Genomic DNA, 72,089 nt, shown 5'->3' with positions numbered 1-72,089 from the left:
ATGATATTGATACAGTTTTTTTAAATAGATACGTAGTCGGTCCCAAAGTTCTGTCATATATGAAAATAGTGATAAAAAGAAAAGTACCAATCCGTTTTTTATAAATTATATATTATATGAAAGAACATTTAATAAGGAATTATATTAATTTAAAATTATTCAAAATGACCGCCCTTATTTTTAATACAGGCCTTTAGTCGCCGCGGCCAGTCGTCTATCGCAGCACGCACCATATTCATGTCTATTTCAGCGACTACTTTTATTATAGCTGACTTTAGATTGTCCAAAGTTTTATGGGGCTTAGCACACACCTTCCTCTCTAAGACTTGCCAAATTTTATAGTCCAGAGGATTAAGGTCCGGACTGGAGGAAGGCCAATCTTCATGTCTTATGAAGTCGATGTTTTGACGCTCGAACCAGGCTTGAGTGGTCTTGGCTTTATGTGCAGGTGCAGAATCTTGCTGGAACACAAAGTGATGTCCTGAAAATAACGTGTTGGGCAGGTCTTTGACATGCTGATCCAAAACCGTCTCTTGGTACACTTTTGCACTGGTTTTGACCCCTTTTTCGCAAAAATGAACCTCAGTTGGTCCGTAGTAGGAGACTCCTAACCAGACCATCACTGAAGATGGATGATGCCCATGTTGCACCCGCGGAACTCTTTTTGCTGCTTCTTCAGAGCTCCCAGCATACACTCTTATCATTCTGTTTATTGTACTTTTCTTCTATATCGAAAATTTTTTCGTCTGTAAAGAGTATATCACGATGGCGATTTTACGCGTACCGTTTCAACAACACCCGGGATCTTTTAAGTCTTATTGCTTTTAGACGAGCGTTAAGTAGGTGTCCACTCTTTTTTTGTAAGCTCGCAACTTAAGGTCTTCGTTTAACACCTTTTTGATAGTTTTTCTACTGACCCCCATCTGCAATGCCATCAGCTTCTGTTTTCGGACAGGATTCCTTCGTATGCGTGCCTTGATTGCTTTGATCACTGATGGTGTCCTTGCGGAGCGTGGCCGGCCAGTTCTTTTCTTATCCTCAACACTTGAAACTTCATTGTACCTATTTATAGTACGATACACAAACTAAGCGATATTTTTAAATTTTTGAGCAACTTGAAAATGGTATTCGGCGAGTGCCCACAGCGGTGCAACGCTAAAACTGCTATTCGGTTTTCTTTCACGGTCCACTCCATCGTGAAAAATCGCGGCAAATGATAACTTTTTGTTTTTTAATATTTGACAAACATTCAAAAATGGAATGCAATTATACTTTTTTTAAATCGTCTTCGAAATTGGAAAATAATGTGACAGTGACAGAACTTTGGGACCAACTACGTAGAATGATTCGAGAGGAAGGTTTTTGTATACAATATAGTAGAGAAACACTGATAATTTCGGAAGTTTCTAAAGTAATGTCATCAATAAACACATTCTGTGGTATATTTAGTATCAGCGTTTCATCCGTACGAAGCCGGGCCGGGTCGCTAGTTTGTAATAAGCTAGTCTTTACATATTATGATATTGTATACATTAAAACTCTAAGTGTAAATAATTCTTACATTTATTTGCCGTTCGGTGCAAAGGCACTAATTGTTTGCATTGTAAAATCATCTTTGTTATAATGTCTCTTTGAAATGTACTTGAATTAAACATATTATCTACAGACATATTTTATCTATCTTGACAAAAAAAGTACCTAATATAAAATGCTTATGATTAAACTAAGATCAGAAGTTCTGCAAGTGTACTTTGGTGCTCATCTTTTGGTATGTGTGATCATATTTATAGGATTAGAGGCATCGCTTTCCTGTTCTCCAAATAAATGCCACCACATCCTTGACTCTTAAAATACCATACACACGAGAATTTACCATATAATTGAACGGATGTGTCGAATTCAGTTCACCAAATTAAGCCCATAATAAATACTCTTTATATAGTACGTAGTACGTATGTGACTTCAATGTACCTGGTAGCTCTTTAGTAGTTATATTATAACATGCATCGAGCACAATCAAGCACAACATACCTGCCCACTGCGAGAAGGATACATGACCATAACTGGCCCATATCCGCTATACAGATTACAGAAAAGGTTAGTGACTACAAAATGTAAAGGACAATATACAGGGTTATTGGTAATTCGACGTATATCCGTTAGCAGGTGATAGGGGTGACTATTTGCAATAGTTTTAAGCCCCATATACATGCAAAAATTAACTATTTTTGAGTTATCACGTTTTTTAGCTTTTTTAATTTTTTTCAAAAATGCAACTTCAAAAATTTTTTTTAAAAAAACCTGTCAATTAAAATCTATTTTTTTCTTCTGTTTTATGAAAATGATTAAAGACTTGATATTTGTCAATATTTTAATATTAACTATCGGTCCAAATTTAAAAATGCGAGACGGAAACCGAAATTACTTTAATTTTTTTTTTGATTTTTTTTCCTCGAAAATGCCTGCCTGAAACTTGTTCTGCAGATTATTTTAAAAACATAACCGTTTTCTTAGCTTTGCAAAAATGTATACAAAGAAGGAATTATCCACAGCAGCCGAAATAAAATGACCACAAAGGATGCAGGTGGAAATTCGTAGTCGAACATGAACGAATACTAAAGGTCGCTCTTTAAAATTCCCACAAAATTAACTAAAAATAACAACCAACGAAATAAAACTTACTTACTTAACTGACTTACTTAATACAAATTAAAAATAAAATTTAGAAACAGAAACAGTTCAATAGCTAAGTTATAAATAAGACATTTTGTAATATAGCCTAAATGAAGTATTCATAAGCGAATCCTAGAAACTCTCTATAACAGAGCACAGGTGACACAGCATGTTATAAAATGATGATGGATTCTATCTTTATCACTATCCTCACGAAGAAATCTTTCATTATAATTTGTATTCGGTTGTACCCTAGTATTTTCGGCTAAATATAATTTTGATACGATTAATTTGTGTTAAACACTATATTGAATAAACTGATACTATAGTGCATATGATAGGGTGCCTCTAGGTTCCTCTCCCTAGGTGCCTCTCCCTAGGTTTGACTGGGAAGTATGTGGAGTTCGTCCGTGCTTTATACAGGGGAGCTTGTACCTACGTCCGATCGTCTGCCGGTAACACCGACCAGTTCAATGTGGCTGTAGGTTTGCACCAAGGGTAAGCTCGTAAGTCCTTACCTCTTCCTGCTGATTATGAACGCTCTAACGGCGGACATACAGGAGGAGGCACCCTGGTGCATGCTTTTTGTTGACGACTTTGTACTGGTTCTCTCATTCAAGGCGATGGCGAAATAGATCGAACGGTGACGTACAGGATTAACACAGGATGGATGAAATGGCGGCAGGTTACGGGATCAATTTGTGACCTCCTTATTCCCCTGAAACTTTAAGGGAAGATCCATAAGACCATGATCAGACCTACTGTTCTATATGGGTCAGAGTGTTGGGCTCAAAAAGGATGACTAAAAAACAGTTACATGTTGCGGAGATGAGAATGCTGACAGGAAAGTGTGGTGTTACGCGAATGGATAGAGTAAGTAATGAGACATAACAGGAAGTATGAAAGTGACACCGATAGCCGAGAAGTTATGTGAAAGGCGGTTATAATAGTATGGGTATGTAATGCGGAGGAATGAGGAACATATTGTGAGGAAGTCCTTGAGAATGGATGTGGATGGATATAGAGGTAGAGGACGACCAAAGAAACGATAAATAGATTGTGTGAATGTGATATGGTTCGAAAGAATGTTACTTGTGAGATAACGTCTGACAGAGAAGAATGGAAGAAGAAGACATGCTGCGCCGATCCCAAATAAAATTGGTATAAGGGCAGGAGAATGATATAGGTATGATTGCAAATATTGTTAGACAATCTCGTTGCTCGCTGTTAAACAATCAATCGTCCATCAGTGACTATTGCACTTCTACATGACACAACTGGACATCCCAAAACTTCAGTGGTTATCCAGGGAAACTGTAATATCTATATCACCCCACGTTTACCAGACCTTGTATCGAATCATTTCCAACTCTTTATTTTTTAAAGAATTCATCCCCCTAAGATTATCTTGCAGGGGTGGACTGTCAAATGGACCACAGGATGATAGATAATTGCTACAATAAGTTATGTCCTTTGTGCATGCATCAGAATAACCGAACACTGTTATGGTAATGAAGTAAAATATTGCCAGCATTCAATACCAATTATTTAATAACAAAGAAATATCATTCAATCTGAGGTCATGATGACAAGCCATTTATTTATTCTTATCGCTTCAAGTCAGAATGACTGGCCATTTTAAGATAATACATACATTTATTAATAACAATATACCTACCTATTTTATTATTATAAATAGTACTATATAAATAGGTATTGACTGCTGCTGATAATATAATAATAAAATTGTATAACAATGGATGATCAGTGACTCATGACAGTGTGTTATGCACACTGGCCCTACAAACAGTATAATGAAACAAAGTAAAATGGTAAAATAGCCACGACAATAACAGCCAATATAGTAAAGTAATTAATTATATACATGATATTATTCCGAACCGAAATTGAGTTTACACTAACACTAATTTTTTGTCAACAAAGTTTTCAAATCTAAATTTAAAACAAATATTGTTTCTTATCTGTGCACATTAATATGATAACCATTTCAAGATAAGAGCAGTATAGAAAGGTTATTTTTTGTATAAAACCAAATAATCAGAGTATCACATAAGAAGTTGCTCTGAGCATCTCAACCCGAAATGTTCATTTTTTTAGTTATAGTTTTAGTGGTAGCCATATATTTCTATGGAACTCGTAATCACGACTACTGGTCTAAGAGAAATGTAAAATCCGATCGACCTTTGCCTATCTTCGGTAATTACTTCAAATACGTATTTGGAATCAAGAGTATTACTGTTACGACCACCGAGTTGTATAACAAGTATCCCAATGAGAAAGTGGTGGGAAACTACTGTGGTAATACACCAGAGCTCATCATCCGAGATCCAGATATAGCGAGGGATATTTTAAATGTGGACTTCGCTCATTTTTACCTTCGAGGATTGGGAAGAGATGCCAAAAAGGAGCCTTTGCTACAAAATATTTTCAGTGCTGAAGGTGATTCATGGAAGCTTGTGCGCCAAAGGTTGACGCCGGCATTCACCACAGCTAAATTAAAGGGTATGTTTCCTTTGATTGTGAAATGCGCAGAAAAACTTCATGATATAGGTGATGAAATCGTCGCAAAGGGTGGAGAGTGCGATGTACGAGATCTGATGGCTAGATTCTCTACAGAATTTATAGGCGCCTGTGGGCTGGGCATAGAAATGGATACGATAACCAACGAGAATTCAGTCTTTAGAAGTATGGGAAGAGAAATATTTAGCAGATCGTTTTCAGATATTTTGAAATTGGGCGCCTACGAAATCTTACCAGAAATAAGAAGTTTATTCGACAAATATATGAATTTTACTAAAGACTTAGAAGCTTTTTTTGTTAACATGATTACAAAAGTTTTTAAGCATAGAGACCATAAGCCGTCGGGTAGAAACGATTTTGTCGATCTCGTCTTAGGTCTAGCAGCAAAGGGCAAAATAAAAGGAGACTCCATTGAACACAGACACCCCGACGGAACACCGAAGGAAGTTGAACTGCAAATGGATGAATTGTGTTTGGTGGCTCAAGTATTTGTTTTCTTTGCTGCCGGTTTCGAGACCTCATCTTCATCAACAAGTTACGCTTTACACGAACTCGCTTACAATCCGGATTTGCAACAAAAAATTCAGGATGAAATTGATCAAGTCCTATCAAAATATGATAATAAATTGTGTTACGATGCGGTAGCGGAAATGACTCTTCTGGACTTGTCATTCAAAGAAGCTTTAAGAATGCTCCCTCCTCTAGGAACTTTGCACAGGACTTGCGCCAGTCAATACACAATCAAAAAACTTGGTATAACTATAGATCCAGGAGTTAGAATTGTTATTCCTGTAAGCGCATTACATCACGATGAAAAATATTTCGAAAATCCAGAACAATTCAAACCAGAAAGATTTGCGTTGGGTGATAACGCACTAAAATACGTATATTTGCCGTTCGGAGAAGGACCTCGAGCTTGCATAGGTTTGTTTTCTTTTACTCCTTCTTAAAAAGTAAAAATATTAACATATGTCAGTAATTCGGGATGGCCATATAAAATTACATTTTACAATGATGCTACAATCTCTCTATAATTTGTTACAATGCCACGAAATCGTCCAATTGTTATCTAATGACAGCACAATCATTTTTAAAATAAGAAATAGTGTTACATGCCAGTATTAAATGCTATGCCATATAAAAGAATATTAATTACCGTTGTACAAAATAATTATCAATTACTTGCAATAATAATAATTGTACATAATAAACAAAATTCAATAGTTTCTGTTGTATTCATAATATGTAATCACAATTATAGATATAGAATCAAATGACACAACATCGTAGGGTTACTCTCTAACACATATTTATTACTTTATTAACTCTCCAAATGATATTTACGATTTTGTTTGAGTTTTTAATAAAAATAATATATCTTTTCACATCTAGTGTTGTACAACACGTTAAAATAAAATTCATTTATAAACATTTTTATTACGTTTCAGGGGCTCGTTTGGGTCACATGCAGTCACTAGCCGGTCTCGCCGCACTATTAAGCAAGTTCTCTGTCGAACCTTCAGAGAAAACTCATAGAAAATTAAGAATAAATCACCGCCTACATGTCGTGCAGGGTGTTAAAGATGGCATACCACTTAAACTGAAATTGAGAAATAAATAATTTTATAGTACAAATGTTTTTGTATAAACTTATTTAAAATCCTAAATCAAGCTGTAACTAAGACTAGAGGTTGCATAATTTATTGTAAATGTTTAAAAATAGAACTGTAATGTAGATACATACATATTATTATGTATACCAACATTAACAGTGCACTATACTTATCATATCAATTAATCTCGAATATATTTTTATTACTGTTGTCGAGATAAACATATCATAGGTATCAAAAATTTTAAACTTCAAATAAATTAAATCAATAAGATAATATCTATTTTGATGTATGTGGTTGACTTTATTCTTCAATAAGTTGTTGCACGAAGAAACCATCCCACAAGAATGATGCAGTAGTTCACTAGTGCCCATCTTCAAAAATAAAGGGGATGTACAGGATTGTAACAACTATAGACGGATTAAGCTCATATCACATACTATGAAAGTATGGGAGAAGGTAATAGAGAGAAGATTGCGAGAAGAGAGTGAAATTACCGAAAATCAGTTTGGGTTTATGCCAGGTCGAGGGACAATGGACGCTATCTTTGCACTCCGCCAATTGTGCGAGAAGTACAGGCGTGCTCACAAGAACCTGCACATGGTGTTCATTGATCTCGAGAAAGCCTATGATAGGGTGCCTCGTGAGGTGTTATAGTGGGCATTGAAAGAGAAAGGTTTGCCTGGGAAGTATGTGGAGTTAGTCCGTGCTATGTACAAGGGATCTTGTACCTACGTCCGATCGTCTGCCGGTAACACGGACCGGTTCAATGTGGCTGTAGGTTTGCACCAAGGGTCGGCTCTAAGTCCTTACCTCTTCCTGCTGGTTATGGACGCTCTAACGGCGGACATACAGGAGACACCCTGGTGCATGCTTTTCGCCGACGACATTGTACTGGTTGGTGAAGATGGACCTGAGATCCAGAGTAGATTGGAGGATTGGCAAAGGAAACTGGAGAATGTTGGCCTGAAAATCAGTAGAATGAAAACTGAATACATGTTCTGCGATTTCGGCGGTCTCTCCGATCCTGAAGCCATAGCGCTTGATGGCGCAGCTCTTCCAGTCTGCTCCGACTTCCGGTATCTCGGTTCACTCATCCAAGGCGATGGCGAAATAGATCGAACGGTGAAGCACAGGATTAACACAGGTTGGATGAAATGGCGGCAGGTTACGGGAACAGTTTGTGACCACCGTATTCCCCTTAAACTTAAGTGGAAGATCTATAAGACCATGATCAGACCTGCTGTCCTATATGGATCTGAGTGTTGGGCTACAAAAGGGATGACTGAAAGACAAGTGCATGTTGCAGAGATGAGAATGCTGAGAGGAATGTGTGGTGTTACGCGAATGGATAGAGTAAGGAGTACATAAGAGGAAGTTTGAAAGTGTCACCGATAGCCGAGAAGTTATGTGGAAGGCGGCTATCATGGTATGGGCATGTAATGCGGAGGAATGAGGGACATATTGTGAGGAAGGCCTTGAGCATGAATGTGGATGGATATAGAGGTAGAGGACGACCAAGAAAACGATGGATGGACTGTGTGAAAGACGATATGGTTAGAAAGAATGTTACTTGTGAGATGACGTCTGACAGAGAAGTATGGAAGGAGAAGACATGCTGCGCCGCCCCAAATAAAATTGGAAAAAGGCCAGGAGGATGATGATGAAGATAATATCTATTTTATCAAATTATTTTTTTGTTCCATTCGCTGTCGAAACGCTTGGCCCTTGGAGTAGTGGTGCAAAAATCTTCATCAAAAGTAACACCTCGCCTGGCTGGAGGGCTGGTTCGTTTTTTGTCCAGAGGATCGGAATTGCGATTCAACGGGGAAATGCTGCTAGCATTCTAGCCACAATTCCACGCGGTTAAGATTAAATAGTAACTAGTTTTAGTTCATATTTGTATATATTTAAGCATTTAATGTTATTAATTCTTATGTTAATAAAATATGTTTTATTGACATATAATACTAATCACCACCATCATAACAACGAATACTTTAAATTAATAATAGCTAGGAGGACAAAGCCTATTCCAATCAAAGTAGGAATAAAGATAATCATACTTTATTTACGTATTTTATGCGATTTGCTAATAACAGCTATATTGTGCAATATTAAGAAATCATCATCTTATTATCTTTATCTATTACACAACACTATCAAACTTAACTAATTATAATCACTGTAATAATACTTCCAAAATTCTGATAACAGTTTCGTCGATGTTTACAATGTCATTTTTTGCTAAGCAAAACTGACTACTAGTATAATATAAAGTAGTATAATAATAGTATAAATATAAAGTTTGGTTGCTGTGCAATGATATTCTAATAAACAGATTCGTTATACCCATACTAAACAACAGAAAAAAGTGTGCCGCGCCGGGGACCGTTTATTTTACATTTCGTTACAAGTAAATAGGATAGCTTGATAAAATCAATAAGAAAAAGAGATAACTAGATGTTTTAATTACGCAAAACGTATTACTACATAATTATAATGTATTATAACGTATTACTGGTATAATTATGATGAAAACGACTAAAGGCAAACGTCCCAATTAGGAGGTTTTCTAGTCTTCACTTTTTGAGCGTTAATGACATATTATCTGTTTACTAGAACATCATTGTTGCTGTGCTATTCCTTATTCCTTGTTCCGTATTCCTTATAATTTATTTTTTTCATTGTGTAATTGGCTATGTTATGTTTATGTCAAGTGTCAGTTTACATTAGTTACAAAAACAAATAGAATTGGAGTTTGTCGATAAGCATTTATTTAAGTTTTTAATTTTCTTTTAGATAGCCATAGTATCGCTCTTGAACCGGCCAGTAACAATTATTCCGCTCTTTAAAATTAAATCTTTGAAAATTGTAACAATTTCGTAAATAGCAACCAAGATCTTTAATTTTCTGTAGATCTACGGAGCTTTTCAAAATGATATCATGACCAAATTTTTATGAGCAGCTATTGTCAAATAATCACTGACAGTCAGCTTACATTATTAATATTGAAGCTGGCATTGAGGAAGATGACAGTTTTGAATATTTTTTTATCTGTACCTTAAGTGTTTTATAACATAATATTTTGAATTTTCAAATAGTCATATTTACTAAATGAAAATATTTCCGTGATATGTCAATGCAGTACGTTAGGATTTACTATGGACCAAACGAATCATTTGGCACAGTTTCACATAAACCGCAAAAATTAATTGGTATACGAGGTAAGACAAAATATTCATATACAACACTAGTAATCATCGACGGCTTCGCTCGCGTTTTAGGATATCGGCCGTCATGTTTAAGGCAAAAAGTTCACTATGTCCTTCATGAAGTTCAAGTTTGCTTCATGCTAAATTTCATCAAACTCGGTTCAGCGGTTTGGCCGTGAAAGAGCGACAGACAGACAGACAGAGTTACTTTCACATTTTTAATATTTACGCACGCATTCAATAAAAACCACCTAAACTACGGGTTGACTCCGAGTAAAACAACCGTTGCAAGGTGAATCGACTTTATTCACACGCGGAAGAAACAGCAATTGTATGTAAATAGGGCGACCATTATATATTATATACCTTCCCGCGAACACGAAGCTTGCGCGATTCAGAAATATGCTGCCGTTGCTTACCGCCTATCCTATCGCTATATATATGAAGATTCAGTTGACAACTTTACTAGCGCGATTCAGGATGAATCGTGACATGTTTTAGTGACATACTATTTTATTGCATACACTTTATATCTTATTTTATATTATATTTTATTTTAAACTTATTTATTATTTTATTAATATTTACATAAAATGTGAGGCTTTAACAATATAGATTAACCACTGGAGAGCAGAGTTATTACATCTACAAATCTACACTAATATTATAAAGAGGAAAACTTTGTTTGTTTGGTTGTAATGAATAGGCTCAAAAACTAATTAATCCCGCATAACATAGGCTAAATTTTATTTTGAAAAAAAAATAGGGTTTCGTAAGATATTTTGGGTTTTTCGGACAAAAAAGGAAAAAATCTACCAAAAAAGTAGATTTTTTGCGTATGATGCCTAAACTATAAAAGATAGAACTATAAAATGTTCTAACTCCGGTCCTTAGAGGGCATAATGGCCTCCGACCCTAAGAACCTCTTCAGATTCGTGGCTGATGTTGGTCTGGCTGAGGTGTTGTGAATTGTGAATACGAATTTGAGGTTTATCACAATAGATCCAAGCGCCGGTTGCAGTAATTCTTCAAATGTGACCGTGCCTCAGCAGTAGGGATATTAGAAGACTGATTATGAACCGTTATCTACGCGGGCGAAGCCGCGGGCGACCGCTAGTTTATAATACAGTTAACATTATAACGGTAAATGCTTATTTAAATCATTTTTATTGTAATTTAAAACATTTTCTATTTTTTTAATAGAATATCTTCAAAGATTGGGCTTTCGAGTGGATCTCGTGCCGGTAGATTATATTAATTATTGCATGTTGGAAATGTGTGAACACGAGGTAAGAATCATAAACAATCTTAATGAATTACCGTCGCTTGTTTTTATGGATGACTTTTAAAACATTTATGCATGTATTTACATAATCTCAGCCTTGACAACCTTTACAGACTCCAGGTCCTGTACAAGGCTTTGTTTTGTCTTAGACAAATGTTGATATGATCGTAATTCATACTTATTTTCTATACAACAATTACAAACCAATATCGTACACCAATTTTCGAACCACAATAATAACACATTTTGAAATCAATTCTAATAATTTCATAAGTAACTTTATACTCATACAAGACACAAAGAAAAAGTCTTTATTAATTTTATTGTCAGTTAAAATGTAGGTACCTAAACATTAAAGTATTTTAGGTATTCAGATGTAACATAAACAATCTCTCATTCAACGCGGCTGCGGAACGAGACTCAGTCTGCCGTCGAGCTATAAACGCAGTCGTCGAATCATCAGCTAAATTCCTAAGAGCGAGAAATTACCTCTGGTCTTGGGCACTGATCGAAGACCAGATATTTAGAAGGAGCAAATACTCCCCGAAAGACTTCTGGCCGTTCGATTTTGATGAATCGTTCGATACGTGTATAGAATGCGAGTCGTGCGATGAAGTGATTGAAAATAAATAAGCTCATTGTAAAGCCGAGGTGGAATTAGACATCAAAACAATGTTTTACCTTTAAAAATTAATGGCAAGAATAGCCTGCATGAATAAATGAATTAGTTTAAAGCCAGTGTCGCAATAATTCTAACATACATCCAAAATTGTTCAGGTGTGTCAGTTTAGATAATATAAAGAACGTACCCAAAATATACAACATAAAAAATCGGCCATTTTGGCCATTGGCATAAAACTTTTACTTTTTATACATATTATAATTTTAATAAACTTTTTTGAAGGTTTCGTTAGTTTAATTGAGAAATTGTATACCAGAATAAGGATACCAACAAAACATCCGAATATCACGGTTGAAACTAATAATAAATATTATTATGAATAGTTTAAGAATATAATAAGGTCTTCTTCACTAACACTGGAACATATTGATCTACAAGCAAGATGCAAAAGAGTAAAGGAATGGCCACAATTATACTTTCGACAACCGATACATGAAAAAACCTAAAAACTGCCAAATAAAAAGTAAAAAGTGAAAAAACGTTCACAAAAGTTAAACAAAACCGTTACGTGTGTACCAACCTTTTCTTCCATCAACTCGCATTGGAACAGCATGGTGGAATATGTTCCAAGCCCTCTTCTTAATGGGTTAGGAGGCCCTCAGCCCAGCAGTAGAAAATTTACAAGCTGCTTTACTTTTGTTTACTTGTGTACTGTTCATTATAATTTAAATAATAATCCATACAAATAAATAAAATCGGAGTGTCTGTTTGTAATATTAAAATAACCGCTTTCTGCTACATGCATTTGTCTTTATATACGATACACATACTAAAACACACATTTTTAGAATTTTTGTCTGTCTGTCTGCCTGACTTTCATTGGCGGGTACGTAATGTACTAAGGCGTCACTTAGGCTACTTTTTATACGCAAATAATACAAAGTTTTGGAAATATAAGCGCCCAACTTAAGTCGAGCTCTTTCTGATATGGTTGTCGATATGAATTGGGGGTCAGCTTATACTGGTACTTGATCGGTTGTATGTTGCGTTGCGTTTTGCAAATTTCCCACGCCACGCGGACGTCGTCGTCTGTTTGCATTTTTTCTACTACGTGGACATCTTTACATAGAATAAAACAAAGTCACTTTTTCTGTCCCTATATCCCTTTGTACGCTTTAATCTTTAAAACTACGCAGCAGATTTAATGCGGTTTTTTTTAATAGATAGAGTGATTCGAGAGGAAGGTTAATGTCGAAATTTTTTTAATTTTTTTGCGCTTGCATTGTTAACACTGGCTGAACCCTACTAGATAGATTAAAATAATGTAGTACAGAATTGTACACCTCAAAAATATCTACAAAACAGTCCGCGATGGTATATGTCTATCTCTTAAAGATAAATCACAATAAACATTTTTTTATTTTTTATTTTTACGAGAAAAAATGGTTTATTTTCGAAGCGATTTTAAGCAATATAGCATTAATCCTTATCCAATTAGATACCTTAAATAAATTGTGCATTCAATGTAGATCAATACGGCCCTTTACAGCATGTAATTTAAATGAATATTTTCGAAGATATTACAGTTTTAAAACGCACGGACATAGCGGTTTGTATTTCCTAATGAGTGAAAACTGTGTATATTGTACCTATTTGTTATCACTGCATAGCATGAGTGAGAGAGTGATTTAAAGAGAATGACTTTGTATATGATAATTTTAGAGGTTTCTAATGTGATGTCGTTTTTTTGCGCATATATTGCAAACGCTGGCTGAATACTATGGGATAAGTACATCAAAATAATGTTCTACAGAATTGTACACCTCAAAAATGTCTACAGCAAACTCCGCGATGGTATGTGTCTATCTGTTAGTTATAACCCACAAAAACATTTTTTTGTCATTTATTTTTTACCATATTGACAACTGAAACACTTTGAATTTAGCAGCAATCGGACGCGGTTGTTATCGGAGCTCTCTAGCGAGGAAAATAACAATAGTTATAAATATATGAAAATTTTAACAAAAAGAAAAAGAGACTTCAAACAAAAATATGCACTAAAATATAATAAAAATAATTGCGTATTCAACATATATACTTATATATTGTTTGTTGTGTTTTTTATAGATATACTACGGGGTTTTCTTAGCTCTAAGGTGTTCGTACAATCTCTTGGAAGGAGCCACCTGACGAAGTTGACCACAGCAAGTGGAGAAGTCGTTTCTTCTAAGCCGGCAATACTTTCGGAAGTAGAGGACTTCTACAGCTGGTTATACGCATCGCATGCATCTCGACCTGATCCCGAAAATGAGGATCCTAGAGCTATATTAACACGCCATTTCTCCGAAGAACTGCCTAAAGTCAGTATTGGCGAAATCGAGACTGCTCTTGGACAGCTTAAAAATGGAAAAGCCCCTGGAGAGGACGGCGTTACCACATAGCTATTAAAAGCGGGAGGTAAACCGGTACTTAGGGAACTTCAGACGCTTTTTAACTCTGTCCTCTTCGAAGGGAGAACTCCGGAGGCGTGGAGTAGGAGTGTGGTCGTCCTGTTCTTCAAAAAGGGAGACAAAACCCTGCTCAAGAACTATCGTCCCATATCCCTACTGAGCCACGTCTATAAGCTGTTTTCAAGAGTGATCACGAACCGTCTTGCGCGAAGATTCGACGAATTCCAACCCCCTGAGCAGGCCGGGTTTCGGACCGGATACGGCACCATAAACCACATCCATACAGTGCGGCAGATTATACAGAAGTCCCATGAATCAGCAAACAAATCCCATACCATTGCATCGAGGAGTGAGACAAGGGGACGTTATTTCCCCCAAGTTGTTCACTAATGCAATGGAGGATATGTTCAAGACGCTGAACTGGAAAGGACGTGGCATTAACATCAATGGCGAATACATCTCTCACTTGAGATTCGCAGACGACATCGTCATCGTGGCAGAAACGCTGCAGGACCTACAACAAATGCTGAACGAGCCTGCTGATTCTTCTATGCGTATCCGCCTACGGATAAACTTGGATAAAGCCAAGGTCATGTTCAATGAACATGTTCTACCGGAACCGATTGCGATACACGGTACCGTCCTCGAAGTTGTTCAAAAATATGTCTACCTCGAGCAGACCTTGCGATTAGGTAGAAACAACCTTGAGGACGAGGTGAATAGAAGAATTCAGCTGGGTTGGGCAGCGTTTGGGAAGTTACGTCGAATCTTCAACAACATCGTCGATCCCACAGTGCCTTAAGACGAAAGTCTTCAATCAGTGCGTCCTACCCGTCATGACATACGGAGCCGAAACGTGGACACTCACGACAAGGCTGGTCCACCAGCTTAAAGTCGCTCAGCGTGCTATGGAAAGGGCTATGCTCGGCGTTTCTTTGAGGGATCGCATCAGAAATGAGGTGATCCGTCAAAGAACCAAAGTCATCGACATAGCCCACCGGATTAGTAAGCTGAAGTGGCAGTGGGCTGGTCATATTTGTCGTAGAACCGACAACCATTGGGGAAAACGTGTTCTAGAGTGGAGACCGCGTCTCGGCAAACGTAGTGTAGGACGTCCTCAGGCACGGTGGAGTGACGATATACGTAAGGCGGCAGGCAGGAGCTGGATGCGAGTAGCCGGAGAAAGACCACAGTGGCGTGCATTGGGAGAGGCCTATGTCCAGCAGTGGACAAAAATAGGCTGTTGATGATGATGATGATGATTTCTTAGCTGAAGGTTTTTTCTGCGGTTTTTTTTAATATAATATAGTGTGATTAAAGGATTAGTGGGAAGGTTTGTGTATATAATACATGAACAATATAGTAAAGAAACACTGACAATTTTAGAAGTTTGCAATGTGATGTCGTTAATAAACGAATTCTGTATATTTAGTTTCAGTATTGCACCCGTGCGAAGCCGGGGCGGGTCGCTAGTTAAAAATAAAACAACAATGATTTTTGATTTGTTATATTGAAACAAGTTACAAGGCTCCCGAGTTCAGTCCGCTAACAATAAATTAAATACATTTATTTTATATTTAAAATCATACATCGATCACGAACAGACAACAGTTAACCAATCTTATTATAAAACCATTAAGGATCGGCAGCACCTGTGCGATCAAGTGAAGCCGAAATAACCGAACAAGATAACTAGAACAAATATATCCTTTAGTATATTGTAATGGCTGTATCTTGCAGGTGTGGACGTAGCTTTACTTATGTCAAGTTCCAACTCCGCTTGATTGCGCAGGTCTGTCGGATCCTTTACTCTCATAGCAATTTACATTCGGTCAGCAAATATACTGTGATGTATACATTTTAAAACTTCTTGAATATTGTATAATATGATCATAGATTTTATTTTCTTTTGTTTTATTTACATTGTCGCTGGTCCTATCGGAACAACCTTTATACAAATATCCAATTTATAACTAATTCATTTTCAGATATTAAAAAAAGTTTAATTTTGAACTAAACTCTTTATGAAAATAAAAGGTAAAGATTATAAATTTGATTAGAAATAATTTTTAAATATACAATATTAACATACCCATTGCCAATCGCAAATTTCTTTGGAAATTTCAAAATGATACTTTGCTAACAATAATTTTATTGAAAAATGTTCTCTATTGGAACGACATAAGGTACGAAACAGTTTACACAGAACAAGTCACTATCTTTTAAATCCTTCTGTAGTAGGTAAATGAACATATTTTACTCAAATCAATGGAACGTCAAATCTGACACATTCGGAAAGTCTTTAACGTGCTGTACGAGGTATGTTGTTCTATAAAAATACATTGGGCTTTTCTGTCCAAAACTCTAGGTCAGATCAATGTTCGATGTTATGATGAAGCCGAATTACATAACCATATATACCAATACCAATATCATATAGAGATAACGGCTTTCCCAGCAGTCGTGTGCAGAAAATTTACAAACTGTAAAACAATGCTTATGAATGAATGCTTTCTTTGCCATGAAACTTTGGTTGAATCGAAAAATTATTCCACCAACCGTTCCTTCGTGAAACAGCGTGGTGGAATATGTTCCAAACCTTCTCCTCAAAGGGAAAGGCCTTAGCCCAGCAGTAAATTTACAGGCTGCTGTTGTTGTTGAATAATTGTTTACAAAATCTTAATAGGTATTACAATGAACTGCTTTAATCCGTAAATGTTAAATTACTTTTTTTATAAGTGACTTGTTCTTATTTTAATTTTTCCTCAAAACAATATCGCATTGAAAGTTGTAATGGGGATAATGATAAAATTATCATGTCTTGAACTTTCATTATTAATCTGTATTTTATAACAACTCAAAGATATTGTAACACGTAAGAGGCGAGTTAAAAGTAATCGTTTTAATGTAAAGTTGCATTTAAAAACGTTTCATTGTCATTTAACGTAACTCCTCTTATCATTCCGAACTGACATTTATTTATAAAAAAAAAATGTTCTTGTAATCTGAGATATGATTTTATTTTTTTACGTCGAATAAGTTACGAAAAAAAAAATCTTGGCTCCATGTTGGAAACAATTTCGTAAATGCATCGAAAATATGAAAACAAAAAGCTTAAAATACAAAAATAAACGTTTTTTTCGTTTGATTGGCGGCCAACAATAATGAAATTATTATATGCGATATGTTTGTGATTGATTTTAAAATATATATTACTAATAGTTGAGGAGCCAACTCATATAAACCATCGAAAAAATAATCAATTTACAATCGAATATCGAATACACATAAATAATATTAAAATTAACAGTAACATAATATACTTACCGACATTACAATAGACAAAATTTTATTGCGTTAATTTTAAAAGAAATATTCGTGATACAGCCCTAAACATAAATTAAAAAAAAAAAGTTTTCTATACAAATATTTTCAAACTAGGAAATTTAATTTTAACGAGTAGAAAATAAGACACGACCGTTTTTTTTTTCGACATTCCGTCCGACATCTCGGATTAACCTTCCTTTATTATTATCTACCTAATAATACTATACCGTGTAAAATATTTAGATCGTCATGAAAATTATCGAAATTAATTATAATTAATATAATTTCATTAATCATTACAAAATATATCCGTTATATTTTCATCTATAACTCTGAAGCTGGTATCGTACGACACAACTTAGATGTAGCATCGGAAAATTCGATAAAAACCGATTTATACAACCAATAGAAATAGCTCCCTGTAACGCCATTCTACGCTATTCATCGCTATAGATTCTCGCGTCAGTTCAACCCGAGAAAGCAAGTGCATGTAAATCGACGAATATATTAGGTCATATGATATTACAAGTTATTACGTTTGTGTAACGATCATATTCACATTAGAAATAAATATTGATAATTTGGGATAACGTACTTGATTCGGGTGTGATCGGTTTTACGAATTTTGCCGATGCTACATCTAAGTTGTGTCGTATTATAATGAAAAATCAAATACCTATATTTTTTAATATGGTATCACTGGTTGTATGAAGCCACTTCCTATTTTGACGTTAAACAAATCGATTTCCATTATCGTCGTATAAAATATCGATTTTATTTACATATACACCGATGTTACTATTATCAACAAAAAAATAAAAACTGACGAATTATTATATAGAATTTATAACGAGACGAAATTAATTTTAACTATGTAACTAGAAATATAAATTCATTAATTACATTTTATTGCTTCTACTTGGTTCATTGGAAACATCATAACTGTACCTCTCTGAAATTGTAGCAATTGTTGTTAATGGAAATGATCCCTATATTTCTAAATGACAGCAGAAATGAAAATATAGATAGGTATATATTTGACGACAGTATATTATAATCACATATGTTACATATTAATGACAAAAATAAATAATTTTGTCATAGAAACCTGGCTTAAAAAAAAAACTTACACAGAAAAATGATCTGTGAAGGTATTACAAATAAGTATTCAAATTTCGAATATATAACTTTTTAATTATTTGTTTTATGCCTTGGTTTCTGAGCGACACAGTTATATCATTTTCCCTATATGGCTACTGTTAAAATATTGTCCGTTTAAAATTAATTTCATATCATATTCACAGCTTTATTGATAACATGGATTCAGTTAATAGTGAAAAGTAAAAGCTTTGTAAAAAAAAAAACAAAATATATTTATTCCCATAACAAACTGACGTCACATTGCGTTGATCTAGATCTGACACACAAAGCGATACATTGCCTACAACATGTATTCATAATAATTTCCAATTTTTAACAAATTTATTCATAACTGTAGCAAGAAGGGAAACGTTTCAGCAAAATATTTGTATCAGTTGTCGTGCATTAAGCTTAATTTGCAATATTTGCGCAATAGTTGTTAAATTGTCGTGCATAAAAAATACCAATTGAATTTTGTTTTTTTTTTTAATTAACAACCAGTGGCGTAGCTATCGTAGGGCCAGTTGGTGCAATGCACCAGGGCCCCAGAGTTAAGGGGGGCCCCCTTTGTGCAACTTCTAAACTAAGCCTCTAGCTTCTGAAGCTAGAGAATCACGAACCGCACAAGATTTCTTATTTGTATGTATCTATAATTTTGAGGGGTAAGTTTAGTTAAAGAGGGATAGAAAAGAGGGGATGAGGGCCCGATTCTTTTTCTATGCACCGGGGCCCTTCCTCACCTAGCTACGACACTGTTAACAACGTGATATCTTCAATACAGATCTGTATTAATCGAGCGTGTAACGAGATAATATTAAAAAAAAAAAAAAATACGCGCGACAACTAAAACGCCGGATCCCTTATCCTATGTCTGGAATATATCGAAACGGAATACCGAAATTGTTAACAAGTTAGGGCAGTGTCACATTAACCTTTGGCAACCCGAGCAACGTCCAAGGCTCGAGTCACTCACTCACTTACTCACTCATTTCACTTGTGTCTTAATATGCTGTAAGAATTCGTAGTAAGAGAATGCTGACTCCACTCGGTCTTCGATTAGACGTTCTGTGAAAAGCTGGCGTGATGGTGAATTATCCCTGTAATTAAATTACATAATATATATTGTTGTCATGTTATGAATAAAGATTTTTATATCCCTGTTACGTTTTTCGTATATGTAAATAGTAGGCAGAGTACTAATATAATAGAGTAGATAGAGTACTAATAAATAAGCATAGAAATTGCCACTATCAGGAATATTGACCATCCCATACACTGTCAATTTGTTGTAGTCAGTTACATTTTTAGATATTTATGACATGCATCACTCTTAAGATTTAGCAATTCTCACCTGCTTGAAGTATATTTACTGTTAGCTTTTTTAGCCAGTGATATATGAATTATTTAAAATATTTATCTTTTATACTTTTTTATGTATACGAATTTTTTGTAATGTATGTATAGCCCAGATGAGGAAATTCTGTTTATGCTTTTATTATTTTGCTCGTTTAAATTTCATGGAATGAATGTTGTGTTCCTGACACTACAAATGAACGCACTTAAGTACTCAATGGCTGATGCTCTTGGCAAAAACTATCTTACTGGGCTCAATGAAAACTACGAATTAAGATGGTTCACACGTCATATTACTCACCTAAGAATAAGTATACTAGCTGGATAGGGTCGGTCATCGTTTAGCTTCTCTATAAAGGCGTGCAATTGCTCGTTGCCTTCGCTCTCGATTTTGGGCAAACTCCGCGCCTCATCCGGCAGCTGGCTGAAGGCTGCCACGCCGAACGTCTCCGACAGGAAGGCCGGACTGACGCCGTGACACACGTATATTATCATCGTCTCGCCGTCGTCCAGGAGATACGCGCCGTTCATGCTTATCCTGTAACAAGTCGCCCGTTGATTAGTAAAGTAACAGCCTGTAAATTCCCACTGCTGGGCTAAAGGCCTCCTCTCCCATTAAGGAAAGGGTTTGGAACATATTCCACCACGCTGTTCCAATGTAGCTTGATGGAATGCAAATGTTGCGGAATTTCGATGAAATTTGTCACATGCGGGTTTCCTCACGATGTTTTCCTTCACCGTCGAGCATGAGATGAATTATAAAGACAAATTAAGCACATATATATAGTGGTGCTTGCCTGGATTTGAACCCGCAATCATCGGTTGAGATGCAAGCGTTCTAACCACTAGGCCATCTCAGCCCATTGATTTATATTTACAAATGTTGTGTTTGAAACTATAAAATTTAGTTGGTGTAAGGCTAAGGCCGCACCACGGTTAAACAGCTGCCTACGGTTATTAATCGCGCGAATTTGTGCAATAAGCGAACTAATACAAGCAGCCGCGTGAAATGTTACAAAATGCTAGCGGGTAAAAACCGCGAACAAATTTGTAACCCATAGAATAGGCTATTTGACAATGCGAAAAATAAAGCGACGATTATTGTAATTGAATTTAGAAATGGTTCCTTACTAAAAAAGTAGAAAATAATAATTAATTTATTTATAAATCCATAACTAAAAATTCATTATTTTAAACGTTTGACACGTGACACAAAACGCTCCAGATTGGCCGGGCTTATGATGAAGTCACTTGCTTGTTAACCTTGCTTGCCAGCACACAGATTAAAATACAGGCAAGTGACGTCAGCGACCCCATTGCAGCGCCATATTGTCAAAGTACCGTTTTCGGGCGCTATTTCAATGTGGAATGGTAAATTATGGTAGTTAATATGATATTAGCTACCATTACCATTAAGAAATAAAAAAACTTTTATTGGGTTCCTTAACCTCTACTATGTGATATAAAATGGGTTTTAAAAACCAGTCAAACAGCATATTTAGTTAACTGGCACGCACTTGCGATAACCACGGAGAACTTTTGGAGAGCATTCGCTAGACTAGCGCGCCATGAGGAACACAGAGCCACAACACATACTGGCATCTTCAAACTGTCATAATCGCGGGCGGTTCGCGGTTTTTAATCGTAGTGCGGTTTCGCGGTTGGAGCGGTCCTCGAGCGAGAGGTAGGATGTGTGGGTACCTCTCGGCGGACAGCTGCAGGCGCGGGGGCGTCGCGTGGGGCGCGGGGGGCGCCGTGAGCGCGTACAGGTCGGGGTGCACGGCGCGCAGCAGCGCGGCCAGCGGCGCGCACTTCATGAGACACATGTCCGCCACGCGCTCGTCCAGCCGCGTCGACGTGCCCGTGCGGAACGCTTTCTGAAACACGACACGCCTGCACTGACGACTGAACTCTCGTCGTATCGGATTATGACGATGACGGAAAATAAGTACACCTGTGTTTGCGCATACACTTATGCACGTCTTGCCTAGTAGCGCAAAAAAAAAGATATAAACTTTTTTTTTTATTTCGACGATTGATTTTATTTCTTGGTTTTATCGTTTGCTCATTTCTCCACGACGATAACTCCGTGATGACTAAAGAGGATATCATTTACTTTTTTTTATCGTTATATCATTGAAATTATCTTTTTATTCTATTGCATTAATCTACAGATTCCAATTTACATTTATCCATTTAAATTTTCCTATTCACATTATATCTAACAATAACAAATAACTCCTAATATATGGCCACTTTTGCCACTTTTGTATCCGAGCGGCGCCTACCCGCTTGAGCAGTGCGAGCACGTAGAGCGGCAGCAGGCGCAGTGGTGCGGGTGCGTGCAGTGCGGCGCTCTGGGCGCCGGGGGGCAGGTTCTGCGCCAGGCGGTGCGCGCTCAGCATGTCCACGGCCGCGTTGATGAGCGCCTCCTTCGCCTCCGACATGGACGCCGACGCGCAGCGGTCCACCGCTGGGAACCCAAGCCTCATATTAAACATAGGAGTCAGTAGGAGAGCCACTCATTAATTATCTTAGACGACCTCCGTGGTCGAGTGGTGTGTACACCGGTTTTCATTGGTACGCCACTCTGAGGTCCCGGATTCGATTCCCGGCCGAGTCGATGTAGATTACCATTAGTTTTCTATGTTGTCTTGGGTCTGGGTGTTTGTGGTACCGTCGTTACTTCTGATTTCCATAACACAAGTGCTTCTACTACTTACATTGGGATCAGAGTAATGTATGTGATGTTGTCTCATATTTATTATTATTATTTATTTATTATCTTATAAATACATTTTTATTTTGATTATAAATTTTGTCATTCCTCTTTTACGCCTACCTTTTTTTTTATTCATTTATTTTAAAGAAGGTTTTTTCTGTAAGAAAATGCCACCCTCATAGTGCTTACAAAACATTAAACTTAACAAATTGATTAAACGTAAAAAAGAAATTCTATCAGCCTCATTCCGAGCACACTCCAATATTACGTGCTACGTGTCTTCTATGGTGTTACATACACTACAGTTATGTGAAAGTGTTTTACCCATAAGAAAACCAAAGTTATTACGCCTACCTTGTATTCAATCAATAAATTTATTAATTGCACCTGAGTCGTAACTTTTACTTTGTTACGCATTTTAATAATTTTTATTATTCATGAAATTTGTTATATACTATTTTGCAACAAACAAAAAAACTTTAGGTGGCACCTGATATATCTACACTAGCCGTGTTGATTGATAAACATAAATAGAATACACAAAAGTTAAACTATGTTCTGCGTTCTAAGTAACTTGACTGAGGACAACATTAGAGAAACGCAGTGTCGACACTTGTATAAAATGAGGTGTAGTCAATATTACGCGTGGGAAAAAAATAAAGTAAAATCAACTAGTAAACTCACCCATTTTACTGAGTAAACCTATTATACACTGTTGGTCCGCAGCGTGTAAAATATCTGGCAAGGTGTTCCCTATCGGTAAAGCTAATGTATGGACCCGTATCCTTCGTTCGCCTGAAAGAAATAAACGAAACAATTTATTATACTGGCAACATTATTATTCTTTTTTTTATGGTATAAGTTAGCGAACGAGCATATGGACCACCTGATGGTAAGTGGTCACCATCACCCATAGACAATGAAGCTGTAAGAAATATTAACTATTCCTTACATCGTCAATGCGCCACCAAACTTGGGAACTAAGATGTTATGTCCCTCGTGCCTGTAGTTACACTGGCTCGCTCACCCTCCAAACCGGAACACAACAATACTGAGTACTGTTATTTGGCGGTAGATTAACTGATGAGTGGGTAGTACCTACCCAGACGGACTTGCACAAAGCCCTACCACCAAGACAGGGCAATATAGGATCAGGGCCGTATTCAGGGGAGGGCAACCGGGGCAACTGCTCTGGGGCCTCCACATTAGAGGGGGCCACAGTTTTCAGCAAATTAACAAATACCAAGATATAGTCAAATTATAATAATGTTATTATTTAATATTTTGAAATTTACTGATATAAATAAATAAATCATAGCTTACTGATTGAAATAAAAAAAGTAATTAATTCATGATAATATAATCATTAGGTTGTTTATCTAGGGCTCCACTGGACCTTTAAATCCTGCTCTGTATAGGATTCGAGATGAGTCGAGATGGCCCAGTGGTTAGAACGCGTGCATCTTAACCGATGGTTGCGGGTTCAAACCCAGGCAAGCACCGCTGTTTCATGTGCTTAATTTGTCTTTATAATTCATCTCGTACTCAGCGGTGAAGGAAAACATCGTGAGGAAACCTGCATGTGAGAAATTTCATAGAAATTCTGCCACATGTGCATTCCACCAACCCGCATTGGAACAGCGTGGTGGAATATGTTCCAAACCTTCTCCTCAAAGGGAGAGGGGGCCTTTAGCCCAGCAGTGGGAATTTACAGGCTGTTGTTGTTGTTGTTGTGTTATGGGGTATAGGAACATAAGTTACCTTTACTGCTGGTATAGAGAAGGGCGGCCTGGAAGCACACCTGCTGCAGGTCAGCGAGTGACTCCTCGATGGTGAGCTGCATCCCGAAGCCGGCGTCGGGCGACACGTTGGGAAGCGACAGCAGATCCGTCGAGCGCACGAAGAAGTTGCCGTGGAACGTGTGGATCGTTATACCCCTGCAATAGAAAAAAAATTGTATTTAATGTTGATTATAACAACAACAACAATAACAGCCTGTAAATTTCCCACTACTGGGCTATAACCTCTTCTCCCTTTGAGGAGATGGTTTGGAACATACTCACTATACTGTTCCAATGCGAGTTGATTATAAACTATTTTAGTAAGAGTTTATTATATGTATTTCGAATTTGACATTATATTATTTAAGATGTATAAAACAAAAGATGCGTTTTAGTTGACACATTGTTTACCCGACCAATTTAAATACACATGCTAAGCACTAGCTACTAAATCTAATCTGATTCATCATTTACTAATGAAAACAACATATACTGTTGGACTAAACAAGCAACATCTGCGTCAAGTCACACAACTTCCCTTGAAAAAAAAGGCGGGAGATTCGTGGCTGACACATTGAGATGGCGAATATAATTATTACAGTATAATGTGATATTGATGGTTATTTGTGTTGTAGACTAAATGTTTTTCTTTTGTGGTAGATTGATTGTTATTTTAAATTAAAGATAATTGTTTTAGAGGTTAACCTATTTCCTACTTCTGGTTCTAAAAATACTAATAAAACTAAATACACGTCATTTATCAAAAATCGTTGAGTGCATTGCGTTTTATAACATTATAATAAGAATATCTATCTTCATGTCTGCTTGATGCCCACTGTCGTCAGAATTACTGAAGGGCTAGTATTTAACTACCATATTAGGTTAAGGGGCTAAATACTGATATCATGATACTTATATATAATAAAAAATATCCCTTAGGTGTGTAAAATGGGGGAGGGTCATTATTCTATATTGTTTGAATAGGCTATTTGACTGGTTTTTAAAATCCATTTTATATTATTTAGTAGAAGTTAAGGAACCCAGTAAAAGTTGTGTTCTTTATTTCTAGAACATATTTGCCGAAAAATATCATATTAAAAATTCCATATTTAAATAGCGCGCAAAAACGTTACTTTGACAATATGACGCTGAAATGGGGTCGGAGACGTCACTTTCTTGTATTTTAATCTGTGGTACATATAGTAGAAAAGCAAGGTTTACAAGAAAGTGACTTCATCATAAGCCCGGCCAATCAGGAGCGTTTTGTGTCACGTGACAAACGTTTGAAAATTTGCATTTTTATTTATGGATTTTTGAATAAATTAAGTATTATTTATAACTTTCGTTAGTAAATAACCATTTTTAAACTCATAATATACACTGATTACAATAATTCACAATTTATTTTTCGCATTGTCAAATAGCCTATTAATACACAGTGCTTTTAAGTAAATACATAAAAAATCTCCTTACCTAGTACACCTAACCCGCATAACGGCCTCGAAACCTATCTTCCTAGTGAGATATCTCGTGAACATTTGAGTTAGCTGCTCCGCTTGCCACGGCCGCTGGGCTCGGAACAGGGGGATGTGATATACTGTGCCTGCGCTGAACTTACTCATTCCACCTGAAAACAATTTAAATTGTAACATTCTACTTTATGATTATTGTTTAACGTTTTACTTATGACTATAACAATCACTACATAGCCTAAAACAATCCAATAACAACAATCCCTATGTACGCTTATTAAATCTTTAAAACTACGCAACGGATTTTGACGCGATTTTTTTGATGATTTTTTTTAAAGATAGAGTGATTCGAGAAGGTTTTTTTATATTACATGTGGACAATTTACTAAAGAAACACTGATCATTTTAGAAGTTTCTACTGTAAGCAAGAGCCGAGATGGCCCAGTGGTTAGAACGCGTGCATCTTAACCGATGATTGCGGGTTCAAACCCAGGCAAGCACCACTATATATATGTGCTAAATTGTGTTTATAATTCATCTCGTGCTCGGCGGTGAAGGAAAATTCGTGAGGAAACCTGCATATGTCTAATTTCATCGAAATTATGCTGCATGTGCATTCCACCAACTCGAATTGGAACAGCGTGGTGGAATATGTTCCAAAAAACCCTCTTCTTAATGGAAGAGAAGGCCTTATCTCAGCAGTGGGAAATTTACAGGCTGTTACTTTACTTTACTTTTACTTTTACTTTACTGTAAGCCGGGGCGGGTCGCAAATTATATTAAAAGCAGTCAACACTTAACAAACTTCCAAGTATACAAAACATGCTTTTTTTTTATTTAACAAATTTATGTATTCCTATTGTCAATAAGTTATATCAAATTTAGTCTAGATATATTTTTTTATAAATAAAGTATTCGTATGTCTTACTGAGTGTTGCCAGGTCACAGTACTGTGAGCTTAGAAGGAACAGATCGACTGCAACTTGTGCCCCGCTGCAGTCCAAAGCTATCCTCTTGTAGAAATCAGTCGCTGGATTCAGGTGGGCCACGTCTTTCGAAGAGCGAGCGTTTGGATCCTCTCTGAAATAATATTATATCTTTACACTATAATCGATGATATGCTAATTGCTAAATCTAATCAGATTAATAATGTATTACAGCGAATAATGCTTATGATGATCTCCTGACCAATATCAAGAGAGACTAGCAAAACATAGCGTGCAAACACAATGTGCTTTTTATTACTGCCTAATTAAAATCTGATGGAAAGCAAATATGACACGACTGGATGGAAATGAAGAAAATACCAACAGACTCAGAGGAATATTCTAAGAAACGAGGAATATCATTGTAGAAAATTTCGACTCCGGGATACTGAGGGTTTCTTAATAACTTTTATTGGACCGAATCATTGTAGAAAGCGAGATCTTAAAGTATTTGTTAGATAAAACATCCAGTATAGATTTTTTTGTAATCATTTCTATTCATCGAGTATTTTAATGTACTTTTTTAAAACTTATTGGTTAGGTTAAATAAATTGTTTACCTTGAATGCAATCCTCCTGGTCCAATATTAGGTAGACATGTTTGGAAAACTGTAATTCGTCCCCCCGTGGGAGCCTGAAATAGATAAACGCTTATTAGATTATATTTAATACGAAAAAATAATCTGCCATACGGTCGAGGAACTAAAACGCAATAATTACAAGCCCAGCCTTTTATTTACGTTACGTTTATATTTTACCGATCGATTCCCAAAAAATATATACATATATGGAAGAAATCTATGTTCTCCCTGTGCTCTGAAGTAAAACGGGCCCGGTAGTTACTCTACTTCGTCATTAAATTAAAGTTATGTTAATATATTGCTAGAAGAAAATTAAAATCACAAATAACAACACTGCGCGCGGTTGGCAATAATCTTCCATCCGCTAAACTGTCAGATTTGCTAGCGATTGGGCTGTCATAGAATGAAAATGTCTGTTGGCCGCCATTGAAATATTTAAAAAATATCATTTCTTAATTCTATTTATAATAATATATATTATTCACCATAAGTTTATAAGCGGCCTGTAGCGCTGCGCCTAACGCGGAGGCCGGGACGCCGGGAGTGGAGTACCGCTGCGGTAATATCGTTAATAGTTCCTTGACCATATCCTTGTATTCGCCCAGGTTCACTAGCAACGATTCCGGGGACGGAAGAAATATCTCTGCAAAGAAAATATACATTTACAATTTAAAATTTAATTTATTAACATACAAATGACAGGCAAATTGGTTAATTATTACCAACTTTCTAATTCTTCAACGAAAAACATACCAGTCAATTTATTGGTCCAACCCGTTATTTGGACTTGCAGACATTTAAACTGGGCTCACTTATACTGATCGATAAACGTGAACATGGTATAATAAATATATATATGTCACCGTAAGATTACAAAATTCGTTAGATTACAATCTGACGAGACAGATTGCAATCTGTCAAATATTGTGAACCGTGAAATTTAAAGTATTATTTTTCGTTATATTTTAATCTATCCAATTTAACTGTCAGATTACATACAATCTGTCCCGCGTTGAATTGTCGACTGTCGAAAGCTCTTCCTGATTGGCCGATCTTATTGTAACAGCGATCTGATTGGTCGTTAAATTGCAATCATATTTCACGGTTCACAATAAATAAATAAATAAATAAATAAATATGAGACAACATCACATACATTACTCTGATCCCAATATTAGTAGCTGAAGCACTTGTGTTATAGAAATCAAAAGTAACGACGGTACCACAAACACCCAGACCCAAGACAACATAGAAAACTAATGGTAACCTACATCGACTCGGCCGGGAATCGAAACCGAGACCTCAGAGTGGCGTACCCATGAAAACCGGTGTACACACCACTCGACCATGGAGGTCGTCAATGTATAGATTATAGTTTGTTCGCGTTAAGAATGCAGTGAGTTGTCATTGTTTACCGGCTTTACTCCGCCCCCTGACCAATCAAATCTTTTTTAACAGCAGGGTGAAGGTGTATGCATATTTGTGTTAAAATTCAAACAAATTATATTTGTTTTAAAGACTAAGTACAATGAATTTAAAAAATACACATTTAGATAAAAAATCGAATCGGGGTGTTTAATCAACAAAATTCTAAACACTATATACAATCGTTTGCGAATTTTGCCATCGCGATGTAGAAATTTACATATTTTGACATAACGTCATCTAGTAGCTATAGGTTACATTCATTATTACGCGTACAGCTTGAATAAATTAAATATAAATATATAAATAAACAAAATTTAAATTATAAAAATAAAAATATAAATTAATAATTAATTAAATGTGAACTTGACTTTGTAATCTGAAAAGATTTGATTGGTCAAAGGGGGCGGAGTCAGGCCGGTAAAGAATGACAACACACTGCATTCTTAACGCGAACAGACTATAGACAGATTGCAATCTGTCAAATATTGTGAACCGTGAAATATGCAATATTAAAGTACTATTTTTCGTTATATTTGAATCTATCGAAGTTTAACTGTCAAATTACAATCTGTCCCGCGTTGAATTGTCAACTGTCGAAAGCTCTTCCTGATTGGCCGATCTTATTGTAACAGCGATCTGATTGGTCGTTAAATTGCAATCATATTTCACGGTTCACAATAAATAAATAAATATGAGACAACATCACATGCATTACTCTGATCCCAATGTAAGTAGCTGAAGCACTTGTGTCATGGAAATCAGAAGTAACGACGGTACCACAAACACCCAGACCCAAGACAACATAGAAAACTAATGGTAATCTACATCGACTCGGCCGGGAATCGAAGTCGAGACCTCAGAGTGGCGTACCCATGAAAACCGGTGTACGCACCACTCGACCATGGAGGTCGTCAATGGTCTATACCATTAGTTATACGTACCATCGATGTCGAGTACGGTCATCTCCTTGGGGCGGGTGAGGCCCTCGCTCATGAGGTAGTAGTGCACGTGCGCGTCGTAGCAGATGAAGCCGATCTGCGTGCGAGCGTCGCCCGGCAACTGCTCCAAATTGGCCTTCAGCGTTTCACACACCACCTACCGACATACACATATATATACATACAGGATATCGCACACCAACTACGAACATATACATGTATATACATACAGGATAAAACACACCAATTGCCTTAGTCCCAGCAGTGGGAAGTTCACAGGCTGTTACTACTGTTACTGTTACTGCACACCAGTTGAAAATTATTACAGAATGACCTCTAACTTTCCTTGGACTTAACTCATTTATAAATAAATAGTCCACACATTTTTCAACTCTTTTTTATTTACTTATAATCTCCATATATTTTGATGAGTCAATAGCGCAAGAATTCCTCGACAGGGGTAGGAAAGGTCTTTGCAGGAGACATTTTGGAGCTTATTAGTGGTGATTGAATATGCATGTGACAATATGCTAAACGTCAGATGCAGGTTACTGGTATTCTTTTACAGCAAAATCAGGAATTATATACAGAAAATGCATTAAAATGGATGATTGCCTTGAGATTTGATAGGTAAGAAGTTATCCATCTGTTTTATTAAATGAGCTTTTTGTATACAACAATAAAGTCCAAATTCGACTGACACCCTAAACATGAGATGTATGATTAAATTGATATAATTTGAGATTGTTGATATTACATACATTCTATATTAGAATAGGTACAATAGAAATTTGAGATGGGGCAACAAGGCTAGAATACTGACGGTAGTTAGATTAGTATTATAGATATACATATATGACATCTAACCGACCGACATATATTATAAACATTGTCAAAATGGATTGTAATACGGTCTGGCAAAAAAGTGTGATATAACACACTGCTTCTGTGTAGAAATTATAATAGCAAAAAAATAACTTGAAAAAAACTTTTTATGTTTTTATAGATTTAGTTAACATAGTACGGTTAGCATGAAAAACTATAATTTTCAAAAGTTTTCAAATGCCGTTTGGATTATTGCGAGAATTAAAAAAAAAGAAACTCTTATAGCCAATGTATAAGAAATACTCAAAAAAGAAGCAAAAGGACATTTTAACATTCAGTACAAGCTTAATGTAGATAAAAATACTGTTATATCCCTGACTTTTATCATGATGCATCGATTCAGAACGTATCGTAGGAGTCATAAAAATATGTTTTCTATAAATCTGAAGAGATTTCAGTTTCTCTTAACGCTATAATCATATCATAATAAAATTAAACTATTTGCATTTGAAACCACATTATTCGATAGTAAAAATATCATGGTCTACAAAATATAACCCAATGGGTTAAGACACATTAGAGTCGAGATGGCCCAGTGGTTAGAACGCGTGCATCTCGTGCTCAGCGGTGAAGGAAAACATCGTGAGGAAACCTGCATGTGACAAATTTCATAGAAATTCTGCCACATGTGTATTCCACCAACCCGCATTGGAACAGCGTGGTGGAATATGTTCCATACCTTCTCCTCAAAAAGGGAGAGGAGGCCTTTAGCCCAGCAGTGGGAATTTATAGGCTGTTTTTGTTGGGTTTAGACCAGTAACGATTAATGAGGAAGAACCCGCACCGAGCGCTCCTTTTTCAAAAAATATGCTAAGCTACTGAGCTATTGAGGACTTATAGAAACAAAAGAAATATATGTTACCTGTAAATATCCCGACTCTCTCGCGATCTGAGAAACGTCTAGAAGGAAGAGGTAGACTGCCGGCTGTGGCGGGCGCAGCATGTATTCGCTGGGCGCGATGAACTCGATCGTGGCCGACTTGATCTCGGGCCGCCGCGACGGATCGCCGTAGGACTTGCTCAGCGGATCGTATTGGAACTCCTCGGGTACTGGAAACGTTACGACAAATGAGAGGAAATCAAACCACAACATCTATTAGTATCTATCTATAAGTATGGCATCAAAAAGGTACATTTTCAAGGTCATTTTTCGATTAAAAATAAGATTTTTTTTTTACTGTTCCAATAAATATTTTTAAAAAAAGAATAGAAATTTTCAAAAACAGTCGATATGGACATCGTGCTTGTTATGAAAACTTAAAATATGTTTTAATATATAACCTAAAAGAACCATCTTAATATTGTTCTAATTTTACAGCCGTAAAATTTCAGGTTAAAGAACCTTAACAAACTCACAAAGAACAATACAGTTCACTCATACAATGAGCAATACATACAACTTATATACAAATTTAGCTTGGTAGAATCTGTGGCAGGACATGGCTATGGCTGTCCACAATGCCCCAAAAAAATAAGAATCTATGAATTCAAATTTAAGCAACATTAATTTTGAATTTTAAATATAGAACAATATTTACTAACTTTCGTACTCAATTCTATTTTATCTGTAATCCTATTATGATTATAATAATTAGCGCATTGTTTCAAATCATATTCGAAAACTATACTTACAATCGTTGACTCTGTAGCAAAGATTGCATTTCCAGCGCTTCGAATCCACGAAGTAGACGAAGGGGTTTATGTAGGTCCTACAGGCTCGACACCGCACTATCGTCGTACACTGAATTACCGGCAGATGCTATGGACAAACACATGATATATAAAGACAGATATTACGGATATAGATTAAATTTTTTTTTTTATATTATAGGTTGGCGGACGAACATATTGGCCATCTGATGGTAAGTGTTCACCAACACCTATAGACAATGACGCTGTAAGAAATATTAAGTATCCCTTACATCGTCAATGTGCCACCAACCTTGGGAACTAAGATGCCTAGCCCTTGTGTCTGTAGTTACACTGGCTCACTCACCTTTCAAACCGGAACACAACAATACTGAGTACTGTTGTTTAGCGGTAGAATAACTGATGAGAACAGTGCAGATAGAAAGCTCATCATTATACCGCTAAACAGAAATACTTATTATTTTTGTGTTACGATTTAGGCATGACTATTAACTTAATACCTTGTCACAAAAAAAGACCGGCAAGTATAACTTAATAACTTTATACCATCTAAACTCACTATTGGACTAGCGAGGCTTACCGACCTTAAACAAAACCCTTGCTACGCTTATGACCCTATTCCGAGATAAGTGAACCCAACTTTACAGACACAAGAGTCCTGAGACGGTTTATAACATTTACAATACTAGGTCTATGAACCAATGTGACCACTAACCATAAAATTTCCAATCTATGGCAATTAAAACTTAAAAAGGACATTTTTAGTAACAATTAACAATTTAAAAAAATATAATTTAAACAGCAAAAAGCCAAGCCGTTATGTGTTAAAATAGATTTAATTATTCCGGTATTACATTCAAAAATAATTTTAATAAATACTGACCACAGAATTCTTATTATATAATCTGTAGATTACATAATAAAATCGTTATACATAAAATAACTTATTCATTTCGTTTTAAAATTACTCTTTATTTTAATCTAAGAGCAGTAACAGTATATATTTATTACGCGATCAATTTACACAGATGGAACAGAATCGAAACGTCACAATACAGTGTATAAATACTTAACCATGACTTCTATTCCGTTGACATAACGATCACTTTCGAATAAACATATTACACAATAGAAATAGACAGTTCAACCCGAGAAAGCAAGTGCATGTAAATCGACGGGTCAAACTGACAAATATATTAGGTCATATGATATTACAAGTTATTACGTTTGTGTAAAGATTATATTCACATAAGAAATAAACATTAATAATTAGGGATAGCGTACTTAATTTGTATGTGATCGAATTTTGCTGATACTACATCTAAGTTATGTCGTACTATACAATTGTGTACGGCTTGTGATATATGTATACAGAACTTATACTTACATTTAGGTCTTTGAAGGGATGTATTAGGATACCTAAGGGCAATCTAGACTTTTGCAATAATGAATTTGTCTCCGGTATGCGATTCACTGTACACCTGAAGATCCTGTAAAAAATATTTATTATCAACTAGGTATAACTACAAAAAGAATCTTTTACATAGTTTTATATTTATTAAATTTAATGCAACGTTTGGGGAAATCTGTATGAAGTGAAATAAAGATAGCATTTATTGAATTTATAGCTGTAATGCTATGTCATAAGGTTCATAATCAAATTTTAAAAATACATTTTATGAAAATAATTTATTATAATAAATACAATAAGAAAAATGAAGTAGACAATATGTAATTTGCATATAATAAAGTCTGGTTGGAAGATAGTTATATAATAAAAATACTAGTCGTTGACTAACTGTTCCGCGTAGTTTTGCACGCCTTGAGGGAAATTCTACTAATCGATATTAATATTATAAATGTAAAAGTCATTCTGTCTGCCTGTTGCTTTTCCACGATTAAACCGCTGAATTGATAAATGAAATTTGGTATGAAGCAAACATGAACTCCAAAAAGGATATAGGCTACTTTTTTTGTCTGACACGTGAGAACAACACGCTCAAACGCGTCCAAAACCGCGGGCGACTACTATACTAAATAACGGTTAAGACACATTCAAAATTCTATACCATAAAATCCAAAATTTTATAATAAAATTCTATTCTATATAGATCTATGTATAGTTGATTAGGCTAAACGGAATCTTAATCAATTCGATTACGATAAAGGGACGTTTTGTTAGTAGAATTAGCGTCCCGTTCCATATCCACGAGTCGTACCATGATGCTAAATAATGTAAAAGACTCCTCAAGAACTGTACGTATTGCATTTTTTTTTCAAATCCAACTAGTAATTCCATAGTTTGCGTACATATATTATTACCAAATTGTATTTTTTTATATAAAGTAAGAATAATTTTTATATAAATGAAGTCATTATTGAACTTTTGTATATTATATTGTATATTGTACAAGAATTTAAACACGATAGCATAATTTGTATCACAGAATGACATACGGCATTTTATTGCACAATGCCTTTTATTATAAAATATATGATAAATCAGAGTAATCTTTAAAAAATAAATTAGTATCGAGTATGCTCGACATATATCAGGAACGCTGGTTTACAACTTTATATTAAAGCAGTCTAGTCTCGTTGAAATAAGAGACAGGTTTTTCAATACAATCATTTCAATAAAAGGATATTTAATAATACTGATTTTGAATAAGGCTATATGTTTGTTTATTAATAACACGTAGTTTATACAGTGACAATTAAATTCAATAATATATTTTTCTTATCTAACTTCCTTGTGATTCGGACTACGTCAAATTAATCTCGTGTAGATTCCGCACATCACGTACGTAACCTCGGACTACCTCTATCAGAGGTCAAATGTTATTGCAATCGGTTCAGCGATTTAGCCGTGACGAGGCAATTAATAAGAGGACAGACTATCGAATTAATAAAATTAATCTGATCGATATTTTTAAATAAATATTATTTTAATGAATCAAGCGTTGACGTACAAATCGATAAGAATATAATTTGTTTACTCTAGAATTTGTTTCAACGGGCAATTATGACACAAATTTATTAAACTAAGGTTCCGTACAATATTCAAAATTAACTTGATATGTAGTCGTAACATTATTGTACCAAATCTCCAAGATAATACGTAACGTAGATTCGATTTTAAATAGGGTTATAAGTTTTACATAAATAGTGTGCAGGTACAAATTATCGATTTTAAATATAAAGATAACACAGACAAATAATGATCTCATTAAGTGTTTTATTATATCTAATTGTATACACACGTAGATACAAAATATACGTATGTAGTTTTACAATAATAATATAGACTTAAAATAACAATTACGAAAAGCACAGACGCCATAGTGAATTACCAAGGGAACAAAGAATTAATAAAAACAGTCTATCGAAATTAATCTAATTTTTAAAAAGGATGTAAATGTTTAATTTTGACACTTTATAGAACTTTTTAAAATAATTTTAATGATTTTCGTCAGTATACGTTTTGAATATTTGATTTTATGTATGTTCGTATTTTTTTAATTTTAATAATATGTGTCTAACTACCAGTGGAAACTTAGCTGATATATGTAATTTTGTATATTCATATCCCATAAGTTTATCTTATTGTTTGTTTTCCTAATATAAAATAATTAAAAAAAAAATAAAAACCTCAACAAACAAATGAGCCTCATATCAAAACTCCTTGAACAAATAAATACGGTCATTAAAAAGTATATAAATAAATTTAAAAAAAAACTTGTTGAGATAATGTCCACTATTTTAGTATTTACATACGCATTGCTACTATCAATATAAGTGCAATGCCCGCGACGCAATTGCGTATCAGAAGTAATTAGTTGAAGTTTACAATAAGGTCATTGATACATATGAACCTTACCGCATTATAAATTAAATTCCTCAATTTCTTAGCATTGCCAATTAATTAACATAAATCTCATATTGACAAAAAATTGTTCAATAACGCGCATTACTTAATAAAGGATTAAAGATGATAAAAATTATTGATGATAAAACAATAATATTAAATGAAGTGTTCCTTGTTAGTTTTTTTACGTTAAAATCTTACTTCAAATAGGAAGACAACTTTAAATTAATCTTGTAAAACGACAATTTCAATTCCTACAAATCTTCGTAAATAACATATTTCATTTATTACGCAACGGATTTTGATGTAGTTGTCTTTAATAGATAGAGTGATTCGAGAGATAGGTTTGTGTATATAATACCCATGTATTATAATTATAATTTAAATTTGATACCAGTTACCATATAGTAAAGAAACACTGACAATTTTAGACGTTTGTGATGTGATGTCGTAACATATTTTGTAGCATTTTAGTAAAGCCGCTAGTTAATAATAATTCAATTGTATTAAATTATTTGTTTAGTTTAAATGTTGAACAAGAGTAACAACTGAATCTTCTTGGTTATTTACGTTAAAATCTAGACTACGAAACGGTAGACAACTTTAAATTAATCCTCTGAAACGACGATGTCAATTCCTACGAATCATCGTGAACAACGCAATTTTTTTTATAAATACCTATATGTTTTGTACTGACGGATCGCACGAAACATAAATTCATACAAATTTATAGACCTATTCACACACGTAGACCCAACCCTCCACGATGAATTATTATAATCGGCGTGCATTAGTTTGAACGAGTGACGTTTTTACTTACAAGATGTATTTGGTGTGCGTGTGACAGTTCATAGTAAAGTCAGCAAAAAAATGCAAATTAAAATAGTGTTTTTAAGTTTAAAATATTTATAAATAATTCATTATTTAACATACTTAAATAGTATGTTAAATAATGAATTATTTAACATACTATTTAAGAGGCACTTCTTCATGAGTAAATACATAGATGTATACTCCCCATGTCTCAAACATAAAGTTGAAATTTTCAACATCCCATTCTAGGCGGATCCTTCATTATGAAATAAACCTATGTTATCTTTCTAGTTAGTCAGGATTAACGATTTTTCAAGTATAAACTAATCAACAATTAAAAACATTGTCGTTTTATTCGTAAAAACATATGATCGAAATTACTTTCACTTTTATTCATTTGAAACATTATAGAGCAAGTGAAAGTGTACGTGTACTACTTACTAAATATTTGGCTACACTAAGCATCATTTGGTATTACGTATTACTTAAAAATGTAAATTATTACGTCATAACTAGCCGTGCACCGGTGTATCCGATGGGATATCCTATCAGAAACATTACTCAGACAAACAGATTTCCATTTTACAAAAAAAGAAAACAGGCAAACATCCTTACCACCATATAACCCCATAAAATTTAATTCCATAATTAAATGGTTTTATTCAGGTTACTTTTGTATATTATATTGCACAATACCACTATAAATTGTTATATTGAAAAGTAGTAACTTAAGTAAACTTAACAGAATATGTATATGAATCATCAATATTTTAATTCGAACACTGTTTCGAAAAGCAGACTATCGAGAAGAAATAAAATTAAAGTGTATAATAGTATAAGGCGAGGGAAATGTAAAACTTAAGGTCATCAAGTAATCATATTATATTTACTTTTAAGCTGGCTATAAAAGGCATAACTAAAAATGGTAACAATGTATACTATATTATAAATATAATTGTTCTTACAAGACCAATCCACAGAACCGAATTGAATGTAATTTGGTATATTACTTTTCTATGCCTAACAGCCCCTAAAACGCAAGGGCAGCTAAGGGCGACAACTAATTGCTTATAAAATCTAATTTAAATAAATAAATGAGAAAGAGACAAAACGTAAATATTCCCAATTGGAGCAGGCAAGAAACTCTTCATAAATTTTTATGTCAATAATTACAATTTAATTTTGTATGCCTGTATATTCACATTTATTGGATATCTATATAATATTTTATGTAATATCAAGCTTTTTCTTTCATCTGTTTAAAAAAATTACAATTATTAAATTAGATAATATGTTGAAATGTCTGTGGTAATTTCCGCAGAACTAATTACAGAATTCTACACCGTGGCCTAATTATAGTAATAGGTTCATTTAATAATACAACACCCATTATCTAAAACGCTAATAATAGATTCCATTAAATATATATATATATATATATATTTCATTATAAATGTTTGCATATTTGAGTAGTTTTAAATATTTTTTCTGCACTGATTTGCCTTTGTATGAAATGTGTTTTTTTCTAATTTATTAATTTGCATTGAATACATTATTATGTGCATAGACTGTAACTATATCTATGATGCATGACAATTATTATCTATCTGTTATAAATACCAGTCCTATTATATTTTCTTGAGATTGCAGATGTCAATAATAAGGATTTATTATACAAAATTTAGAGAGACATGAAATCAAAGTCACACAAAAAGTAAATCAGTTGACCTAACAGTGCAATCTACGAATAAAATATATAGAGTAAGGAATAAGATAACAGAGATAAATATTGTTATCTATTGAAGTGTATTGCTACTACTATTTAGAACCCTTTGTCTGTATGACAAAAAGTTAAGTAACAAAATGACAAAAACAAAAAAAAAACATGTATTACTTTAATTATTTTAATGTGGCAATTCTAACTGGAGATATAATTAAAATCTATATAGAAATTGTATAAGTTAGTAAATTTGGGTTGATGCAGCATCAGAAGCAATAAATGAATAAATATTATAAGAAATCCGAAACCAACATCGAGCTTTTTAATTATACTGTTAATGATTATATAATCTAAACTAAGGAATAAAAATTTGTTATATAGTTTGCTTATGACATAATTACAGAAGTTGATGATCTATATTCATATTATAAAGAGGTAAAGTTTATTTGTTTGTAAGTAAAGAATTATTCCTGGGTACCATATAAATTACATTTAAATCATATCATTTTATTATTAACTTATACCCATGTGAGGGCACGCTGGGTACCTAACTGATATACTTAAATTAATAGAAAAATCTTAAAAAGCACTTACTCTGAACTGCAATTGGGTGACTCTGCAAATTGATGTGCAAGTCTAATTTCTGGAGGTTCTTCTGGGTATTCCGGTAATATGTTCTTACACTGCAAGAGGTCAACCATTTGGTGTCCCCACAGCTGGTCAAATCCTTGTTTTGTAACACTCAAATTACTCATTTGCTGAGTTACACCATAAAGATTATGTGTGGGAAACTGTTTCGCAATATTCTGTTGTACCTGCATTTGTTGTTGGGGACTCAAATTTGTATATGGCATTGGTGGATATCTATTTTGAATATTAGTATTCTGTCCACTAATTCCACTAGCAGGTCCTGGACCAGAATGACTCATAGGTGGCCCTGAGACGGGCCCACTTTGTAAGCCAGGCTTTCCAGCCTGCATATTTGGTGGGCCTGAAACATAACCTTGTTGTTCTAAAGGCCCATTATTCACCTGGTGCTGTGGTTGGCTTACATTTGGAGGCATAGGTGGTCTAAGCTGAGGGCCAGCCGGTAAAGATGATGGGCCGCTTGGTAATCCTTTAGGTGGCCCCATTTGACCATGTACAGATGCTGTAGGTGGTCCCATCATAGTTGGCCCATTTATTGCATTGCTTCTCGGTGGGCCTAAAGGAGGTCCAGATACAGGTGGCCCAGACATATTAGGTACATTTGTCACAGGTAAATTACCAGGAGGTCCAGTGGTCACAGGACTGTTTCTTAGACCAGTTTGCAGAGCTCCACTTATCGGTGGTCCACTTATTGGCGGTCCACTTATTGGAACGTTTGGCTGACTATACCCTGGTGGCATGGATGACATTGGAAGCCTTTGATTTCCTCCATAGTTTGAATTCAAAGATGATGGCCCATAATTTGAGCTTGTAGGAGGCAAATTTGTTGGTGGAATAGGACTAAATGTGCTGGAATTAGGAGGATAATGGTTTACATTTCCAATAGGCCCAGATGTTGGTCCATTCATAAAAGGTTGATTATACTGACTAGACGAAATAAGTGGTGGAGCATTGTTATTTATTTGGGGTCTCTGGATATTAGGAGGGAATGGTGATGGATTAGACGGATGAGGGCTTCCTGAATTTACTGGAATGTTCTGGATATTTTGCATTGGATTCTGAGTCACTGTTTTCATTGGTCTAATGGGCGACGACTGTAAGCTTGTAGGTGGGGGTGGCAACATTCCTGGATGATTGAAAGCTGGCGAACTATTCGTACTTTGATTAAAATGATTTGTTTGACTATTCATTGCTGCCATTGGTGCTGGGTTAAAATTGCCATCCTGTTTTACGGGCCCGGGCACTTGGCTCGTAGGAATTTGATTATACTGCGGGAATGGCCCAGGCATTGAAGTTTGATGTCCAGGAACATTATTATATTGATTTGGTATGTGAGCCATGACTTTTGAATCTGCAAAGTTAGTTAAGATAATTTGTAATAATTGTCACCATTACTATTACTGTAAGTAAAACTAAGCATTGTTTGTATTACGATAATAAACTTGATATCAAAAATGATGTTTAATTAATGCTAATTCACTAAGAATGACGGAAGGGCAAACGCACTTTTGGACTTACCGCTGGCAGGACGATGTTAAAACACAAAAAAACTTTAAGCACAAGTCTGCGTTGTTATACCATTCTCACATATTATCACAGAACGAGGAAATAACTTTGTAGAATAAATCTGGGAAGAAAAATACGACCCTGACTTACGTGGCTGAGCGATTTTGAGCGCCCTCTACTGGTGACAAGGATTGATTTTTGACTTTTGACGTCAAATGCGTTTCGTTATAGTTTTCATTTGCGTCAAATATATTGTTATAATTATTATTGTGTTTTGAGCGCCTTTACAATTATTTACATTATTTTTTTTCATTAATCATCATAATTATTTTACCTTTATATTTTATTTCAATTTACTAGATGAAATATTTATAATTATACTATTAAATTAAATTATATATTGAATATGTAATTATATTTAAATAGCGCTCACCCTCCAAACATGAACACAAAAATATTAAGTATTTCTCTTTGGTGGTATATGTGTGGGTGATACCTACTCTGATACGGTTGCACTTGCACATCGCGGAACCAACAAAGAATTGTTCGTATTTCGAATATTAAATGTCAAAAACTTGCACAATCCATGGAATATAGACACAGACAGTGCATAATACATTCCTATATTGCACAATATTCTGCTTATTTATCCGGGAAGGTTTGAATATACAATTTAATTGAATCTCCTATTCACCTCTCGCTCACACAATGTTACCATGTACAGCTCTTTCCAGTCATAGGGAAAGTAAAAACTATGTTCATCAATTTAATTCAAAATAAAAAATGCGTTTGTAACTAATGTTTTATTATTAATATAAATTAAGAAAGTTATTATATATTTATAACACACAGAGACATTAAAAAATAACAATTGCAGTATAAGTAAAATCCAAGGTAATCCAAATCATAAGATCAATATGTTATCTTAGACTTTATTTATAAAATCAAAATAATTATACAAGCTTTTGGTTAGACAATTTATTATATCTCTTATTTATCACTACAGCGTCGAAACGACTAGAGTAGTTCTAATGATATCCCAATCTTTGCCCCAAAAATATATTTAAAAGAACTTCTGTGCTAGGTGGGGCAAGAACAAAATTTTCTGTAAACAAGATCATGACTGTCATAGTCCATTCCGGGATTTCCGAGGCCCCAAGACACACGCGATATTAAAGATTAGGTATTGAACAAAACAAGCGTGATTAGTCATTTTTCTCATTTATATGATGTGTGATAGTGAAATCTATAAATTTTTTTTATTCAAAAATAGACGTTACTGTTACAGCGCTAACAAACTTTTACAAATTTCGGCGGTATTTCATCATACATGAGTTCTTCAAGCAGCTACTAAGGAAATTTCCTACTATCATATACATATTTTTAACAAAGGTCTTTTACGCTGATTCAGCCGAGTGAACTCTCAGGTCTCAGAATCGTCTTGTAAGAAAAAGTGTTATGCAGGCGATTTTTTTCCCCTATTGTTTTTTTATTAAATGGCGATTCTGCTGGCGACTTACTCGCGTTTTAGGGGTTGGACGACAAATGCGAAGTATAAAAAAGTATGTCCTGTCATTCTTTACAATTAAAGGCATTTTCATACTCATTTCATCAAATTCTATTCAGTGGTTTGGCCGTTAAGAAAGAACAGATAGGTATTGGTATACATTTCTTTTTAGTTTTGATTCACGTGAGATTTTATTAACATCGTAAAATCATTTCATGGTGTCTGTGTGTCTGCTGTTTAATTCATTACATAGCAAAAGCCCCTTCGTTCGGACCTGGTGTTCTAACTCCCTCAACACCTCTCATTTTTTATTGTAATACTGTGTATCAGACGGGATATCGATTTATTATCATTTTTTTTATTTTTGATTCTGTCAGAAATGGCGAACGTCGATGTTATCCCTGGGGTACCCCAACCCCCCCGCTTTTCAAAGAACTCACATTTTAAAGAACGCTATAAAAGATTTCTCATACTCACAAAAATAAGGCTAAATTCTGATTTCCATATCTCTAGAATCAGATACGACGAATTTCCGTACAAATATTACATTCCCCATATAACCCCCCCTTAGAAGATTTATTTTTAAAACAGAGTTTCGCAGTGCTCTACTACTTTCAATTAGGAACTTCTGTGGAAATTTCATCACGTTAGGCCCACCAGATTCATGAGCATGCGTTGTTTGTCATTCAGTCAATTTAAATTTTTATTAAATAGATGTAAACCTTTAAACTTGCCAGGTATAGTTAACAGCTATGTTTCTCCGCCAATGCGTCCACAATATCAACTAGTTTAAATAGCCCTTGTGCTTATTACACTGACTCACTCACACGTTAACCCGACATACAACAATATTGAATATTGATGTTTGGCAGTAGTGTTTGGATAAAACTAATTATAACGGATGAATCGCGTATATTAATTATTTTTAATATACGCGTAGTGTTTGGAGTTACTTAAAAAATAGTTTTACCCAAAATCGTCATTTTAAGGTTTACTTTCATTTCAATATTTTTTATCGTTGTTTATTGTAATCATGACGTCAATCAACATGATCATGCTATACATCATATAGTAAAACTTGGAGTTCAGTTTATTGTTACAACCAGAATTTAGCAGAGGGGATTGCAGTGCTGTTTCTAATATGAAACCACCATATGAATCCCTGTTTCGACTGGGACATCCCAAAAAATACTAAAACATTTAGTCACACTAATTTATGCCGTTTCATTTAAATATAAAAAAACTACCCATAAAGATTTTCGTAATTTTCATCAATATTCAAGTATAATGTACGTTTATATGAATGTATTTTTTTTGTTACTACCAAAATGCGAACTCGGGGTCAAAAAAAAAAAACAAACTGAAAATTCAAACATCTGTATTTCAAATGACAGTTCAAATCAATAATTAAGTTGAAAACAAAATTTTAACAAAGTACTGCGTAAGTTTAGGATTGATTGGATAAAGCCACCGGGTATAAAGAATAAGTTAGATTTTGTAATTAATATGGAAATAGAATATAAAATTTGTGAAAAAAAAAAACATTAGGGGTGGCGCTGCGTGTACCTTTTCCAATCAATGTGTACGCAGGGTTACAGTCTAGCAAGTCTACACTTAACATTATTATAACACTTCATTCTTCAGCAATATAAAAGTATTCAAACTGATCACAATTTTATGGCAGTTCCATGGAACCCCATGCAACACTTAACCAACACAGTTCAGGTCAAAAATATATGACATTTCATACAATCAGTTCACGAGTGCCCTTTAGACATAAGACAATACAAAGCGAATTTAATTCTTAGTTTGTAATTATGCGCATATACATACTTACACTTGAACCTCTCAGCGAAAATGTCACATACTGTCCTTAACTTTCATATAAATCTTAACTTGATTCATTCTTAATTAATGAGATGTGGTTTTCCAGTTGGTGCAAAAAAATGCAGAAACAATCACATAAACAGACTAGTATCCGAAACTCTATCGAAAGTAACAAATTTTATTGCAAAGGATAGGTCACGAACAAAAGGCAATCACACAATATAATAAGCTCAATTTAAAACATCGGATTTTATAAATCCAAAATAATATTTATTCTGTAATCTGTAATAAAGTATGTAGATCAGCACAACTATCTCAATATAATACGATTTTATCGACCGGTCTCGGTCTCGGCGTGACCGCCTCAACATAAACTCACAAATACTCTACATATCGATAAAAACTATTCAGTCGTTTTTATTTATTCATAAAAATATATCTTTAAAAGGCTCAAATAAAACTGTTACAGCTCTAAGTACCGTTCACAGTATTATTGCGATCGGATCTATTACTGGAGGTATTAGTATCCATTGGCACAGTCTCTAGCCGATGTTGACCATTTTTCGCTGCAACCATAAACAACACTCGACCTCGCAACACTGACGCGTCGAGGTAGTTCCAGCCATTGTACTGTGGCGCTCGGTGGAATGTGACGGGCCGGCCGTGTCCGCAGCCCTTATCACTAACTATACAACTGGGTGTGCGTGGGAGTGATCGCTCGGAACGCGCACTCGAGCAGGATACACTGTCACACGCGAAAAATAAGCAGCAACAGGCCGCAGTGAGCACAGCCGCACAATGTTGACTCGCAAATCGGCGGGTGTCTAGGGCACCGGTAACACACTATCGCATAATGTCCGAATTCTCCCTCGCAATCGTGATCACTAGCGCGACTCATGAAATGTTACAATCGATAAGTTCTGATCGGTGTCGGGGGTCGGGGTGGCTAGTGTACGGGGAGAGGTTCGTCGGTGTGCTGCAGGCGCCGACGCAGGAGCTGCGACTCGGTGGGCGGCGACAGGCCGAAGGGCGGGCAGAAGTCGCCACAGTGGCGCTCGCACACAGCCATAGCTTGCAGCGCCACGCCCGCACGCTCCAACTCGTCCTCCAGGATGCCCTCGGGGCTGGGCTGGCAAGACTTGCTACTGCGCAGCGCCGTCGCCGGACGCTCCATGTACGAGTAGTTCATGGAGAAGTGCTGCTGGATCACTCGGTTCACGGCCATCGCCGACTCCGCGAAGTTAGACAGGTTGCGGGCCGACATATTGCTGTGGGTGAAATAAAATAAATCAAACATTTTTTCTTGGTATGCTACATTTTTGCGGTATTTTGCTTAACCTGAGATCATTTATGTCCATAGTATAAGAGCTCGTTCCTAAGCAAGTAAATAAATATTGATTATAGTTTTACAAATATCGAGAGTAATAGCAGGTGATCAACATACATATAAATGTAATAATATTATGGGTATTTGCTGATGTATATTTAATTAAATTACTTTGTAATTTGACCTTTGTTATTCATCAAAATATTTTATCATTATATATAATGCACATTTAAAACTGGAAATTCCTTTATTAATTAAAGAAGAACTTTTCTACAACACTAATTCAATGACCAATAAAAAAACTATCACCGGAATTTGGGGTGTTTTTATAATAAGAACTGTTGAAATGAACTGGATAGGTATTGTTATTTCAATAATCTAAAAAACAAAGAAGCAGATATAATAATAATTGATTGCCTTTATTCTGCTGTTTTATCAATCATAATATTACAAAAGTGAATTACCCTTAATACGAATTTATCGCAACCGATAGGCCAAAAACTAAAACTGCCGCCAAAATCATTTAGATAAAAGAACATCTTTTATCGTTATTGCACTTAATGTATTAATTATATTAATGCTTCAAATTGATAACATTATCCAAATCAGCACAATAACCTTTGTGACCCGTTTTAGTAACAATAGTACCCAAAATTTTATAAAGGACTAATAAAAAACTATTTAATATGTGCATTTTAGAACACGTATTGCGTATGCAGAAAAGTTACTGTTGTTTATCTAATTTGAAATTGTCCGTAGGTTTTCGGACTTAGGGTAAGTTACAATATGTTACACTGTCACTATAGTCAAACGTTACATTTACGTATTAAATGCAATTGGCTGATAGCTCAGCTGTGATACAAAAAGTTCTTGATTAACATGTCAACAAACAAACAATATTCCACTATACTACTTGTGTTCACTTTCATTTTATTTTGTAAGTTTCGAAAATAGCTACTTCAACAATCGACAGGTATCTTTTCTACGCCAATCCTTATTGAATATCAAAGATGACGATGCCATTAGTGGCAGTTTCGATCCCGACCTCTTGGACTATTGTCATCCCCACCACTAGTCGTAAAATAGTATTAAGAGTAATTTCTTAAAATGGCAGAGTCGAGATGGCCCAGTGGTTAGAACGCGTGCATCTTAACCGATGATTGCGGGTTCAAACCCAGGCAAGCACCGCTGATTCATGTGTTTAATTTATCTTTATAATTCATCTCGTGCTCAGCGGTGAAGGAAAACATCGTGAGGAAACCTGCACGTGACAAATGTCATAGAAATTCTGCCACATGTGTATTCCACCAACCCGCATTGGAACAGCGTGGTGGAATATGTTCCAAACCTTCTCCTCAAAGGGAGAGGAGGCCTTTAGCCCAGCAGTGGGAATTTACAGGCCGTTGTTGTTGTTGTTGTTCTTAAAATGAGGAATTGTTTGCTAAATACTGTTTGTGCCTGCGAGTGTGTCGGGTGTGTGTGTGTGTGTGTGTGTGTGTGCTCACCGTTTGATGTTATGCGGCGTGTGCAGCGGCGGGTAGAGCGCGGCGGGGTCGGCGCGGCGCAGCCACGGGTGCTGCAGCACGCGCTCGGCGCTGAGCCGGTGCGACGCCTCGCGCACCAGCAGCTGCGCGATCAGGTCTTTCGCCTCGCGCGATATGTGCGCCCACTCCTCCTCCGGGAATGAATATCGCCCTTCCTGTTTAAACGACATCCTTCATCAATTGATGCCTTCAAAATATTATAGCGGACTGATCAGTTTTTATTGACTTTTGCTTGCATGGGGTTAAATATTTTGTCGAGAACTACTTCGCGGTAGTATTCTGTTGATAAATGTTACGATATTACTGAATCGATAATCTAAATATTTATACGTTTCGATTGTTTTAAGAAACTTCGGATGTTTTGTTATGAGAAGCTACCGTGTCATTTACGATGTTATTATTTTGTTTTCTAGAATTGTCACTACATGAACATTGCGGCATTTTGGCGTACTTTGAAAATATTGTTGTTAAGGGGTTGTCCATTAATCACGTGATCTTTTTTTAGCATTTATTAAACCCCCCTCCCCCATTGGTGATACGTAGTGAGTATTAAGAACACCCCCCCTCCCACTTCTCAACATCACGTGTATTTTTAGTACCTACAACTAATCTTAACAAAATCCGTCAAGGTCACTACACGCCGCTTAATATTTGTTTAAAAATCGCGCATTAGACGAAAAAATAAATACACGAGATATCTTACTACACCCCCCCTCCCCCTTGTGTTATTTTCGTGATTTTTATCAAACCCCTCCCCCCCCCCCCCTTTCAAGCCTCACGTGATTAATGGACAACCCCTAAGCATTGTGAACACGTGGATGGTGATGCATACCTGAATGGAAGTGAAGAGCAAGTCCTGGCAAGCGCGGCAATTGTCGCCACGCTCCCAGCCGCAGTCAGAGCCGCAATCGGCGCGGAAGGGCGGGTAGCCGCACAGCAGTATGTAAGCGATCACGCCCAACGACCACAGGTCGCAGCGCTTGTCGTAGTGCGTCGCAGCCGAACCCGCGAAAAGAGATACAACTTCCGGCGCCATGAATTCCGCACTGCCCACCTGATTGATAACGTACAATTTTATTCAAGTGGTACAACTTTAAAGAGTCGAGATGGCCCAGTGGTTAGAACACGTGCATCTTAACCGATGATTGCGAGGTCAAAGCCAGGCAAGCACCGCTGATTCATGTGCTTAATTTGTCTTTATAATTCATCTCGTGCTCAGCGGTGAAGGAAAACATCGCGAGGAAACCTGCATGTGACAAATTTCATAAAAATTCTGCAACATGTGCATTCCACCAACCCGCATTGGAACAGCGTGGTGGAATATGTTCCAAACCTTCTCCTCAAAGGGAGAGGAGGCCTTTAGCCCAGCAGTGGGAATTTACAGGCTGTTATTGTTGTTGTTGGTACAACTTTGCTACCAACCAGCTGTTTCAATATTTATTCAATTAATTCATTAATATTGACGGAGATACATTACAAACATTAAAAAACAGTAGGAACTTACCGGCGTCATAAGTTGAGGAGTCGCCAGTGGGCTCGCGAGGCTCGAAGTAAAACTGATCCCACTCCCAAGATCGAAGTCACAAATTTTGACCGGGCAGAGACTGTCGCGGTTAACGCATAGAATGTTTTCTGGCTTCAGGTCGCGGTGGGCCACGCCCTTGCCGTGCAGGAAGTGTAATGCGTTCGCTATCTCGCGCACAATCTCCGCCGCTTGCGGCTCTGAGAAGTAATGATGCTCCTGTATTCGCGACAGGAGCTGACCGCCGTTGATCTGTAACAAAGAAAAACGTTACGTTATGTTACGTTTTCCTCTCAGACATTTAAAGGACCATTCGCTTAACAAATTACAACGAGGAAGTTCCTTCTTTTAATTTCCCCCTAATTTACTACACCCCTATCATTAACAACGTATCGCTCGTTGGCAGCTTCAAAAGCAATTGTTTTTCCTGACGGTCGATTCATAAAACATATATGAATAACAATGTGTTTATGTCATATGGTACCTTCTATTTAAATTTGTACGGGGAATATAATTTTATTGTCTCTGTATTGCAAACATTTCAATTACAATTTTTTTGCACTTGACAAAGAACGCAGTAGCATTAATTCCTACTTTTATGTATTTTTTATTGGTGCAATAAAGTACCTATAGAAGCCGACTGAATATAAATGCTGTGTAAGACAATTGTCGACGACTAGCCAAGTTTATTCGCATACGGGCTATTATGTACGTTAAAACATTTGTAGCAACTAGCATTGGCCTTGTGGGCAGCTTAACACGGCTGGTATAAACCGGCTTCCCTGCCTGCCTTAACCTGATTGAATCACTATTAGCTAGATAGATTAGTTTATTGACCATAAATATGTTCTCGAATAATTAATAATTTTATCTACATAAGTAATGATTAACATGCATAGCATCACGTGATTATAGACATGGCGCATACCTACAATCATCATATTATATTTTAATTTAAAATCATTCAATTTAAATTTAAATTCAATATCAATATGGAACGTGCGAACTTCTTGAGTTTTGTTGACTTGAACTAAATGAAAAACAAAATGATAATGACAAAAAAAGTTTATCATTGAAAAATTAAAAAAAAAGTTGATTAAAAAAAAACATACATTATTTTTCCAAGGCAAACATTTTTAAAAATGGAAACAGGATTAAACCCGCAAGTGTCGCAACAACCGATATACATAAATAGAGTACATAAGTACTGTCGTGGGAAACTATTTCACTAACAAAAGCATTCCCAGGCAAGGGTTGACGTAAAACGTCAGGCCGTAAACCTGCCTTTGACTAAAATACTTTTCACGCAGTTTACATAACCACGTTGACCCCAAACGATTGGTAAATGACTACATATTTTTATGAAGATATCGAACGCGAATCACAAATGACCTTTCGACTAATAAACGTGTACTCATATTTTAATCTAACGAACCCACAATTTATAAACAAACACGCGAATGTTAATGTGTGTGTAATAATGATAATCGTTATTTTGCACACATTGAAATGTGTATTTGTTTTTGTTTTGTTCGATGGACCTGGTAATATAAGCTTTGACGTAGAACAAATGCAATGTAAACATTTAAGACGTATTAAAACCGACTCATGTATTTCGTACACTATTAATATCCAACCTTATTGTGTTCGTTTACGTTTTTTTTTTTTAAACAAGAAGAATGCTTGGCTTAAAACGAACTAAAGATAAATGATTCAGGAATAATTTTATTTACATTTGAAAATGGAATGTTTAACTTTTTTCAATACTATAGCCAATGTCATTATTTCCACACATAAAGACTAACTATACCTCCATATCTATTGAGAAATTAAAAAGTTATAGAGGTATACATACATATATGAACAATGAAAACATCATTTTTTGAGCAGTAGTAGTGTTTTGTTTTTTTTTTTTTTAAGTAACACTGCTCAAATCTCATGAATACTTCTAGATTAAAATATTGGCCATATGAATTTAATGTATATTAAAAATATTCGTTAAGTACAAATAAAATTAAATAATAGACTTACTATAATATCATTAAACTGTATATGTAATATATTATTATAAATCTACAGCATGTGACGCCTTAACAAGATTTATATTTGCTAAGTTCATATTGACATATCATTGGCTAACATGAAACGCCTATGATTATATAAGTAAACCTAAGCTATTAGAACTTAGCTAGGTTACTAATTGTTATAATGCAATTTCAACAAATTTTGTATGAAGAAGTAAATAATATATACATATAATAATGACTAAGTTTGAAATAGGTAAATACATTTTGCATTTATAATTAAAATATATTCCCCGTAAAATAATTAATCGGTACCTGACATAATAAAAAAAAAATAACAACAGAGAATTACCCAGAACTTTTCATATGATAATTTTATTACATTCGTATTAATTTTAACGAATATAATTATACACTTTAAATGTAAGCTGTTCGTACGTCCGATAATAATACCACGAAATATTAAATTCATAACAGAATAAAATTTCTTCATAATATTGATAAAAGTTATCTAAATATCGATAAGAATGAGCTCTCTTACCTTCTCGAAGACAAGATAAAACTTGTCCGTGTCCTCAAAGAATTCAATGAGCTGGATTATGTTTGGGTGTCCTTGGCAATAGTGGAAGGTTTCCACTTCGCGGAAGACCCGGGCGCGGGCGTGCCCCGGTACTTTGTCGATGATCTTCACAGCAAACTCCTGCCCCGTGTATATGTTGACACACGTCTGAACCGAGGCGTAAGCCCCTTCGCCCAGAACCTCGCCCGTGAGCTTGTAAAGGTCTGAAATAAAACGATTTCAATCAATATTTGATAACATACTTTCATTATTATATTGGTAAATTTCAAGTGCAGTATAAAGAGTTACACCTGTTTACACCTGTAATGATTTATTCACCTAGATTTAATACCCTGAATCTACTGCTAAGTGAATGTGTTAGATAAGTCGATGGTGTAACTATTTCCAATAAATAAATAAATAAAAAAAATTTCATCAAAAATATAATTCATAACTACAAAGTTCCTTACTCATTCTTCTTTGTAGATTTCATCATAAAAATGACGGTAAAATAGTAAGAGTACTGAATATTCAAGTATTTGTTTGGTAGAGGATGTGAATATCTTCCTTCCTTCCACAGAAGCCTAATAGTTTAAGACAAATCTAATAAACGATATGATGACTACGTTTCTCATGTAATGTTCTTCTGTGCGTCATACATTAAGTAAAGGGATTTTATATGTACAATTTTAGTACGCGCGTGTCATAGAAGCCTTCTAAGTGCTGAGTACTGACTTACCGTGCATATGTATCATGTTATGTTAAGATATTTATTATCCTATCTTGAAAACTTACGACACAAGTTTTATGAACATTTCAATCTAATCTTACAATCTATTATTACGTAAGGCAGAATAATTTGCTATTCTCGACAGGGAAACGGATTACTAAAAAAACTGCATTGTTTATGGACTGCAATTTGTTTTCACCGATTTCCCGCTTTTTTTATTAGGTAACTAGCTTTTGCCCGCGACTTCGTTCGCGTGGACTTCAGGTTCGTCCCGTCTAGTCTAGTAATCGCTTAAAATCGCTTCGTAAATAAGCCATTATTTCTCGTACAAAGTAAAGGATAAAAAATGGTTATTGTGGGTTATTCCTAAGAGATAAACATATACCATCACGGACTTTTTTGTAGACCTTTTTAAGTTGTACAATACTGTAGTACATTGTTTTGATCTATCTTGTAGGATTCAGTCAGCGTTTGCAATGTAAGCGCAAAAAATGTGTTTATTTACGACCTCACATTAGAAACCTCAAAAATTGTAGCCTATGTGTTATTCTGATGTATAAGCTATATTGTGGTAAAGTTTCATTCAAATCCATTCAGTAGTTTTTACGTGAAAGAGTAACAAACATCCATACATACAAACTTTCGCCTTTATAATAGTAGTAGGATGTATTGTATGATGAGCCTCTTACCTTGGAAACATGACGTGACCACCGAGCTGCCGGAGCGCTTCTTCCTGCGACGTTTCCTGCGCGCCTCCTCCTTGCGCCGCTGCAGGTCCTCGCTGTCGGGGATGGGCACCGGCGCGGACGCCTCCGGCCCGCGTGGAATCTCGTCTGTTTCTCGCTCACTCCCTGACTGACTACTGCCGCGGCCGACGCCTGTTGACAATACATAATTTCTCATTAAATACCTACATAAATGAAGACTACGCTACGTATAAACTGGATCCTTTATCTTCCTCAAGTTCCGTAACTTTAAAAAAAGGTTTATGACATATAATAATATGATTTTAATATAATGAAAACGTCAGCGAATCAAGTCAGCATTACGCTATTAAGCGTCAGATGAAACTGTTTTAAAGTCCACTAACACTTATGTTCAACACACCAACCAGGTATGAATATGTGTCTATACATCACACGATTGTTTTAATATAGGCTTTCAAAAACCAGATACACCGAGAAATAAATCCAATCAATAATTAAATTAATTTACATTTACGACCTTTTTGTTATGTTTGTAATCGATAATAATAATTATTATTATTATGTTCTAGAAATATGTACCGATATTGATTTAATCGTTATTTAGATGAAATATTTTTAAAAGAACCGTCGATACAAATTTTGCTTTGACATACAAACTAAATAGTTATTTTATTTAATAATTATAATCATTACAATAAAATCAATACCTTCTTAATGGAGAAACATCAGAATATATTTATCAGTAATATTTATTTAAGGAATTCACATATTTTTTTATAATTTGTTATTGAAATAATAACTTATCTGTCAATGAATTGACAGCAAGATATAGGAACAGATACAATATCTACGAATACTTGAACATAATCCCTTTTCAGGTCAAAACAATAAATTCAAAATGTTACGAGGTCGTCTTCAGAACAGAGGATCGATTGCGAAATGTCTGCCTTTATTTAATTTATACGGCCAAGATTCATCTTAAAGAGTAGTCTACACTGAACATAAATAATATTAGTAGCAGAACGTGACCCGTCCTTATCTTATCTAAAACGGTAGCCTTCCGACGTGTAACTAACGTTAAATCCAAACAGCTTTCACATCCGTTCACAGTATATTTTACACCTAAAGGGACACTATGCGTTATAAACAGCAGCGATTGTGTAACAATAAAATTATACAAAGTTTCTCAAACTTCCGAGGGCACTGAATGATTAAAGAAATCGCCATCGATTGAAATTATAAATTTCTCTTTTAAAATATAACTTTAAAATCATTCATAACATATCGAAAACAATAGTGACCCGAGTGGATAGCTCTCACTACGCTTTCTGCAAAGGCATTGTTGTTACATTTTCACCGAGGTTGTGTTTGTATTTGAACACATACGTACAAAAAAGCGGTTGACGTATGTTTCGCTAATGACTACTGGTAATCGGCCCTTTGTATCTATTGGGAACGCTATGTCATCGATAATATTATTCAGACGGGAGACGCGAGTGCAGCTGAGTTGGCAAACAAAGCCGGTTCAACGACCTACATGGCCGCACCCATCGCTGCGTGTGCGCACTGCGCCCACGTTACGCGATCATTTCAACTCGAGGTCTATGAATTCTTTCCTACGACAACCGATAACTAAACTTTTATTCATTTATTTTAATATAAAACTCATCGAACAGACATTTGATACTTATCCATAATTTTATGTATGTTTTCTGTTGACCGGTTTAAAATTATCTTGTAACCAGTCGTCCTTCTAGACAATTTTGTATTGTAATATTTTACCAGAATTCAAGTATTGCTGTCGTGAGCTAAAATCGTCTGTGTCACAAGTTCCGTAAAATAATTATTATTCAGACTGACTTCCTTATTGATACAGTCTCGATGTGTGCGATGCGTTACTAATACGCGTTGCCCTCATAATAAAACGTGAAATATTCATACAATTAATTGTTTAGTTATTTAATGTTTCATATATCAATCAATTAAAAAAAAAAAAAAATTCAATGAACTTGACAATTGAAAAACAAGAATGATTTCAAACGAATACTTAACATTGTCTAATGATTATCATAGTTAAAGTTCAGTAGAGCTTGGTAGTTAATAATTACATGGAATGACCTCGGAATAGAGCGCTACATGATATGCCAATAAGTATGAAGGAACAATCTAATAGCCTTTAATGCAATGGAATAGGGAACAATATTGTTTGCAAAATAATAAAGCTTAGAGTCAGTAAACAAAACACAGGATACGTAGCAAACGCGCAATAAAATGGCGACTATAACAATCAGGAGGCACACCCACTCAAACGACAGTGTTTTTTAATGAAATAATTTCCTGTTTATGAAATACATCCGAACTGATAGTTATTCAAAGTGTTGTTTACAAACATTCGGACAGCATTCTTAATAAAACGTCAATCAAATTAAGTTATCCTTTTATTAATGAACTGTGATTCACAACGCGGTTATCAAGTGTTACAGAAACCTAGATACGTAAAAAGAACCACCTACATCTTTCCGTAGACGAAGAGAATCGTAGTGCTCGCGTGGATACAACTGTTTGTTATAAAAATAACGTTAAAAGTAGTAGTAATAGTCTGAAGATGAAATTGAAATGCATAGAGAACGATATCAAAAACAATCATATTTTTTTTAAACTTCACTAGTACAAAGTATTACTTTAATGGTATTACAAATTACTTTATCCTTCCACTGCTACATTGTGGTCATAGTGAAATAGGTAACTCATAACAATAAAACCTCTTTGAATTCAAACGCCTTACTTTGTTTAAATCAGTCTTTATAAAACAATTTAACGAATATTCTAATACATTTTCATCTTTCTCCAAAAAGGCAATCCGCGCCCTATTCGGTAATGTTTCCGCTTTCTAACACAGACATCGGTATTAATCTTGGCCACGATCTTTAGTTTGAATAAAGAACTCAATACTTTTATATACCCTCGAGCTAGCAACAAACGAACAACTTTCTATTGCCCTTACCATAAAATGTTTAAGACAAGATAATTCATTTGGAACAAAAAGCTTGTAGCTACTGAGGTGAACGAGTTACTGTTCTGCACTAAATTAAACCCGCAAGCAGTTATAATAACTATATTCAAAGATCAAAGTCGACTTGGTTACACTAAATGCAGAGCAATGTTGAATAAATTGCCAGCTCGACCTGGCACTGTCACTAAACCAGATAGTTATCAGAGTGAAATCTCGATGAGGGCGAAGCTATCTGTGCAATTTACCTAACCGCTTTCACTGGTCACAGTATTAGTACCATATCGAACGAACACTTATGTAAGCGATATGTGCCCTCGCAATTATATATAAAAGGTATCATTAAAAACCTTGTATAGTAAATTTCTTATGGGCAATTATCAAACTGTAAACGTAACCAAAATTGTTAGTGACTCTGTAGTTTTTGTACTCTTATGGAACGAAAGCATGAATTCAGAATAAATAGAGAACCAGTAACCGTAGAAAGGAAATTCTGTATTACACTTTAATTACCGTAAAATTTGGCATGGTCAAGGTTACACTGATTCGATAACGCAAATTGCTAAGTTTAATCAACGGAGATCATAAAATAGAAGTCGTAAATTAAATTTTGCTATAATGTGTTTATCTTTGAATGAATTGCAAACAAGATTAACTCGATATGTCCCTTATGCATTCTGTATGAAGGTAACTAATTTTTCAGATGGAATGACTAATTAATTTCTTCGGAATATGTATTCGAAACGAAGATTACTTCTCTCATAAAACAACATTGACCTATTCCTGTATATACCTGCTTCATTCATTAATTGCTTACTAGTGATCTTTGTATTTTCTAAATATAACTGTGACGATCATTTTCGTTTTTGTTTGTATCGGTACAATGTGTACCTACGGACACTATAATATGTATGTGCCTAAGTTCGTTGCGCAGTTTGATGTTAGGTGACCTTGACAATGAACGCCGCGGGGCGTCTCGCTTCAGCGGCCATGTTGAAATACAAGTGTGGATAATAAAGAAATTGCATTAAATTATCAACGCATTCATGGAAAAAATATGTAAGCGCTATAAAAGTACGACAAGAAACCCACAACACGCGAAAAATTCGCGGCATCAAATATTTTGATATTTATTACAATTTATAAATAATAATGCTGTGTTATATCACATAGTAAAATGATATTATGTTACGAAATATAGTCTGATGTTGAATTTCATGAAATTTTACACTTGCGTATACAATGACAAGTAAATCTTTAGGTCATTGGTTAAGTATTTTGGTACCATTATTTATTCATTTTTATCACTTTTCAACACGTTGATATATTTCCATTGATAAGACTTAAATGAATTGGGATTACGAATTGCATCAATTGTTATAAAAAAATATCACACTTAAAACAGATAGTAAAATGTATAAAATTCATATGATTATTTATAACTGAATGAAGGTAGACCAGAATAAGGGATGCAAAAAGATATACAATGTATGTTTGATACATGTCATCCAACCAAGTATTGCCGAATCTTAGCTAAATCTAAATCGATTTGTTTTTACTTATTTAAAAATACTTTCTTCGAAATATAACTCAATACTAAATTTGGTACAATACTTTTATTTACGATTACAAAAAAACATGCTTCTTCTGACCATAAATTGTGCTTCAAAACGATTTTATATACTCCTTAAATATCAGATTGTTTTCAAAATGAAACAAGATCGAAAGAGCTACGAATAAATACCTAATTAGAATCATTTAAGACATTCAAATAGTTATAGAAGCTCTAAATAGAAAACCAATTGCCGCAAGTATTGTGACGCGTCACAAGTTCGTAAGTTTTAATACTAAGGCAATGTTAAGATTGAGTGTTATGATGCAAATACATTACAATATGCAATAAATCATTCCCGTTCATCTATCTATAAAAACCCTACTGAAAGTAACAAAGATTACTTTTGGAATTTAATAATAACTGTAAATATAAATAACAATATCCAACTCCATAATAAACAGTTGAATAATGTAATACATCGTATTAAAGAGTTTAATTTCATGAGTGATGCAAAAAAATATGACTCGTAAGCGTTACTCACAAGCGATGATGCAATTACTTAAATTAATGCTTAAATTGAAGGTACATGTACTATTAAGACATATTTCCCGAAAATAAAACAACAATAATAGCATATAATATAACTGTTAACATAAATGTTTGAACTACCTTCAAATTTTAATAAAGGCCGTAACGATAGCCCTATCTGTCTATTATCTAACTATATTAACCTTTCTATAACAGCCAAAAAGCAATTTATTCAAAAGATTAAAGTATCGTTGCGATCTTTATTTAACATAACTATATTTATAAGACACCTGCAACTTAAGTTCCACCGAAGTTGCAGCGGATTCTTAAAATAGTAATGATTACGTTTAACATATGGCTTATAATAAAAGTAAGAAAATGATCACTTACCGCTGTCTACACTTTCTTCTGATATCTTCTTCACCATTTTGATTTGTTGCCTGACGTGTTGTTAAATGATAACAAAATTACGAGTAGGTGTTACTACTCTCAAAAAGCCGCTTTCAAACTTGTGCGGCTGCCTTCTCGACGTGAAATCGGAACGGCGCTTTAAGACAAGATAAAAACCTAAAACGCTAAAACTAAAGAAATTATAAGCACCACCGTCGAGAAGGATTTACGGAAAGTGTGCCTGAAGGTAATAAACAAACACTGCTAGAAGGCGGAATGAAAAAAACTACTGGTGTCGTTAGCGATCCATCCTACACACGCCCGCCCGTTCGATGTTCTAAAATCCAACTGAGGAGTTGCCGGCTCAACTCTGAGCGGCGCACATCGTATCACCTCCCCGCACCTTTCACCCCGCTAACTAGTGCGTCGTTGATGTTGTGGCCTCTCGCCCGCGCATGCGTGCTCGCTCACTCCGCTGACGTGTTTACATTTTTTTCGTTTATTTTTTCTTATACATACGATGTATAGCATAGCATTCATAGCTTTTTGGTACGCATATAGAAACCAGATGTTCTCGTTTAACCTCACAAAGAAATAAAAGAAATAATCGAAGTAGTTTAATAAAAACGTTATAAAGACATGTGATTTTGTTTTCATATATTGTTTACCATTTGCGCGTCATTGCATCATCTAAGATACGCCCAAAACCACGTAATCATGCCGTTTAAATTATTAAACGTGCTTGTAGGTAATTATATCATTCATCGTATCCCAATTGAAAAAACAATGTACATTACATGCAGATCTGTATGCCGATTATCAATGGCGATAAATAAATATCGACTAATTTGTTTTTAAAATTTCATAGCCATCTTGTTGTAGTTCAACTTTTCGTAACCTTAATAAAATTAAAATATTTTAAGTGCCGCATAAGTTAAAAATGTATGTTAACATAATTCTAATTACTTATTACAATAAAACAACAAAAAAATTGCAACAAAATATAGAAATTACTCTACTTACCTAGGTACTTCATTTTTAAGGAAATATTTTGTTTCATCTATATAATTCATACTCAACAATCGATCGTTCGAGTATTTTTTGTGTTATTACAAAACTATCCTAAGGTCGCCGTACAAATAGTCCCGTTTCGCTAAAAAATCTTTTGTTTATGATATTATGCAATACGGAGTCCTTTGTCTTCCAACCCTTCAAGAATGACCTTCATAGGGCGTTTGTTGACAAACATCGTACGGGAGCGGGTATACGGCGCAGTAAGCACGTGGTACAGCTGAACCGGTTCGACCGGCAACCGGCGTCGCCATGTTTGTTGTCACGCCACTCTTCTGTCTTGCTCTAACTTCCATCTACTCTCCTCTGATCCGTACTATTCACTCAAGCATCGGACCTCTCGCTCTTGGGCCTACGTGACCGAGAATAACATAACAAACACCAAGCAATGATATAAAACCAAAACATTATAATATGTATTCAACTTATATCACACTAAGACTTGAAAATTTGTCTACGAAACTTTAAATTCGAGACGAATTAGCATGATTCGCAATCTTAGATCATAGTATGTTCGATGTAAATATAAACATCGGATGATGTTATGATACAGCAGATCTGATATCGACGAAAACATTGCAGATAAATCAAAAAGTGAATTCGATGCCAAAACAAAGCGCTAATAAACAAGACACGATCTTCAATGTAAAATTAGTTTAGGAAATGATATGAAACAAAGGGATGCGCATATTCATACGTCATACTTAAGTAACATGCTATAATTAAATTGCTTTTTTTTTCTACGATTCCCAAAAAAAGATCGACTACAGATGGAGTTCGTATAGAACTGTATTGATCACAAAAGGTAGGTCGGTCTTTATAACGACATTGTTACCGATCATACAGTGCCATACAAATTCGTTTGTATGGACGCAAAGTTAGCCAAATGTAAATACGTTGTAATAGAAAACACACTTTCAATCTGTCATAGATTTTTTAAAGATAATTAACGATGTTTACAGACAAGCATTATTTTAGGACACATGTGTAGTAAACTGGTATCTTGGTTAATTATGCCTAAATCCAGCTGACTATAATAGTTCATTAATTTTCCTCTACTAAAATTGTGTACTTATCCAACACTATAAAAATATGTTTTTTTAGTTTGAACGATAATACATGAAACATGTATATATACCTACTAATATTATTCATGATAACGATTACTTTACGGACGTGTGAACACAAACAAAGGCTTGGTGCTAAAGTCCTAAAAATACTTTTGTTCTTCATAATCATTCACTTGTCCTTATAGCATTTATTTGGGGTTGACGCAGTGTGTAACCTGCTTGAAAAGAGGGTCTGACAGACTTACGACTGGCCTTTCTGATGGCAACACTCCTTGGGATTGGTTTTACTGTTTAGATCGTTACGAGCCACAATAGGTGGCTAAGGCGCTTATGGGCTTCGATTGATGGATGCGCTTAATAAAAAATCCCATAGTGAGCTTTTATTGGCGTACGCGGGTCGAAATGAAATTGTTATATTCCAGCGACTTTGTTTCTGGTCTGTTCTTTGCGGAGTTTATTTAAAACATTAAAAAAATAATGTAGTTTAAAGTAATTTTGAAGACACATAATTTTATTTATAACTTTTATTACATTAAACATGTTGACTACTAAAATGTTTTAACTTGTAAGGCTGTAATATGTAGCAACAAAAAAGAATATATATTGGGGATTCCTCTTCAATTACACTTTTACGCAGAAAGATAATACAATTCCATAGCAAAAAAACGTTGAGTTCCGAGAAAAAATAAGGACGAATTCCAAGAATTACGCAATACGTCGGCTGTTTTGGGGGCTCCGTCTTTAAAGAAACCACGCAGTATCAAAATGGTTGTCAGACGCCAAATTACCTATTTAGATGGTTTTATTTAGTTGTGACTCACGAATTATCCATGCTAAAATATCAAAGATGTTTTGTGATACACTGATATATAGATAACTTAAGAACATTGCTTGAACATTGACTCGGAAATGAGTAATTATACTTATCTATTTACTTATCTATATCTATCTATCTATCTTCTTAATCAATCAAACGTAGCTTTTTTCCACGTATGTGAAGCTAAAAATTGTGTTAAAATATTTTTATGGTATCCGACGTACAATTAAAAAGAATTTCATACATAAGGTGTTCTATAATACTTTAAATATGTATATTATAAATTTTGTCATTGTTATGACCAAGCAGTGGTTCTTTTGTGCTCAAATTCCACACACAATAGTTTAAAATCCTTAGCCCGTACTCGACTGTGGGAACAACATGGAACAAACGTGCTTATGTATGCACAACTAAAGTTAAGATGTTTTGTTTGGTCGCTTAATTATATTTTAATATAAATAAGCAAGTAATTATCGTTCTTACGAAATGAAAAAAGCATTTCTTTATTATTAGCTAAGTGTTTCATTATGCGAATGTACAACATAATAACGGCAGTTTTATTAAAATGTGTGTTAATAATTTTCGGTCGCAATTCGAGAACAGAATATATTTTCATTTTTTAAATACCTTGGCTTAGCCTAATATAGAACAAAATCAGAGATTAAAGACAGAACTTTATTTGCTGAATGTACGACGACGAGTGATTGAAATTTATTATCGGCCGTAAAAATTTACACCGAGAAGATAAGATCGAATCTTTGTTTTTGTTCAAAAATTTCAAGAGGCAAACATTCACAAATTAACATAATTTCGCTTATTTTTAACACTATAAAAATATCATCCGGTTTTCTGTCGAAATTTTTGCATTTAAACCGTCGAAACTTGCGTCACATCAGGCGACAAAATTCGTCGGACAACGACCTTTTGAAATCTCAAATGAGGAGCTGCGAGCTATCGACCCAATGAATACATTATGACAATTCCAAGCAGTGATAATAGGCCAAGCGTGCATATAGAAAGATTGCGTTAGTCGCATAAATTAATTGCTCCACTACACAATTACGCAATTGCATAATCGATTCACTCTCACTCTCCCTCCGCCGCGGCGTCAAAATAAGCCTAGCTACTATGTATTCATCGAGAAATTAAGCAGCCATGTGTAATTTAACGAATAAATGTTCTATTGTTCTTGTAATAGGGTCGTTATTACTTTGAAGCATAGTCTTATATCTATTGTTATATTTTAAGAGGCAGGAATATTAGGATTGCGCCAGGGTATTCCCGTGGATCAATTTTTTCTTGCTCCTTTGTGTACGTCGCCCCATAAACGCGTCACGTACTGCGTCGCAACTCACACCTGATGCTATAAAAACTGATTTTTGTGACGGATTTTTTGAACGTAGTCATTTTATAGTATAGCTAACCTTAAAGTAGATAAACCCGCTGAATTTTTGGTATTAGTATTGGTATAAGAAGGTTTATTGTTATAGAAATATTTGTTAATATATATACGCATAACTTGCAATTGTAAATAGGTACTAAATACGTACCTTCATTAACTGATAGAGTTTTTACTAGCTCAGCTTAATAGTCAAGAAGTCGAAATTTCTTCCATTGCGTAACGGCACCATATATTGATATGTGAAAAAAATAAGTGAACATATCATGTTTTTTTATCCTATTTATACTTATTGACAGAAAACTAAGTCCATAAAAGGTAACTTTGACCTTGAAACATTTTTTTTTAAATTTTTATTAACATGCAAAATTTTATTCAACTCTGCTAACTATAGCATAGACAAGGAAGATATACATACATAAATCAAGCACAAAGCGTCAAATAAATATCAAATATATAACAAAAATGTTTGCATACGATCTTACTGAAATTACATACCTTTATTTATATTATCTCAATAAGGCTACTTGTGAAATACAGTTGCAATAACAAGAGTATTTTGATCTTTTGATATTTGAAACTTTGATTATTTGTTTGGTAATCAATGATGCGAAGCTATTGGTACAAATCACAATTTTATTACTTCCAGATAAAACAAAAGACAGCTGGAGCGAGCAACACAAGCAAATACGCAAAGTATTATACTTAGTAGTAGTAAGTACGAAACGACGCGTCTTTTTGTTAATAAGTCAAAAGTGATAAACACTTAAAGAATTTATATAATTTATAAATTTTTGGATGGGTCACATTTATTAAATATGGAAAGATATTTCTAGGTGGAACTCTTCTCATTGGCCAGTTTATGTTTGAGACATCTGTGATTATCTTGCTTGCTTCCAACCAATAATTTCAGCGACTCAATAAATAGATGAAACTTGGATGAAACGAGACACAATTCCACAAAGAAAAACATGACTTTTCTATTTTTAGAACGTTTTTAATTTGACTAGTGCTTTTTTACTAATGATGAATGATTCCTTTTGATGTTGTATTCGCTTTTCAATAATGCTCAGTGCGCTACAGCTGCCTTTTGTTTTATAATCTGAGGTTAGCACACACACATCCGTTCACTTCCGTGCTTCGAAAGGCAAAATTAGTCATTAGTAATTACTAATTAGTAATTACACATTAGCGGTCGCATCTTGCAGTTGTAAAGTTTTGGGTAGGTCACATTTATTTGATAAAAACACTTGTTCCTTTTCCTCTTTATTTGTCTTTAATCTTTTACATGTAATGCAATAATTATAAATGACTACAATATGCTTCAAACAACGAACTACTACTTTAATTGTAGGTCCTTCTTCGTTCACGTTTCTCTCCGTAATGCCCCCTTGTAATGTTGTCTTCATATTTCTAATTTTCAACTGTCAAAACTATTGACTACTAACGCCACTTTGTTACCCACTGCTGCCATCTATTAGTGTAACTTAGCACTTCTTTTAACCGTAAACTACTGCCATCTATTTGCAATATCTAACATTCGGCCATCCTGGCTCCATGTCTGACCCCAGACATTCATTTTAGGCTACTGGGTTTTGTTATGGCAACCCTCTCGTTCCATAAGCAAAACCTATACTTCAATTTAATCAACCATGCTAGGTTTAAATCTTTGTTTAGCCATGACAACGCTCTCGTTTCATGGTCTTGTACAGAAACTGATCTGCAGCGGCATGCTAGCCCTTTTAAGGAATTCATCTGAAACATACAGAAAAATATCACGGCAGCATGTATATAGTATATTAAATATTAATTTATTATATCTTTAAGTTACCGACCTCTTAAGAAATTCAATTTTAAAATAATGAAATATGTTTTATGTTACAAATAAAATCACGATTCATTATACTGATTTCTTTATTAAATCATTTTATAACATAAATTATATACATGCACATTATACATTTGATTAATATGGATGATTCATCTTCGATAAAAAAAATAATTAATTAATTTGGTTCTGTATCCGAATTTTCCGAATGACTACTAGAGCTTTGCTTATTTTCCTCTACACTGTCAGGGACTGAGAAAGTTATCCATGGCTTCATTTTATCTGCTGCGTAAATATTAACATATTTTCTTTTGGAAAATCCTTCAATGCTGCTCACCTCATATCGATCATTTTCGAGGACTTTAGACACTCGATATGGACCACTATAGCGTGGTAATAACTTGTTACTATCACCTGGATTGTTGACTTGTTTTTTTACTAGGACTAAATCATTTTCTTTGTAAGTCTTTGCGCGGCATCTAGTTTTGTTAAACCTTGCTGTCATGTCGTTTTGTTTTTCTTGAATGTGCTGTGTTACTGCTTCGCGAATTTCCGCTATTTGATCTACACTAGGTAGTTTTGGGTCAAGCATGAGGTCATGAATATGAGCTTCATTAGGACTTATCGTCTGCTTACAAAATATGACTTCTGATGGAGTTTTTCCAATACCCTTGTTTAAGGTGTTATTTAGGCTCCACTGCACCGTGTTTACATGTGTATCCCAATTTTTTTCGTCTCCATTGGTAAGTGCTGTCAGGGATGCTAAGATGGATCGGTTATAGCGCTCTATCTGTCCATTGGCTCTTGGTGTTGCCACGGCGTTCTTAATGTGCTTAATTTCTTGCATTCGAGCGAATTCTTCGAATTCTGCTGATGTAAAGCTTGTACCCCGGTCCGATATAAGTAATTTTGGCGCGCCAAATAGACCAAACACATCCCGTAATACATTTATTGTGGTTCGACTTTTTGTATTGCGTACAGCCTTAAGGATGATGAATTTTGTGTAGCCGTCAATTATACCCAAAATATAAGTGTTCCCATTTTTACTTTTAGTAAAAGGTCCCAAGTGGTCAATATGAATACAATAGAAAGGAATAGGTGTCTTAGGTATTGGATGAAGAAAACCCTCCTTGCGTCCACTGGTTTCTTTCGCATATGCACATGGTATGCATGCCTTAACATACTTTTTTACAAACTGATTCATACGTGGGAACCAGTAAGTACGTTTTAGTTTATCAAGGGTTTTTTCCAGTGAGAAGTGTCCAGATTCATCATGTGCCATATGACATATCTTCCATCTTGCATTATGTGGTACGGCCCACCGGAGTTCGTTGTCGATTTTGCGATATATCTTACCATTTTTTAAAACATATTTATTTTTTATATCTTTAGCTTCGGAGCAGTTATTATCAAGTATACATTTAATGTTGTAGAGATTGGGGTCGGTGAATTGTATACTTTCTAGATTATTATTAGTGATCCTGTTATTTATACTTATTTTGAAAATGTTTAACGAATTATCGTTTTGACTCGAATCTTTATTTACCAATGGATTCCGACTTAATGCATCTGCATGTAACATTTGCGTTCCGGGTCGATATTCAATATCAAAGTTAAATTCTTGGGCTTGCAACCACCACCTTGCTATTCTAGGCACCAAATCGCGCTTTGCCCAAGTTTGCCTTACTGCATGACAATCTGTCATTATTTTAAATTCTATACCTAGAAGGTATGTACGAAATCGATTTAAAGACATAACTACTGCTAACGTTTCCAACTCAAATGAATGAAAATGTTGTTCTTCAGTGGTCGTTTGTCTACTAAAGTATGCTACAGCTCGAAGAGGAGTTTCTTTATTTGGTCGTTGTAGGAGAATTCCTCCTATTCCTATTTGGCTTGCATCAGTGTGGAGTTCCGTTAAAAATAATGGATTGTAAATTGCCAGCACTGGGCGTGAAACGAGAATACTCTTAATTTTGTTGAAAGCTTGTTCTTGCTCAACATTCCAGACAAATTTTGTGTTTGATTTAGTAAGCATTGTCAGTGGTCTAGCGATTGAGGCAAAGCCTTGTACAAAGCGGCGAAAAAAACTAGCTAAACCTATAAACTGTCGGATTTCGTGAGCATTCTGAGGTTTTCTAAAAGAAGCGACTGCTTCTATTTTCTTATGTCCTGGCTTAATTCCTTCGCTGGAAATCTCATATCCAAGAAATTCTATTTTCTTTCTAAAAAAATTACACTTTTTAAGGTTGAGTGTTAAGTTCGCATCTTTGAGAGCATCAAAAACACGTTCTAACCTTTCCATACCTTCTTCCGTAGTTTGCGAAGCTATTATTATGTCATCCATATAAGTGAGCACTCCTGGGATTTTCTTAGGATTTAATACTTTATGAATCATTCTTTGAAACACCGCTGGCGCATTACATAAGCCAAATGGCATTCTATTATATTCGAAGTGGCCATCAGGTGTTATAAATGCAGTCAGGTGTTTCGATTGTTCTGCTATCGGGATTTGGTGATATCCAGATGTTAAATCTAATGTTGAGAAGTAGACCTGGCCACTCAAACTATCTATTTGATCTTCAATTAATGGCATTGGGTATTTGTCCTTTAATGTTTTCTTGTTTAAAGCTCGGTAATCGACGCAAAGACGTAGTTCTCCATTTTTCTTTGGAACGACTATAATAGGGCTTGCGTATTCCGATTCGGATTCACGTATTATTCCGTTTTGTAAAAGATCTTCTAGTATTTCTTTTACTTTTATTCTTTCGGAAAAAGAAAGTCTGTATGGTCTATATGTAACCGGGGTGTCATCTTTAAGACGAATATGCATTTCAGCAGCGGAGGTTTCACCTAATTCTGCCATTGACAACGCGAAACACTTACGATTTTTCTGTAAAATTTCATACAGACGTGTCTTTATTCTCTCGTCTAGATCTATATCCACGTTAATATCGCTAAATTCAGGCTCAGAGTCTTGCAAATCATCTTTTGACAGTCGACAAATGTTCAGTATTTCCGATTCGAAGCTATATAAACCTGATGGAACAGCGTTTAACATCGTGTCAGGTATTATTTTTCCTCTCGCTATTAGTTTTCCCGAAGGTAATACGAATGTTGTTCGTAATAAACTCATTATTAAGACTTCCGAGCATCCATCTTTAAATTCATATATCCCTGGTACAATCAAATATTCGGAACCAGGTTTTAGGCATGGGTATGGTGACACATAAATAAAGTTTATCCCTTTGTCACAACAACTCACTTTAACTGATATTGTCCCAATTATGTTCGTGTTTTCTTGTGTTATTATCTTGATATATCTATAATGCGGCATGTTGAATAATGTAAGTGAGGTATCTGTTTTTAAAACTCGTATATTTGGAAGTTCAGTTAGATTTTGACCTAAAAGTATGTCGACATCATTAGGAAGTAAACATTCCGGAACAACAAAGACGTCTATATTTTCTGTCACGCCATCCACTGTAAGTTCCACAGGTAATCGTGCCTTGGGTTTTAATCCTTTATTGCCAAATCCCTTTAGAACTGGAAGATCAGTGGTTTCGATTTTATTTTGAGCAGCTTCTATTTTATCAAGTATAGTATCTCCTATTAAACTGCATTCACTCCCAAAATCGATAAATGCTTTAAATTGCTTATTGTTAACGATCACGTCCTTGAAATATTTCTGACTCACATCTTTATTAATTTGAATTCTTAATACATTTTTACTAGCATCTATATTCTCTGACACCTTGTTTGATTGACACTGTGCAGCAGTATGGCCTATTCTTCTGCATTTTCCACATTTAATCAAATCTTTCGGACACTTCATCCACGCATGACCGTTTTCACCGCAGTTAAAACATTTATATGAATTAAATCTATTTTCATTAGAATTTTGGAATCTTTGTTGTGGCTTTTTAAATTCCCGCGACTGACCGAAATTAGTATAAGAATCTTCCTTTCTATTTCCTGTCGAAATTTTACGAAAATAAGATAGGACTTCTTCTGGTTCACTAAATCGAGACCCTTGCATATTCATTCTTGTATTGTGATCAAAAATTCCGTGAATTAAGCAGTCTACTGCTTTATTTCCAGTAATCTCACATCGGTTTAAAAGACGAATTTTATCATAATAATATTCTTCCAACGTCTCATTTCTCTTACTTTTTCTCGAAAGCATTTCAGACAACAGATCACCATAATTATCTTCAGATGAAAAGGTTTTCAGTAGTTTATCTTGCCACTGTTGCCACGTGTATTTTACACTGGTTAGGCCGTCGTACCATTTCTTTGCAGTACCCGTAAGTCGCGGCAAAGCAAAATAAATGGTTTGTGCTTCTGTCCATCCGTATACTGCTGCAGATTCATTTATTTTATACAGCCAGTCTTTAATAGATTGCGTTTTAGCTTGAGGATTGAATTCTGGTATCATATTTTGAGATCCTAAAATAGATGAATGTCTCATATTATCTTGGGTTCGTGTAGTTTTAGGTGACGAAGAATATCGTCTGCGTTTTCTTCCTTTAGATTTATTTTTCTTTCGTTTGTCTGACGATGAATCTGAGCTACTTGAGGATGTACTAGAAGAAGACATTTTCCCTCTGTTTCTTGATCTAATTATGGAACGACTACGGTGACTTGAACTTTGCTTGGATCCTTTTGACTTAATTTTCCTTTTACGTTGTTTAGTTTTATCTCGTTTATTTTTACTTAATTTCTCTACAATAATTGTATCATCCGATGTTATGTCATTATTAGGTGGTGTATACGATTCCATTATAATAGGGCTGTAATATTTACAAAATTAAAAACTTAAAACCAATTTTTTTGTGTTATACTCATAGTTATAAAGATAAGTGTCAATCTTAAAAGAGTTATATATATGTATATTATAAAATAATACGATGAGCTTCCAGAGAGTAGCCCTGGCAAAGCTCAGGCGTTAAAAACCAATACAATACATATATTATAAAATAATACTACGAGCTTCCAGAGAGTAGCCCTGGCAAAGCTCAGGCGTTAAAAACCAATACAATACATATATTATAAAATAATACTACGAGCTTCCAGAGAGTAGCCCTGGCAAAGCTCAGGTGTTAGAAACCAATACGATAATAATACTACGAGCTTCCAGAGAGTAGCCCTGGCAAAGCTCATGTGTTAAAAAAAAAAACAAATACGATACATATATTATAAAATAATACTACGAGCTTCCAGAGAGTAGCCCTGGCAAAGCTCAGGCGTTAAAAACTAATACGATACATATATTATAAAATAATACTACGAGCTTCCAGAGAGTAGCCCTGGCAAAGCTCAGGTGTTAGAAACCAATACGATAATAATACTACGAGCTTCCAGAGAGTAGCCCTGGCAAAGCTCAGGTGTTAAAAATCAACACGATACATATATTATAAAATAATACTACGAGCTTCCAGAGAGTAGCCCTGGCAAAGCTCAGGTGTTAGAAACCAATACGATAATAATACTACGAGCTTCCAGAGAGTAGCCCTGGCAAAGCTCAGGTGTTAAAAATCAATACGATACATATATTATAAAATAATACTACGAGCTTCCAGAGAGTAGCCCTGGCAAAGCTCAGGTGTTAGAAACCAATACAATAATAATACTACGAGCTTCCAGAGAGTAGCCCTGGCAAAGCTCAGGTGTTAAAAATCAATACGATACATATATTATAAAATAATACTACGAGCTTCCAGAGAGTAGCCCTGGCAAAGCTCAGGTGTTAAAAACCAATACGATACATATATTTTTGCATTTACTGTGTATACATAACTCACAATAAATAAATAAAAACCTGAAAAACAATAAAAATAAATAAGTAAATTATCATTTTTAGATACTCACAGGATACCCTACCCTTTTTGGGTTTTTTGTTCCACTTCTGATCTGATAAAAACACTTGTTCCTTTTCCTCTTTATTTGTCTTTAATCTTTTACATGTAATGCAATAATTATAAATGACTACAATATGCTTCAAACAACGAACTACTACTTTAATTGTAGGTCCTTCTTCGTTCACGTTTCTCTCCGTAATGCCCCCTTGTAATGTTGTCTTCATATTTCTAATTTTCAACTGTCAAAACTATTGACTACTAACGCCACTTTGTTACCCACTGCTGCCATCTATTAGTGTAACTTAGCACTTCTTTTAACCGTAAACTACTGCCATCTATTTGCAATATCTAACATATTTAATATGGAAAGGGATTTTCGGAAGTATTCTATTCTTACTGGCCAGTATTTGAGGCATCTGTAAAAGAACTTTAAAAAATAAAGTTTTCAATTTGACGTATACGATTTTAATAATTTCTATGACACTTCGTTTCATATTATATTTGGTCCGATATATCCGACCTCTCGTGTCAGATTGCCGCCTGTTCATATTATAAAATTGAGCATTCGGCCGTCTTAGTCGAAATTCGATCAGAGAGACTTAACTGTCTGCACGAATTAAACAACATAGCATCAAGTTACTAATACTTCGTACCCCGTATTTGTGTACGTGTAAAATGTTATTATATATCTCGAGATGTTTAAGTGGAGTGTTATTAACAAAGTGTCAGTTCAGTTAAATTAGAAATTTTAATGCAACGTAAATTACCTACTTCCCGTGAGTTCGTAACGGCAGTCAAGTTTTTATCGACAGCCATGTTGCAAATAGCATTTTATAAATAAAATACTTATTAGAGCAAAGATATCGTCGTTTGTAAGTAAAATATAAAAACAGCCAGTGTATTTTGTTGTTGATTAATATTAATGAAATTAATTATTCGTGACAAATTTAGTTTGTAATTACAATACATAATGAAGGTATATAATAAATGTTATAAGATTTTAATTTGAATACAGACAGAGTAAAGAATTAAAAGTAAAAAAGCTTTGAAGATTTCTTGTCAAAGGAATGTATTTTTTTTTCATTTCCCTTTAATTATACATGTCCGCTGTATAATTATTATCTATTACAAAGTTTTATTTTACTAAGCACGTATTTAAATGACGCGAAAATATTTTATTAAAATCAAAAAGTTGACTTTAAGCATTTTATATAACTTAAAATATATCACGTCGTAGAAAAGTTGATAATCAATAGTGTACAGTCACAGTAAGAAAACCTTCGTCAGTTTTCATAGTCATTCCTTTATCAAGACTTAAACTCTTAGTACCTTTTGAATCTAAACATCAAATCATTGCGACGCAATATGTCATTCTCGATCGGTAAAGGAGATTACCGCTCACACTGAGCACACGAAAATAGATCTTAAGGTGACGAACCTTTTCTTACCCCGACTGAACTATAAATATTGGCAAAACTTATATGTTACTGTTGGTGTCAGTGGTTGTATGTATTGCCTTGCCTTATTTTTGACATACGAGCACCCAAGTGTGATGATTTGCATATTAAAATATGGGACTATTACAAACACGATGTTC

General features: G+C 35.0%; 4 protein-coding genes across 4 annotated transcripts; 2 read left to right on the top strand and 2 right to left on the bottom strand.

Moving 5' to 3' along the window:
- Positions 1-4,727: 4,727 nt before the first annotated feature.
- Positions 4,728-6,845, top strand: LOC124530584 (cytochrome P450 6B2-like). The gene is made up of 2 exons (XM_047104812.1): positions 4,728-6,138; positions 6,663-6,845. Exons 1-2 carry the CDS (start codon positions 4,776-4,778, stop codon positions 6,833-6,835), a joined length of 1,536 nt encoding a protein of 511 aa, XP_046960768.1. The 5' UTR covers positions 4,728-4,775; the 3' UTR covers positions 6,836-6,845.
- Positions 6,846-9,898: 3,053 nt separating this feature from the next.
- On the top strand, positions 9,899-12,032 carry LOC124530744 (UPF0728 protein C10orf53 homolog). Its single transcript, XM_047105010.1, has 3 exons — positions 9,899-10,054; positions 11,246-11,331; positions 11,694-12,032. The coding sequence occupies exons 1-3, from the start codon at positions 9,964-9,966 to the stop codon at positions 11,958-11,960; spliced, it is 444 nt and encodes a 147-aa protein (XP_046960966.1). The 5' UTR covers positions 9,899-9,963; the 3' UTR covers positions 11,961-12,032.
- Positions 12,033-19,621: 7,589 nt separating this feature from the next.
- LOC124530245 (protein transport protein Sec24A) lies at positions 19,622-41,411 on the bottom strand. Its single transcript, XM_047104300.1, has 16 exons — positions 41,229-41,411; positions 39,657-41,061; positions 34,049-34,151; positions 32,644-32,770; positions 31,874-32,061; positions 30,130-30,283; positions 28,246-28,403; positions 27,740-27,813; positions 27,123-27,274; positions 26,196-26,349; positions 24,703-24,878; positions 23,626-23,736; positions 22,508-22,692; positions 21,921-22,096; positions 20,521-20,757; positions 19,622-19,963 (listed from the first exon to the last, which is right to left on the bottom strand). The coding sequence occupies exons 2-16, from the start codon at positions 41,048-41,050 to the stop codon at positions 19,852-19,854; spliced, it is 3,501 nt and encodes a 1,166-aa protein (XP_046960256.1). The 5' UTR covers positions 41,051-41,061; positions 41,229-41,411; the 3' UTR covers positions 19,622-19,851.
- A 2,673-nt stretch (positions 41,412-44,084) lies between these two features.
- LOC124530674 (MAP kinase-interacting serine/threonine-protein kinase 1-like) lies at positions 44,085-58,818 on the bottom strand. The gene is made up of 7 exons (XM_047104926.1): positions 58,447-58,818; positions 52,946-53,134; positions 51,509-51,750; positions 48,926-49,195; positions 48,254-48,475; positions 47,383-47,576; positions 44,085-45,818 (listed from the first exon to the last, which is right to left on the bottom strand). The coding sequence occupies exons 1-7, from the start codon at positions 58,481-58,483 to the stop codon at positions 45,497-45,499; spliced, it is 1,476 nt and encodes a 491-aa protein (XP_046960882.1). The 5' UTR covers positions 58,484-58,818; the 3' UTR covers positions 44,085-45,496.
- Between the last annotated feature and the right edge of the window lie 13,271 nt (positions 58,819-72,089).

The sequence above is a fragment of the Vanessa cardui genome, chromosome 6, assembly GCF_905220365.1.
Source record: "Vanessa cardui chromosome 6, ilVanCard2.1, whole genome shotgun sequence".
In the NCBI taxonomy this organism is placed as follows: domain Eukaryota; kingdom Metazoa; phylum Arthropoda; class Insecta; order Lepidoptera; family Nymphalidae; genus Vanessa; species Vanessa cardui.
Note: the sequence above shows the minus strand (reverse complement) of the source record. Positions and strands in the feature narration are given on the sequence as shown.

Bases quoted from the DNA above. Each gene is read 5' to 3' on its own strand.
- LOC124530584 (XM_047104812.1), top strand. From the start codon at position 4,776: ATGTTCATTTTTTTAGTTATAGTTTTAGTGGTAGCCATATATTTCTAT. The intron at 6,139-6,662 runs GTTTGTTTTCTT...ATTACGTTTCAG, and splicing joins AGGACCTCGAGCTTGCATAG to GGGCTCGTTTGGGTCACATG.
- LOC124530744 (XM_047105010.1), top strand. From the start codon at position 9,964: ATGTCAATGCAGTACGTTAGGATTTACTATGGACCAAACGAATCATTT. The intron at 10,055-11,245 runs GTAAGACAAAAT...TTTTTTTAATAG, and splicing joins AAAATTAATTGGTATACGAG to AATATCTTCAAAGATTGGGC. The intron at 11,332-11,693 runs GTAAGAATCATA...AAAGTATTTTAG, and splicing joins TGGAAATGTGTGAACACGAG to GTATTCAGATGTAACATAAA.
- LOC124530245 (XM_047104300.1), bottom strand. From the start codon at position 41,050: ATGGCTCACATACCAAATCAATATAATAATGTTCCTGGACATCAAACT. The intron at 32,771-34,048 runs GTAAGTATAAGT...GTTTGTCCATAG, and splicing joins ATCCCTTCAAAGACCTAAAT to CATCTGCCGGTAATTCAGTG. The intron at 30,284-31,873 runs GTAACATATATT...GTATGTCGGTAG, and splicing joins GAGAGTCGGGATATTTACAG to GTGGTGTGTGAAACGCTGAA.
- LOC124530674 (XM_047104926.1), bottom strand. From the start codon at position 58,483: ATGGTGAAGAAGATATCAGAAGAAAGTGTAGACAGCG. The intron at 49,196-51,508 runs GTAAGAGAGCTC...TCTTTGTTACAG, and splicing joins TTTATCTTGTCTTCGAGAAG to ATCAACGGCGGTCAGCTCCT. The intron at 47,577-48,253 runs GTATGCATCACC...TCGTTTAAACAG, and splicing joins TGCTCTTCACTTCCATTCAG to GAAGGGCGATATTCATTCCC.